Below are 72,089 nucleotides of genomic sequence, written 5' to 3' on the forward strand. Positions count from 1 at the left end.
ATACAACGGGCCCAACCCAACATACAAATGCAAGAGCCCACATATTGAGGAACTCTACAACTCTGTCTAATTTCTTTTGACTTAAAACACATCGAACTAAAATTCTTAATTCATGAAAGGGCTAAACCACCACTTTTACAATTATACCTTTGGGCTCCAAAACACAAACCGAAATCTTGGATCACATAACCTACATTACCCTCATCCAAATGGGTCTAAACCCCTCTTTTCCCAAAGCCCGTAGTCTTAAGATAATTGATCTTTGGATCACGGGCCAGAACTATGGAACCACTCGAAAAACGGATATTTAAAAAAGGATAAAAAAAGTTGTTACTAAAAATTTAAAAATAGTAAAAACAGTATAAAAAATTAAAATAAAAGCTGTTATTTAAAAAAAAAAACATTAAAAATTGAAATAAAAGAGAAATAGAGAAAAATCAAATGTTTAAAATATAAAAATCATTAAGAAAAACCGAAAATTCAAGAAAAATGAAAAAAAATACTAATTTGATAAATATTTTTCAAAGTATACTAGAATGATAAATATATTTTTCAATCACTTTATTACGGTTAAAAACTTATATATATATATATATATATATATATATATATATATATATATATATATATATATATATATATATATATATATATATATATATATATGGAGTGTGGCCCATATTGGTTTAATCGGTCCGGTTTTCGGTCACGCTCATTAGTCTTATCCGGTTTCGGTTTATTCGCGTACGGGCTGATTCGGTCCGGTACCGACTAGAATAACAACCCTAGCATGGACTATAACCCTCATGAGTAGATGAGAGATGTTGGCCTTGTTTTATCGATATTCTATTGCGTACTTGGAATCACAAAAGCTGAAGAATCACCACTTGCTTGAGTTGAGTTTTGTCATCTCTTTGTTAACAGAAAATCAAAAATTAATAATAAATAAGCAATTATGTTCCAGGAATCATTAAAAGTTTGAAATTTGAAGACAATAATTAAATTCTTTAAAATGACATAAAAGTTTACCCAAAAAGTGAAAAAGATATAGAATAAATGCAGCCGTTTCCAATGGTACAGTGTTTCTTCAAGAGGTTTCAAATGGAAGACTATTAAACACGATGCATATTATTGGTACAACATCAATTTCAGAATATGTTCTTATCAGCACTACCCATGGTGTGTATGTGACAAAGAAAAGAAATGTGTTTCCATTCACCAACTTACATGTATCACATACATATAAGGAACATCTATTTAAATCGAACATTACCACACTTACTCTTCCAATCATGATTATTTTGATTTAAAATTGTACCTATATGGACAAAATAGGCAAGAAGGGAGCAATATTTTATTGAGCTTGCCTAGACCATAAAGACGATTACCATTACAATATTTTCGGCGATGGTGAAAAAGATGGTGGCGGCGTTTATGAAGGCAAGTGGTATTTTAATATGTTTAATTAACAAGAATAAAGGTGTATTAATTTGTACTTATATAAATTAATTAATACCTATAATTATTATACTCACATGGTGACGATGCTTGCAGTGGAAGTAGCAGTGTAGCACCCTTACAAACCCAAAACTAGTTCAGATTTCTCTCGCTCTGCCCTCTTCTCTGTTTCTACTAATCAATGAAGGAAGATGAAGAACATGCAACAAATACAGTTGGTAAGTACACTTTTAAGTTTGAACACTTTATAATCGAAACCAATGTCTTTTTTCTCTACCAAAATTTATGCATTAGTGACTTGTATCTTGTGTATGAAAAGCTGTATATAAAATTCGGCGACTATAAAATTCATAGTAATCATGCAATATGACTTGTACAACAGGGTATAAAACTTTTATATTTTTAGGAATTGGCCATCAAGAAACTCTAATGAACTTTTATATATGAGAAATTTAATACATGGGAATGGCATAGTACTAATTATCCATTAATGAATTGAAAGTTGTAGTCTTATAGTAGATGGTAATTTAGAAAGTAGAGGCCCAAGATCCCTGATTTTTTATTTTTTATCTTTTTAGATATAAAAGGTTGTACATTCAGCTGGATTTATTATTTTATATCTGAAAATCTAAAGGAATGGCAACATTATATTCGGCAATTTCAAATTATTTATTATTTACTATTTATTTGTTTTTGAAAACTTGATTTAAACAAAATAATTTATCCCTATCGTTTTCAGAAAAAAAAAAATCACAAAATAAAAAAATCATAATTTTTAGAATAAAAGGTATTAAAGTCATAACTTTTCAGTTTTATTGATTTTAATAACGTGTTTTTTTCTGTTAAAATAAGTTATTATGTTTTCAGTTTGTTGTAATTTTAACCGGTAGCATCAGGTCATCCGGTTACCACAACTAATATGACGCGATAACGTGTCAGAAGAAAAACATGACACAAAAATTATTAAAAAGTGTGATTTGATTTAAACTAAAATTTGCTGTGAAAATAAATTAAACAAAAATCAATAATAAAAACGATTTCAGTTCTGAAGCGACTTTCCTAATCATACAATCAGTTCAAATATGGTTGTTCAGAATGCGTTCTATCTAAACTAATACTAAGAAAAACTAATAAACGTTAGTATAATCTTTTTTACCTAATAAAATTAACCAAAACAAACTCTCCAGTTAACCTCAACTTTTTTACTGTCTAATTAAACAAGCTCTTAATTAAAATAAAAAAAGTTGCATTAAGATATGTGTAAAATTTCTAGCATTACCCAATACTTCTCAGAAGATCGGAAACGTAAATATATGATTTTTATAATTTGTATTGGAGTTAAATCCCTAATACGGAACCAATCTGATACTTGTTGCTTTTTACCAGTTGGCAAGAACAATTACAGATTCTATTAACTGATTAACTGGAATGCTAAAACTCTAGCTAGGTGATCAGACTAACAATAATTAAAATCAAACGCTCATTAAGCTCAAAACTAGAAAATCTGTATAGAAACACAAATAAAAAAACAGATGTGAAAACTAATCACATGAAAAGTACTTGTCAATTGTAGAACTGACAACTAAGGTTTTAGCCAGACATGGCTAAAAACAAATTAAAACTAATAAAAATATAAACTAATTGATTAATCTTGCTAACTAAATGTAAGAGATGATCTTTAACTTTTAGATCTTCAGAAATCACTGAAATCGAAGAGAAATTGCCTCAGAAATCATCTTTTTTTGTCGTCTGGAGCATTAGGAATCGTCCAACCTTCCATCTGATCAGAGAGACGTCCTATATATATACAAGCTAGAGTCTTTGGGAGCAAGAAATCCAAAAATCCAATCGAAATTTTCGATTACGCGACTGGATTTTTTGAGTTCTGGTCGGATTTTTCATTTTCTTGATTTTAAATACTCTGGACTGCGAAGTGTTTATTCAATCGAATTTTTTTGAAAAAATTCGATCGAATTTCTGCATTTTCTCATTTTTTTTTTTCACGAAGACGAAATTCGTTAGAAATTTTGTTTGTTTTCTGTAACATTTTGAATCTCGTCAATCGGAGTTACGAGTCAATAGATATGATCAAAATACTAACAATGGGTCAAAGCTGCCAACAACATCCTTTAGGCTTTAGAATGTAGCAATCTATATTCGTATAATCAACTTGATCAAATATTTCTTGGCGAAAACATCTTCTAAGCATTCCACATAATACTTAATAAGTTCCAAGCTCCATTTAGACTTCAATGCTCCATTAAACGCATCCAAAGTTGCTCCCAAAGTACCGCTCCACTCAAATTATCTGAAAATGACATAATAACACGGCAGTACAGGAATTCTAACGAATGACATGAGTTGAACATTATTTAAACTAATGACTTTCAAATGTGTAAAATATAATGTTAAATGGTAATAAAAACTACCTTAAAAGATGCATGAAACAACATCTATCAGGAAGTAAGATCTATATACCTATGTTGGCATCTAGCTCCCGCAAACTTGCATAAGACATCAAACATGTTAAATGTTTATGAGAGGTAACATAGGAATACAAATAATATTTAGTTATAGTACATAATAGATAGTATTGAGTCTCATGTGACTCTCTCTATGTAGGCAGGCCAGATACAGAAATCTGGACCATCAATCCATACAGCCTCAAAAGCAAAACTCAAGCTAGGTGTAAAATCCTCGACAAGTAGCTCTAGATCTAATCCTCCAATAAAATAATCTCAACTAATCGAAATAGGATACTAATCCATAAATCTTCAAGCTTTTAGTTTGTCAACTACCATATCCAATTTTAGGGGTGTGTCGGTCAGACCATAATAAAACTTAGTTGTACATTCTAGGTCTAATTGTGGTACGACCGATTTACTGTACTAACCCTAGTTAACGTTTTAGACCTAAAATCTTGAATTGTTCTTTATATTGATGTTATTTATGATATTTAGATATATTTATAAGAGTTATATATATATATATATATATATATATATATATATATATATATATATATATATATATCAGATTATTGTTTTATTAAGGGTATTTTATTAATTTGATGTTTTGTACTTCAAGACTATCATGTAAGGATTGTCCAAGTGAGAAGTGATGGAGGGTAGGAACATTTTAGCATATAGCCATTCTGAAATCTAGCAACCCAAGCGACAGTTTAAACTAGACACCTCTCCCGTCAGTAGTCTACCACTAGTGTAATTTATACTAATACTTTTAGTTATTAGGTTTAAAGCTTAAACCTAATTAGAGTATATGCCTTAACTTGTAGTAATAGTTCCTAAGGAATTACTAGTTCGCAATAACTAGTAGTTCTGATACCAACCTGTCACACCCTCAGCCAGCGGAGGAAATGTCGAGCTGTGTGACGTTAGGGATGTTGGATCTGGAAAAAAAGTATATTGAACAGTACATAGAAATATAACACATATATTTCTTTTATTCATTATTAATATAGGGGTTACATTTTTTGATATTCAAGCACACTTCCAAAATCATAAACTAAACAACATGAGAACAACTAAAGCTTCCATTAGAAAGATGACGACTTCCTTCAACACTCTACTTCCACCGGTACTCATTTCCCTGAGAATACATGAGTTTTGAAAACGTCAACGAAATGTTGGTGAATTCACATGTTTTTATTGTTTTATACTTTCAGAATACTTTTATCATCTTTTTATTTAAAAGGCTTCTATTCTTTATATCTTATTTTTCTTAGGATAAATTAATCCTAATCCTATAGCTTTTCTTGTATGTACTTTTTATCCTTTTTCTTATCTTTTCATACTTTGACTACTTTCAAGGCATTCCTTTTTAGGTATTTTAATTAATTAATGTTGGCAAACAGTGTTATCAATGAGTTCCTATAATCAAGCTATATGACTTGAAATTTCTCTGCCACTACGCTTCATCAGACGTCGCAAGACTATAAAGTTATGCCTATCGGGGTAGTAGTTAGCAACTGCAAGTGAGAGTGTCAAACCGGAGATCTGTACATACCTTTAATGTTCACTTAAGATTAACGATTATAGGTTCAATGTTAGTTGAATATTAATCGGCTAAAGGATAAATAATACATCTCATTCAACAACTTGCTTTGATAAACCTTTAAAGTATGATTATTTATCCTTGTTATTCTTACATTTACTTTTTTCCTTTAATATAATTTTCGTAGATAGTTATTCATACATATAATTAAGCATATGCGTATAATAATTATCTTTGTATTGATATTCTTTGATAGGATATTAGGGTAGAGTACCATTAAGTACATTACATATCCTTAAGTTTTCCTTTAATATAGTTTTATTCCATAATTATTCCAATACGTATAATTAAATATGCTAGTTTAGACATTCACCTTTTGGCCTAACAGGGTATAATTAAATGATTTTATAAAAATCATATCTTTTCATTTGGACTCCGTTTTCGATATTATTTGTCTTGACGTTCTCACCTAGAGAAGTACTGTGACTTTCATTTTGATGACAGTAGCCAAAACTCAACCGATTTCTTAATCATATTTTGACATTAATAACTTTAATTATATAGTTGATTTTCCATTCTGCAAAAGTTATAACTACTCCAATCAAATTTAGATTTTTACGAAGCTTATATCCCTGAAATCACACCATCCTTTACTTTCCGAATATATTAACCATCTTAGAAGACGATACGACTTTCTGGACACTCATTTTTGAGCGTATAAGTCGATTTATCTCTATATGTAAGGGTATACTCAATCACATTTATTTATAAGAATGACTTGCTACATTGATACTCTATTACATTTATTTATCTATGCTAATTTCTAACGGTGGGTGAAGTTGTGCCAGCAATCCGAAGGAAAATGATATACTAAATGGCTTGTTGGGTGAAGTTGTGCCAGCAATCCGAACAAAATGCATACCATATTTTTTGGTCTTATATGTTGCATATATATTCAAAACGTATGGAAACGTCTGGAAATGCTTTCCCTATATTCAACGACTACAAATGAATGAAAAATGGATTTTCCAATTCATTTGAAGTACTATTTACGGAGAACTTCGTAAAAAAATGTTTCTTGTTCCGAATTTCCATTAGAGCCTACATTGAAATATTGTTAATTAATAAAAATTCAATATTTAAATTAAATTAACAAAAATACTTGTTGAATATACAAACATGCATTGGAGTACTTCCGTAATTTCAGGACGAGCGAAGCTTGAACGTGCATTGTATGTGGTTTTTAGTGTAGATACATTATTCTCGTCACGCTCCTTTAATATCAAGAGTATGTCATGTGGTGTAAATTTCTGATTTGTCAAGTAGGCCACCAATTGTTTCTTGTGTTCTTTCAACTGCTTAACAAAAACATTCCCCTCCATATATTATGCATATGGATGATTCACATATCCCTGAGGGTCCAACCATGATATTGTTTGATATACGCACCTACCAATTAAAAGTTACAATTGACTTTTTTGATGCCAAAATTTTTAATTGTTGCTTAACTTTTGTATTCACGACCATGATCACAAATAAGTATGATATAAGATACGACACCATTTTTACCTATCTTTGATATTCTTATCACAAATGACATAATCAAGAGAAAATGCAATGTTTCGCACCCATTCCATCAACTCATCACGAGACTCAAACAACTATTATTTAAAAAAAAACATTTGTTAACAAATTGCAACACAAAGAAAAAAAATGTTAATATCATGATGAATATAATACCCGGTTGGTAAAAAACGATGATTTTGTCATTGTGTTCTCAATTCCTCCATTTGAATTATTTCCATTAGGTCTTCATATTTTTTGCTAACCACTGTAGAAAAAGTAAATAATTATAAAAAATATAATCATATATAAAATACTAATTTAAAAATAAATATATTTTATAAAAAAAATTGTGTAAAAAACGTGTTACCCTATTTTTTACACCAACCCATTTTATTAAAAAAACATGTTAACCCAATTTTAACTTTCCATATAAATATGTTTAATTAACAAGAATAAAGGTGTATTAATTTGTACTTAAATAAATTAATTAACACCTATAATTATTATATTCACATGGTGACGATGCTTGCAGTGGAAGTAGCAGTGTAGCACCCTTACAAACCCAAAACTAGTTCAGATTTCTCTCGCTCTGCCCTCTTCTCGATTTCTACTAATCAATGAAGGAAGATGAAGAACATGCAACAAATACAGTTGGTAAGTGCACTTTTAAGTTTGAACACTTTATAATCGAAACCATTGTCTTTTTTCTCTACCAAAATTTATGCATTAGTGACTTGTATCTTGTGTATGAAAAGCTGTATATAATATTTGACGTCCTTTGTAGGCTTTTTATTATATATTTAGCAAGGTAATAAATAAAACATGAGCTTTTATCAATGGAAAAATCGGCGACTATAAAATTCATAGTAATCATGCAATATGACTTGTACACTTGGGTATAAAACTTGTACAGTATAGTTTTAGGAATTGGCCATCAAGAAACTCTAATAAACTTTTATATATGCGATAGTAAATACATGGGAATGGCATAATACTGATTATCCAATAATGAATTGAAAGTTGTAGTCTTATAGATGGTAATTTAGAAAGTACGAGGCCCAAGATACCTAAATTATTAGATATAAATGGTTGTACATGCAGCTGGATTTATTATTTTATATCAAACTCTAAAGGAATGGACGCATCATATTCGGCAATTTTATATTATTTATTATTTATTTATTTTTGAAAAACTTGATTCAAATGACATCCTTTTCAGAAAAAAAAAATCACAAAATAAAAAAAATCTTAAGTTTTAGAATAAAAGGTATAAAAGTTACTAAATTTTTATTTTTATCGATTTTAAAGTTTTTTCTTTTTTCTGTTACAATTAAGTTATTATGTTTTTAAATTGTTGTTGAAAACAAGAAATTCGTATAGAAGGTTTTTCTATATATTTTTCTTTACAAGGGATTACATATATAGGGATTTGAACAAAAAATAAGGAACTATACAAGGAAGAGATATAACAGTAACAACACCCAATAACTTCCATGTTTATCTGATCTTCTCAATAATAGCCAAAGATAGTTTGATCTTATGCAATATTCACTCTCGCCAACACTCCCCTCAAGCTGGGGAATGAATGTTGATCATCCCCAGCTTGTCCAGAGAGTCAGTAAATAGTCTTGCATTCACCGCCTTAGTTGGCATGTTAGCTAGCTGTTTCTTCGAGTTAACAAATGGCAAATTTATTGTTTTCTTCTCGATATGATCTTTAATAAAATGATGATCTAATTCAACATGTTTTGTTCGATCATGTTGAACCGGATTGTTTGCAATTTTCACAGTCGCTTGATTATCGCAATAAAGATTCATAGCTTCCTTCACACCAATGCTAAGATCCCTTAGCACCCGTTTTACCCATAATAACTCACACACTCCATGAACCATGCCTCGAAACTCTGCTTCTACACTTGATCGAGACACCAATTTTTGTTTCTTACTTCTCCAAGTTATTAATTTTCCTCCCACAAAAGTAAAATACCCTGAAGTGGACTTACCATCAGACTTATCTCCAGCCCAGTCGGCATCAGTATAGCCCATGACTTCTAGATTTCCATTCTTCGCAAAATACAACCCCTTTCCAAGTGAAGACTTCAAATGGCGAAGGATTCTATATACGGCTTTCATGTGGCTTTCATTGGGTGCATACATAAAACGGCTAACTACACTTACCGCATATGCAGTATTAGGGCGTGTATGCGATAAATATATTAGTTTTCCGACCAGTTTCTGATATCATTCTTTGTTCATTGGTACTTGACCCGACATGAGAGTCAACTCGTGGTTAACTTCAATAGGTGTGTCAATCGGTTGACAATCCAACATACCTGTCTCGGCAAGGAGATCCAGTACATACTTCCGTTGGCACATTGTAATTCCCTGTTTAGACCTTGCCACCTCGATACCCAAAAGATATCTCAAGTTTCCAAGATCCTTTAGCTCAAATTCCTTACTCAATATTGCTTGTATTTTGTTTATTTCATCTAGATCATTACCAGTCACTACCATGTCATCGACATACACAATCAGGGCTGTTATCTTCTTCCCACAGTTCTTTATGGATAGAGTATGATCAGCATCTGACTGTTTATATCCAACATTTTTCATGAACCTTGAAAACCTCCCGAACATGCTCTCGGGGATTGTTTTAGTCCATACAGCGCCTTATTCAACTTGCATACTTTGTCACCATAGTTCATTCCTGGTGGTGATTCCATGAACACTTCTTCTTCTAAGTATCCATTTAAAAGAGCGTTTTTTACGTCGAATTGTTTAAGTGGCCAGTATCTATTTGCAACAATTGACACCAGGATTCTAATAGTATTTATTTTCTTCACTGCTGCAAAAGTATCCCCATAGTCTATATCGTACTTCTGTGTATAGCCCTTCACGACTAGTCTGGCCTTATACCTGTCTATCTTTCCATTCAAATCTAGTTTGACCGTGAAGACCCATTTGCACCCTATGGTTCTCTTTCCTGGAGGGAGTACTACCTCATCCCACGTTTGATTTCGTTTTAATGCATCTAACTTTTCATATACAACCTTTTTCCACTTTAGATCTCTCATGGCTTGTTGTATGGTTTTTAGGATGACTACAGTGGCTAACTCCTCCACCATGCGTCGTTGTGGTTCAGCCAACTTATCTGTGGACACGTAGTGATTGATCGGGTACTTCGATTTTGATGTAAGATCCGGTTGGTATTGCCTCCGTGGTATCTCTCTATTTTTTCTTATAGGATATCTCGTGTCTGGATTTACATGTACATCGACATTCTCATGAGAACTGTTAGAGTTTTCATTAGTTAATGTACCTTGTGATAACGTTGGATCCGAATCTGCATAGGTTGGGTTGGGCTGGTTGTACTATCTTGCTCGAAATTATCAGGCTGCCCATAAGTAATTTATGGCTCATCTTCATGCGTTTCTGGCCCATCTTCATCTTCTTCAAGTCTATCTATTACTTCATCTAGCCCAATATCTTTATTGATATTATGCATGTTACCCTCATCCGACCTCTCCCCCTGAGGGGAATATTCATGAGTAAAATAGGAGGTGTTCTCATGGAAATTAACATCACAAGTAACATACATTTTCTTTTCTTTCGAGTCGCAACATCGGTACCCCTTTTTGAAGTCAGCGTACCCTAGAAACATACACTTTATTGCCTGTGGTTCTAGTTTTCCAGTATTAGAGTGTACATATGCTGCACACCCAAATACGCGTGATTCGAGATTAGACCCAGTCGGAATATCTAGTTTTTCGTGTAATAGTTGTAATGGAGTTTTAAACTCTATAACTCTTGATGGAGTTCTATTCATCAAATATGCAACATTTCTTACCGCTTCTTCCCAGTATTGGTGTGCAATCTTCATGTCAAATAAAAAGGCTTGCATAATTTCAAGTATTTGTTTATTTCTCCTTTCTGCGAGTCCGTTCTGTTGAGGCATGTTTGAACATGATGTTTGGTGTCTGATAGAGTTATCCCTGCAAAATACTTCCATGTCATGATCCACATACTCTCCTCCATTATTAGATTGAAGGATCTTTATCTCACACTTATATTAAGATTTTATTAACTTGTATAATTCTTTAAAGGCATGTATTACTTCATTTTTAATTTTTAACAATGAAATCCAAATTATCCGTGAGAATTCATCAATGAAAGTAACAAAAAACCGATACCTATTCGGAGTAGCTATTCTTGCCGGACCCCACACATCGGAGTGGATCTTCATGAGGGGAATAATAGCTTTATTCTCACTTTGGGGATATGAAATCCGATGGCTTTTAGTCATTTCACACACACCACAATTAGAATCAAACTGTTTATTATTCAAGAATAATCCAGGTTTCAGTTTTTTTAAATGACCAAACGATAAATGCCCTAATCTACGATGCCATAATCAAGATGGAACAACTAGGACAGTGTCAAGATTCATGGAATTTGACACTTGAGCAAAACCTTCACATGTTACTTTTGCTAAGACCCCATTTGTTGTTTTCACCATGTTTTGCTTAGGCCGGGTTTTTAATGCCATCTTAGACGGATCATTTGTCATGTGATCCGTAGCACTTGTATCAATAATCCATTCACTAATCACAGGCTTAGTTGTAGTTGACATACCATGGTTGTTGAATGACTCAGCGTGGGCAACAATTGGGGTTGCGTCATCATTCTTTGTTGTGGCCATAGAGGCTTGTCCCACCTTCCTTCGTGGATTCTTTAATAAAATCCTACCACTTCGGGTAACCTACGATCTCATAACACTTTTGTTTTGAGTGCCCTTCTTCTCCACAGTGAGTACACACAAAAGTGTTCTTTTTGTGGCTGGATTTTTTTTCTTTTGGAGGGAGATTTCGAGTTGTGAGATGCACAAGACTATCATGTTCATTCTTCACGTCTTCCATAGTATTTCTTTGGGACTGGTCTTTTCGTATGAACACATAGCATGCCTCAAGATCCAAGGGTGGGTCTTTTCTTAGGATCTCCCCTCGTGCTTGGTTAAATTTAACATCTAACCTTGCAAGAAAGATGTATACACGGAGACACCCTGATATTTTATTAAGCGAAACTACATGGCTCACATCATCTTCCTCGACCGTCAACCGGGTATCAATCTCCTGAAAGATCCCTATCAATTCGTTGTAGTATACTGCGAGTGGTCGTCCATTCTGTCTTGTACTGAATGACCTACGATTCCGTTCGAACAACTGAGTTTCGTCCGACCCGTCATAGAACGTCTTTGCCACCACGTCCTAGATTTCTTTCACCGTCTTCAAACGGATAAACCTTGGGATCAATGTGGGGCTCATCGAGTCTATGAGCCAACTCCTGGCCCGATTATTATCCATGAGCCAATTTTCGATTTGTTTTTCACCGGATGCAGGCTTCTTGGAGGATCCAGTTAGGAATCCCAGTTTATTGCATGCTCCGATCCTCATCTCCATCAGTTGAGACCACAACTGATAGCTTGTGTCATCGAGGATGATCCCAGTTGGGAAGGGAGCATCCTGAACAACCAGACAAGGTTCTTAAGGAGGGATGGGGTCTTTGTCTGTCATTGTTCTTCGAGAGGTGATTTTTCGATTTGATTCAAAGAGTTTCAAACGGTATGCACTGATACCATGAAAACAAGAAATTCGTATGAAAGGTTTTTCTATATATTTTTCTTTACAGAGGGATTACATATATAGGGATTTGAACACAAAATAAGGAACTATACAAGGAAGGGATATGACAGTAACAACACCCAATAACTTCCATGTTTATCTGATCTTCTCAATACTAGCCAAAGATAGTTTGATCTTATGCAATATTCACTCTCGCCAACAGTTGCAATTTAATTGCTTCAGGTCATCTGGTTACCACAACTAACGTGACATGATAATGTGTCAGAAGAAAAAACATGGTGCAAAAGTCACCATGTTTTCATTTTTTTGCGATATTGAAAACATAGTGTCAAAGTTGCGAAAAAAATGAGAACATAGTCACTTTTGTGGCATATTTTTTTCGCTTTGACATGTCATTATGCCTCATCGACAATGACAATCTGATGATCTGAAAACAAACTGATCATGTGTTTATAAATGAAACAAATTGAAAACATATTAACTTAATTGTAATAGAAAAACGAGTGTCAAAATCGAAAGAAAAGTAAAAAGTTAATGTCTTTTATGCCAATTACCTTAATTTTTACTAATATATCCATTCGTCACAAAACTATTATCCACAGACAAAAACACAAGATTAAAGAAACATTAAATTATCTCTAGCTTTCTTAAATAAAATGACAATCTTATCTTTTTGTTGTATTTTATTCAATATTTTTCTTTTATTTAATAAACATGGGAGATTAACTAATAATGATGATATTTTGATAAAAAAAATATTTATTTTAGAATTAGCTTATTATTTTGAGACAAAAAAAAGTATAAACTATTAATATGGAACATAGAAAGTAATTATTTTTCTTTCTAGGTAAACAAAGTTAAAATTAACAAATTTCGTTATGCAATCATGAGTTTTGTTGTCTACCCTTTTACAAGACTATATTTTACTAAATTTCATGAAATACGTGGAAAAAATGTCTACTAAACTTGCGGTCGAAACGTAAAAAATCAAAACACCTTATTAATTTTGTTGGAAATTATTATGTTTAAATGTAAAAAATATACTTTATTACCAATTTCATGAACTATGAGTTAATGGATTTTCTTTTTTAATATATATAATCGTTTTATTACATATAATGAAAATTAGTATTTTACGATATAATCTATTTTTTATATTTTTAGGAACAACCCAATAACGACTGTAAGTGGGAATAGGTTGATGATTCTCTAACTATATTATTTTCAATGGAAGGTGATCTATATTCATTAACATGCATTGGTCAACCTTACTAATACCCATTAACATGCATTGCTACGTGTCAGTTTAACTTGTAAGTTTTAGCATGATTGTCAATGACTTGTTTATTTAATGAAAAATTATAATAAAAGAAACTCTAAATTCTAAAATGTTTAATAGATAATAACTTGTTGAAGAAAAATATACACAAAAACTATTCTTCCACTACTCACCACTCTTTTGCTTTATTGTTATACAAACACAGAAACCCTATTAGATGGTGGCCGAGGCTTTTCAATGGTCATACGGTACAAGTGGTGGATACAAATAGCAATGTTCACCATGTTTGCACTCTCCGGCCAATCAGTCGGAGCAATGTTGGGAAGACTTTACTTCACTAAAGGTGGAAATAGTAAATGGATGGCAACACTTGTTCAAACTGCTGGATTTCCACTTATGTTCCCATTTATCTTCCTATTTTCACCTTCAAAAATACCCCAGGAGCACCCCGAGCAAGTCGCAAGAAAACCTTCTTGGACAACCCTTGTGATTCTATATACAACTATCGGCACATTCTTGGCTGCAAATTGTATGTTGTATACTTTCGGACTCAAGTTTCTGCCAGTTTCCACGTATTCATTGATTTGCGCGAGTCAACTCGCCTTCAATGCCTTGTTTTCATACTTCCTTAATGGCCAGAAGTTCACCCCTTTCATAGCTAATTCGCTTGTTCTTCTCAGTTTTTCGTCCACGCTACTTGTGTTCCAAGGCGATTATGAAGAGACTAGAAAAATATCGAGAAACAAGTATATCATTGGTTTTGTATGCACAGTTGTTGCTTCTGCAGGTATAGTCTTCTTTTGAGCTTTATAATAAGATTGTTAAAATTGCAATTTTGATCGTATAAAGTCGTACGCTGCCATCTAGGTAAATCGATCCTGATCTTACTTTGATCGTTATTCGGTTGGATCGCGGTAGGATCATAGGACCGAATCCTAAGATCATAGGATTGCTAATATTTTTTTAAAAACATAATTCAAATATTTTTCATGGACTAACTACGTAATATTCCCCTTTTGAATTGTTTATCGTTAAATAATCTATTATAAATGTATTTTGTATGTTTTAAAATATTTATGGTTAACTGTATGGTTAACTACCGGATGAATATGTATTTTTTATGTTTTAAAATGATTTTGATAGGATTTTACGATCATGATCTTGCAAAACAGCCCTATATAAGATCCCGATCTTAAAAACCTTACTTTAAACATTATATTTTATTTTGGTCTATAAAATCTATCTATTTTTTTAAATAAATTAGTTGCTATCACAGTGACTCCTTTTTCCGATTTAAATGATGGTCTTAAAATTAATGGAGATGATCTGTACACAACAATTTTTCTCCATACACAACAATTGATGCTTTAAAATATTGTACTATACAATTCAGTAATGCATGAATTGTTCTGCATAGCAAAAAAATTATTGTTTACGAATCATTTCCCTAAAACTAACGTTACATGATATATAAGTACTTCCTAAAATAATATCTAACTTTTAAAACAACTTTAATTACATACATGGTATATATACCGATAAACCGGCAAATAATTTTGTTTCTTTTGTTACATTTTTAAGATTTTATTTTTGTATTTTTTAGCTTTTAGTGATAGAGTGGCAAATGATGAGTTTTCTGAAGTTCTTATTCCTTTAGACATATTTTAATTTTTACGTGACAAAATGTCATAGTTTAGAAGTTTTATTAAATACTACTAGATATTATGTTTCATTTTTTTTCTAACATTAAAAATGAGATAAGTGATGATGTCACACTAACCCCACTACAACCCATTCACATCGTTTCCAGCATTAAATCACTACGGAAACTAGAAAGCCATATATTTAGTAAGATTGTTTCCGAAAGCTTTTCATGTACGGTTTGTACACTTTAGCAACAACCTGTGCCTTTCATCACTGTAAAAATATGCAGATCTTTACAGACATGGAACAAGAATATATATATATACACAATTTCACAAAATGAAACAAAACTGAAAGTCGATTAGTTAACTTTTGGTAGCTCATTTAGGAGTCCTTAAATCTCAAATTTAATGATCAGCATAAGTCTCTTTGGTGTTGATAGAAACATTTAAGGTACTTGGACCGAAAAAAGCAAAAATTGTTACTATTTAATACAAAACTCTATTTATATATAAACAAAAAGTTAACCATCCAACAATCTAGTCTAGTAGTGATCATTTGGAATTAAGTATTCGAAAATAGAGTTTCTTCAAATTAAAATCTAACAGACTTCAACGCTTAGGTAACCTTTTGTTTGAAAATAATACATTCAGAAATATAATGTTTACGTTATGATTGTGTAGGGTATGGATTAATGCTTTCCATAACACAACTCGCGTTTCAAAAGATTTTGAAATCTACAAGTTATAATGTGGTATTTGATATGATCGTGTACCAAAACTTGATAGCTACTGTTGGAATTCTCGTGGGACTATTTGCTAGTGGTGAATGGAAAGATATAAAGGGGGAAATGGGGAGTTTTGAATCTGGAAGGGTTTCATACATAATGAATATTGTGGGGACAGCTGTCTCATGGCAAGTTTTCTCGATTGGTTATGTGGGTTTGATCTTTGAAGTTTCATCTCTTTTCTCGAATGTTATTACCACTTTAAGTATCCCAATTGTGCCTGTTTTGGCCGTAATGTTTTTTGATGAAAAAATGAATGGAGTGAAGGTGATTTCCATGTTGTTAGCGATATGGGGATTTCTCTCTTATATTTATCAACATTATCTTGATGACTTGAAGGAAAAGGAAAGTGCTAGACTTATAAATCATGATCGTGAAGTTAATCATACATAAAAAACCTCACTAGTCAATAAATTTATTGTTAGAGACTTCGTATTTTACTTTAATTTCCATAGAATGACGAGCTCTCGAGCAAAGTATGTATACAAAATGATTTAAATCATTTTTTTTGTAAGTGATATCTAATACCTTACTGTTTATGTGTAATGGGAATACCGAATTGATACTACCATTTGTTATCTCCTCATTTTTTTTATGATATTATGATTTAGACGTTACATTCTCAAATTTAACAATTAAGTTCTTTTGTGGGTGTTCATGCAACTTAACATAGTTGTGAGATGTATTATCACATGCAACAAAATATCGTAAATTGGTTCTTTCTTAAGAACAAGCTTTGATTTACATCGCAGATAGATTCTATCATATTTGAAATCATTTTGTGTCGTATTTAATAATCACAAACATATTTATTATAATGAAAGAATTCTATGGAAAATATATAGAACATAAATACCAAAAGACAAAATTGCAAGAATGGTCCCTGTGGTATGTCAAAACTAGCAACTTTGGTCCAAAATGGGTTTGGCTTGCAAGGATGGTCCAATAGTTTCGTTTTGTTGCGATTTTAGTCCAATTTCCTATAAATTTTTTATAATGACAGATTTGCTCCTTATTATTTTATTTTATATTTTTCTTTTATTACAACAATTAAAGAACAATTAAAAATAAAACAAAAATAAAATCTCTCTCTCTCTCTCATAAACCAATACAATCAACACATATCCTTGTTCTTCCCTTCTGCATTCGTTTCCAGCCAAGAACACAAGAGCATTCTTGTTCTTTTCATGTATACCTGCAAATGAGAAATATAATGCTTCATCTTCTTTCCATGACAATTTCAAGCAACCAAAACACAAATCTAAACCTAGTGATTTACACCCCATCGATTTTATCAAGCAAAACATACATACACCCATCGATTTCCTGTAAAAGATTAGCCTCACTCATCCATTCCATTTATCCATTTCTGCCAACAATCAATCAACAAACACTCATCTTAACCTCAATCTATCGACTAAACCCCATGGATCTACAATCAAAGTAAAAAGAAGAGAGATGAAAGGAAACCTGTGATTTTCGAGCAAACAACAACGCCGAACACCCCCCATCGCACCTGCCTTTCTTCTCGTCGAGCTCCACTGCCAAACACACCACCTGTGCCGATGTTGCTGCTCTCCTAGCTTAACTGGTTTTCCCTTCCGCATCGCACCTTGTTATCAAAACATGAAGAGAGAAGCTTAACTGCCTTCCCTTTCCTTCTCTTCGGCCCCATCAATTTTCTAGAAACAACGCTTTCGCAGGAAATCGACCCTCATTACTGCCTTACCCATCCCGTTCGCTCACCTGTTCCATGGTTGACGACCACGTTATACCCACTGACGATCTCCCTCGTCGCTATCAATCGATGTTGGAGCACCGGGATTAGCCGCCTGCGAGCCTTCTTCCCTTCCCCTCGCGAATCACCATCCACCGTCGAGCCACACCCCTCAATCGAAATGTTACTTATGATTTCTTACGATTCTTCATTTTCTCCGATCCCATCATGTGCCGGAGGCGCTTCATCTTCTTCACGATCGATCATCAATCGGAGGCTAATGTTTGATTTCATTCCTGTTTCCTTCGTGTTTACTGTGGTTCATTCGACGTTCATATAACCCGATCAAACATCGAACACGGGCACAAAAAGCCCTTTCCCTTTTATCCATCTAGATCGATTCAAGAATGCAAATAAAATTTCTGCATTATTATCTTTTGATAATTCGGATTTTTAGGGTATTTCCATTGTAATGTTCTTGGGTAATGTTCTAGGGGGGAGAGAGAGAGAGAGAGAGAGAGAGAGAGAGAGAGAGAGAGAGAGAGATTTTTTCTTTTTTTCTTTTTCCTTTTTTGATTTCTGTAATAAAAAAAATTAAAAAGGGAAAATACCAAGGGCAAATCCGTCATTATAAAATGTTTTAAAATTTTTGGACCATAATCGCAACAAAACGAAACTATTGGACCATCCTTGCAAGCCAAACCCATTTTGGACCAAAGTTGCTAGTTTTGATATACCACAAGGACCATTCTTGCAATTTTGTCATACGAAAAGTATATCAAATATGTAACATTTCAAAAGCCATGATATATTTTTTTAGTTTTTATAAATTATTCCAAAAAACCATAAGATAGTAATCCATTGTTTTCGACCCAAAACCATAGAAGCAGAGTATAAAAAATCTCTCAAAACATAATCAATCAGGAGGATGTGTACTATCACACATTCGTCTTGCCACAATCATCTGATGTACTTGAAGCCATGAAACCAACAACTGTAAGCCAAAGCTTAATGAGTTCCCCAAAAGTACACACACAACAATACATATATAATGCATGCACACTGGGCCTACAACATCAGACTTGATTGCCCCTGAGCCCACAACATGAGACTGGATTGCCTACTCCTGACCCATAACTCATGATTGGCTTGCTCCCGCACCAACATCATAAGACTACATTGCTCTCCCATCCCTTAGCATATGATTGGATTGCTCTCGGGTTTTTGGCTCACAGCACAAAGTAGTACCACCTCAACCCAACTACAAGATATCGATATATGCAACATGAAAACGATAACTAGCAAGTACAATTAGTTATACAGATTTACTAATTTAACAGATCACTACGATATAGCAACACCCTATACACAAGGGTACATAACAGAATATAGTGGGTCAGTATTGGTGCCTTCAACCCATGAGTACAGTGAGGAAAATTCACCTCAAAGTTCAGAACATAACAATAATGATCACTGATGTAACATCCCAAGATTTTTCATTTATAGTCACTGGTGATGGAAAGGTAAAGCCATGAAAGGCCTAAGGGCTAAGTTGCAATTTTGGGACTAGGAGGAGTACATTGCGCGTACATAAGGGTACACTGAGAGTACTAGGCGTGCCCTAGTACGCTGGGCGTACTCATGTCAAAAGGAAACCCTAATATTTATGGTTGGGGGCTATATAAACATCCTTATGACTCATTTTCTCACATCATTCCTAGCCTCCATATTCCAGAAACGTCCCAAACCCTAGTTTTGTGTGTGAGTGTGAGTTAGTGTGTGTTTTAAGCTCTTAAAGGTGAAGACATTGCATCAAATAGTTGGAGAACCAAGACAAGCTTGAAGATCTGAAGTTCTCTGGTCTCCAAGAGGTAAAAAGCTTCTAGCTTGGCAACTACTTTGAGTAGATCTCGTCTTGTTTAGTTTCTTGGCACTTTTCTTGTCCCAGAAACCCCAATATGGTGCATGAGGTATTTTGGTCATATTAAGTTGTCCTTCCAGACCCTAGAAAGGGTCCTAAGTGATAAAAATGATGTCCCAATAGCTGAATGTGTCCCATGCATGGAGTAGGAAGGTCTAATGGATTAAGACCATGTGTTAAGAACTTTCTGGACGTCCAAAGTCTTAAAGTTCAAGACTTTATGAGTCTTAGGCACATTTGGTCGATGCATCTGAAGTTTGGGCTTAAGTGCTTTAGCCATTAAGCACTTATGAGTGTTTTGGTTCAGACTTGTGTACGCCCCACGTAGAGAGCAGTACGCCCCATGTATCGAGTCAACGGTCCTGTTTTTCAGTCAACACGAGATGGAGTACGCCCCGCGTACCAGAGGGGTACGCCCAATGTACTACCCCTGTTGGGCTTTTGCGATTTGGGCTTTGGGATTGGGCTACCTTTGCACTAGTTAGACTTGGGCCTTGATGGGCTCTTTGGATAAGAGTATTTTGGGCCAGTTTTAGTAGTGAGTCTTTGAATGAGGCCCAATTAGGGAGTTGGACCCAATTTGGAAAACTGGGCCAATAATGGTCCTTGTATATCTGGACTTGTGGATCATGGATTTGGTATTGGGCCTTGGACCAAATTAGAGGAAGGCAAAATGGACTATTATCATAGGTGGGACTCTTGGTAAAATTAGTATTCCCATTTATTGACTTAATATTCATTATTTTGGATAGTTCGGGATTTTTGGTGAGACAGCGATTCAGGAGTTCGATTCTTCAGTTCTGATCGACATTGCGAGGTGAGTTATCCTTACTATACTCAAGGGTCTAAGGAACGAAGGTCGGATCTATGGATTGTTATCCTAGTTATCTTGTGATTACGTGTTGTGATGCTATGTTAGATCTGTATTCTGGTGTAGGATGGTGTTATGATCAGTGATATGTTAGGTCTGTATGACTATCTGTACGTGCTAGCTTACATGGTTTAAAGGATGTTAGGATGGAGGGTTAGGTTCTGCTTCGCAGCTCTTGTCTGAGTCTAACCGCTGTGGAATCGAATCCTTTAGCCTAAGATTGTTTACACTGTGGGGCATGTATGCTTAGTGACTTGTAGTTTGGTCTGACTGTCTGTATGCTGGTAGAAGATTACTTGTTATATGTTCACATGATTGATTGGTATTTGAGGGCATTCCATCCCGAGGAAGATAGGATCCTAGTATGTTGTCTCTATAGACTGTTATATGATTATATGATATAGGTGAACATGTTTGACTGGTTATGGGCATTCCAACCCGATGGTTGTGGGCCAAGAGTATTCCATCCCAAGGATGACTGGACTCGTAGTAGGTGGGCATTCCAACCCGATGGTTGAGGGTCTGGGGTATTCCATCCAGATGCATGATTGGACCTATAGTATCTGTTATATATGTATTGTGTGTAGGCATTCCAACCCGATGGTTGTGGGCCGAGAATATTTCATCCCGAGGATGATTGGACTCATAGTATGTTGGTATTCCAACCCGATGGTTGAGGGCCTGGGGTATTCCATCCCGATGGATAATTGGATCCATAGTATGCTATTTGTTATTGTATGTGTATTGTTGTTAGTATGGGTATTTTGAGGGTAACTCACTAAGCCTTCGAGCTTACATTTATCGATTATTATTTTAGGTACAACGGATGACCGCGGTAAGGAGAAGGTGTGACCGTACACTTCCTCGATTTATGATTATGATTTCTGGGATATCTGATATGAAACTATTGTGAAAACACTTTGTAATAATAAATGGTTTTTAAATGTTTTAAGTAGTTTTAAATTTTCATGAATTCTTATGGGTGTTACAAGTTGGTATCAGAGCCTTGGTACGAGTGAATAGGAGGAACACTCGTGTGAATCCAGTCTCAAATCAAGGAAAGGATTTTCAAAATTATTTTCAAATGGTTTTTCATAATAATAAAGGAGGATGCAAGTGTACGATCAGCCGGAGCCAGTAAGTAGACCCCAAAATACCATACAATTATTTGATATTGTGATATATTAGAACAGCATGCTAGTACTAGGCTAGGGATCTATAGGAAATGCATGATAGAATTGTCTGATTATATGATGCCTTATAGCCTAGGGTTTTACTTATATGAAATTGACATCATTACTGTAGTTGTTTAGTGTATGCACCATGACTGTACATTATTAAGATCATATAGCCTGAGAATGTTCGGTTTGGCCTTATCTTCTATTCTTGTATGGTTAAGGGCTTAGGGTAGGATCAAGTATTCGAAAGTCTATAGGGTCCATCATTATGGATGACTAGCATACACTAGCGCTGCAGGGTTGGTGGAAGTTTCATGGGTGGGTTGTTCGAGGCCGAGAGGCCAGTTATTAGATATTCAACATTTCTCTAGGAGTGAGGATTGAGCGTTCGCTATGTTCATGTATATTGTTAGGGTGTTGTGGTGATACTTGAGGCAAATATGGGTAGGTGCGGAAGGTAGTATGGGCCCGTACTACTTAAAGCACAGGACCCATACGCATAGCAAGGAAGTTACAACCCCTAGGGTTTAGTTGGTAGTTGGATCCCTGTTATTTATGCGAGTTATCTGATATCTTCCTGATACGTTTTCAGTATGGTGGTTACGAGGCATTTTGTGACTGGATCCGGATCGGGGTCAAGGCAGGGCGATCAGGAGGCCCCTACAGCACCTGAGATTATCGACCAGGGTGGGCCAGCATTGACAGAGGATCGTGTCAGGGAGATCATCCACGAGGAAGTGGTCGAGATTTTCTGTGGGTCAGATATGTTTGGGTCTACTAAGACCGCTATGATGGAGTATTTTGATGACAGATATGCAGCCCTTGCTGAGACGGCTGTTGCAGTAGCTACAACGGCTGTAACTACAAAAGTGGGAGGAGCCGGTCAGGCTTTTCAGTATAGGGACTTCGATAACACAAAGCCCCCTACTTTTGATGGGGCTCAGGACCCATAACGAAGCCTCTGGTACGCGGGGCGTACTCCATCTCGTAAGGATGGGGTCCTGAGTCCCATCAAAAGTAGGGGCTTCGCTTTTTCGAAGTCCCAGTACTGAAAAGCTCGGCCAACTCCTCCCCCTTCTGTTGTTACAGCCATTGTAGCTGTTGCGGCAACCGTCTCAACTAGGTCTGCATATCTGTCATCAAAATACTCCATCATAGCTGTGTTAATAGACCCAAACATCTCCGGGAACTGACCCCGAACAATCTCGACCACCTCCTCGCGGATGATCTCCCTGACACGATCCTCTAGTCATTGCTGGCCCATCTTGGCTGATAATCTCGGGCTCTGTCGGAGCACCCTGATCGCCCTGCCCTGATCCCGATTCGGATCCGGTCACAAAACGCCTCGTAACCACCATTTTGAAAATATATCAGAAAGATATCAGATAATCCACATAATAACAAGGAACCAACTCCTAACTAAACCCTAGGGGTTGTGACTTCCTTGCTACACGTATGGGTCCTGTGCTTTCAGTAGTACGGGCCCATACTACCTTCCACACCTACCCATATTTATCTCAAGTATCATCACAACACCCTAAATATTATATATATATATATATATATATATATATATATATATATATATATATATGCATGGTGGTCGCTCACTCCTAGAGGAAAGCTAACCATCTCATAACTGACCTACCAACCCCACACAACCCACCCATGAAACTTCCACCAACCCTGCAACACTGATGTATGCTAGCCATACATAATGCTGGACCCTATAGACTTTCGAATACCTGATCCTACCCTAAGCACTACATCAAACAAGAACAGGAAATAAGGCCAAACCAAACATTCTCAGGATATAAGATCTTAATTATGTACAGTCATGATGCTTACACAAGCAACTACAGTAATGATGTCAATTTCATATAAGGAAACCCTAGGCTATCAGGCATCATGTAATTAGACAATTATCACATGCAATTTTTGAAGATCCCTAGTCTAGTACTAGCATGTTGTTCTAACATATCACAATATCAAATAACCGTATGGTATTTTGGGATCTACTTACTAGCTCCGAATGATAGTATACCCTGCATCCTCCTTTGATATTTTGAAAACCTTTTTGAAAATCATTTTGAAAATCTTTTCCTTAGTTTGAGACTGGATTCACACAAGTGTTCCTCCAATTTACTCAAACCAAGGCTCTGATACCAACTTGTAACATCCATAAAAATCATGCCAAATTTAAACTTTTTCAAAACATTTCAAAACCATTCATTATTACAAAACTTGTTTTGAAAATAGCATAATATCAGAGTATCCAAAAAACAAGTCATAAACATGAGGAGCTATATGATCACTCCTTTGCCTTCCTACGATCATCTGATGTACCTGAAACAAAAACTAAAAATGTAAGCCAAAGCTTAGTGAGTTCCCCCAAAATACCGATACACTGCACATAACACATATGCAAATAATAACAGCATGTAATGGGTTCATAGCTCTACATACTGGATTATGTCACACCTCAAAACCGGAACGGCAGAAACGTTCTGGGGTGGAGGATGTCATGTCAAGTATCACAACATATGTAGTAGAGTAATCAAAGTACAACAACCATTGCATTAATAGTAATAATTTTACATAGGTTACATTTCATAGCAACATCAAAGTAAATACAGAACATAACATAGATGCAGCTTGGTACTAGGCTGTCTTTGCAAATGCTCCAGGGATGTACCTGTCTATCGATGACCTGAGAATACAAGTTATTTTGAAAGCGAGTATCAGCATATTTAAATGCTGGTGAGTTCATAAGTATTTAATGACATTAGTATAAATACACATTTTTATTCAATATAACCTCATGAAAGATAATGGTTTAGAATCTACAGAGTATTAGAATTCTTTCTAGAAAATCCTGTATTTTCTAAATAAGAGCAGTCTTCTACCAAGACTCAATTGTTTATGTTTAAGGAGTAATTTCCCCAAAAGTACTACCATTATCGAATTATAGTTTTTACTTTAAAAGAGTTATGAGAAAAGGCTCAAGTAAAAGTAATAAGGGAAAATCATATTTTTCCTCAGCAGGAACACTGCTGGCTTAAAAGTAAATAAAACTTAGACTCCAAGAGGGTATTGAAGGGACAATACGCTTGGCTTAGTCTAAGACAAGAAAACACAGACTCCAGATAGTATCAAATGAACGATACAACTAGCAAAATATAAAACAAAGAAACACAGACTCCAGACAGCATCGAATGAACGATACAGCTAGCAAAGTCTAAAACAAAGAAACACAGACTCCAGACAGTATCAAATGAACGATACAGCTAGCAAGGTCTAAAACAAAGAAACACAGACTCCAGACAATATCAAATGAACGATACAGCTAGCAAAGTCTAAATCAAAGAAACACAGACTCCAGACAGTATCAAATGAAGGATACAGCTAGCAAAGTCTAAAACAAGGGAAAACATAGACTCCAGGAGGGTATCGAATGAACGATACGCCTGGCTCAGTCTAAATAAAAGGGTGAATGTGAACTCGTATGTAACCATGCTGATTGATGATCAAATCCTTGATGACCCTCCAGGTCATGCGATGTATAGTGACATCTGTCACCCATTGGGCCTTACCGGCTCGGACTGTAGCTAGCAGTCAAGGTGTGGGAGTGTCTGTCCCGCATAGATCTATACACACGATGCCTGCTCTCCCTCCAGGAGACTCTGGTTACACAGCGATGACGCTTGGAAGCGGCCTATCGAGAAATAGTATGTCACATTCTATTTAAAGTAGTATAGTAATAGTATAGACTCACGGATGAACTGACTCTTGTGGAATTCTTCATACTAGAATTTGTAAATAGAATCTCCTAAGTATTCCTATAATAGTTACTAATGTTTCAGGTATATGAATGATGAATGGAAGGATGCCCTTGCTACCCAAAGGAAATGAATTGGTTGATGGAAACCTTTATGTCTATACAGGTATACTTGATATATAACTAATATTTAAACGACCTTCAGACGGATAACCGATACCCACCAGACCACATCCCAACGAGGAAAAGGAAATCAGGCGAGCTAGCCGTTCTAAGTCCTTTAAACATTATTTATATAACTATACAAATATAGGCATGCATTTAACTAAATAAAATCAAGGAAGAAAACTTTGGTAAAACCTTTGGAAAATCTTTACAAATAGGAATTTACGACGTGATGTCAGTTTATAAAACAAGCTTTGAAAAACCTTTGGAAACCTTTGAAAAACCTTTGGAATGCTTTTGATAATCTAAAAGAGAAATTTATACTTTAAGCAAGATTTGAAAATGAGATTGGAAAACCTTTTGTTGGATGAAGCAGATTAACATGTAAAAATCCATTTGGTATATAGTTATTAATCACATATGATTGATATAATAACTATATACTTTAACTTGTATTCCCCCCCCATAAAATCATTTAAAATCATTTAAAAGGTTAATTCAGGGGTATGAACTCACCTGACGTGGGTGATTCGGATGAACGGGCGGTATAGGATGCTAAGTGTCAAGTGAGGACTTGACCACACACTCGGATCCTATTTAACAAGTAATGATACATTTAAGTATCTAATTAGTCATTAAAAAACCAATTATACAAGTAAGGACATCCTAAAGCATGGAAACACTTTACCACAAGTGCTAGGAGTACCGAGGGTTGCATATAAAGAAAGTATGGCCTCACATTGGAGTTTACTCCTCAAATGGTTGCCCTTAGGGGTGTTTACGGTTTCAATACCACTTACCCCATAAGTTTACAGCCGTAAACTCATGGAAGTGGTGCCAATGGGTGTTCTAAAGTCTAATACCACTCAAGGAATTAAGCTAGACTCGAATCTAGGGCATATGAAGTGATTTGGGGCTCCAAATGGACCTTTGGAGGAGTTCACGGTCGTAAACACATGAGTTATGGCCGTAAACTCATGTTTGCCCATTCATTTTATGTTTTGGTGTTGCTAGATTAAGCATCCAAGGTTCTAGTCAATTATACAAGCCATAGGGGGTGTTAGAGGCACTATATGACCGTTTTATGGAGTTTACGGCCCAAGGACCATTTCCTTAGGGGTTTACGGCCGTAAAATCTATGAGGACATGGTTTCCTTGATGTTTAAGGTCCCTACTTCAATGGTGGTTGGTTCTAGGTTAAGTTTTGGCATAAGGAAGGAAGAAAGGGCAACTTTGCACCCTTAAAGGGAGTTATGGCCCAAGAACATCCCTTGGCCGTAAACTCTCATTCAACCTTGTTTCTTGATATTTTCTAAGCCCTAAACATGTTAAAACTATAGTACAATGAGTTATGATAAGACTACTTACGATCTAGGAGCTTGAATGGTCGGTTTTTGGTCAAAAACACTAGTGTGTTCTTGGTGATACTTGAAGATCTATGAAAACATGAATTTCATGGATGAAAACGTGTAAGATCACTAGTTTAAGTAGTATATCAACTAGTTGGGACAAGGAACTTACGAGTTTTGAAGATCGGGGACGAAGAACGGGATGATAGTTGAGAGGATTTGAGCCTAAAGGAAAGGAGGGAATGAACAAATGGCCACATTTCTCCTTATATAGTGGAGTTTATGGCCCACATGGAGTTTACGGCCGTAAACTCCCATGTGGTGGCTGTGAACTCCAGGTCAATGTGATTTAGGCCCGTTCGTGGTAGTATAGCTTTGGCAGATAAACCCCAACACTTATTCCTTAAGTATATTGGGCTCAGAATGCTTGAACAGACTTTAAATAGTGCCAAATGATACCAGGAATAAGTCTAACACTAATTTGGGTTGACTGGCTGAGCATTCAAAGCAACAGAAAATTTTGGGTTGTCACAGATTACCCCCTAGGCCCACAGTGTGAGTACGGCTTGCTTTTTGGGCCCATAGCTCAAATTTGGCCTGGCTCCGAGCCCACAACATAAGTATGGTTTGCTTTCAAGCCTGCAACTTATTACTGGCTTGCCCCTGCAGTCGTAAGACTGAAACATAACTGATCTACACTAAGTAAGAATCTGGCATACCACTTGGTCCTCATCTCGTCTCTGGCATGCTAATGAGTCCTTAATATGAGTCTGGTATGCCTTCCCGACCCTCAACTAATATCTGGCATACTCCAGGGTTTGTTGGTTACTGTACGAGGCAGTGCAACCTCAACCCTACCCACACAACATGTCTATATATACAACTAATTATGCATACAAATAATCAAACGGTAACACATGTAGTCCTGCAGATCTACCTAACTGGAATGGAAACTAGCATGTATAACTATCTCATACTAAAACATCATGAAACAACTGGGATATCAAATCCAATGGGCCGGCCTTGGTGCCTTAGACCTCTTAGTATAATGAGGATAACTCACCTCTCAACTTTCGAATAAAAGTGATAAATCAAACTCTCGAATTACAGCCACAAACTCCACCGCCTATATTTACCATAAGACTTTTTCCATAAATTCCAATTTATCAAAATACCCAGAAGTCAACTAGTTAACCCTTGGTCAATGTCCAAGTCAATAGTCGAGGTCAATAGTCCATGTTGACCCGACTCATCGAGTGCAGTTCATTGACTCGTCGAGTCCTTCTTGAACTCAAGAAATTGTGAAATCCCTAGTTGACTCGTCGAGTTTCCCTGAAACACGCCGAGTTCATGCATGTCCAAATGTCAGGGAAACCCTAGCTGACTCGGCGAGTCACCCTACTGACTCGCCGAGTCCATGCAGAAGAACTTGCACAACAATCTTCATTGGACTCGCCGAGTTGGACATGCAACTCGTCGAGTCCATTTAGTACTTTCTCCATTTAGATGCTTTTTAAGCCATTCAGAAGCTCCATATTACAGATCAAGCTTCCCAAGGCACGTTTATCACGTAAAGTTGCAAACTTTATTTGCATGCAAGGCTCTAAAGGCTTAGAATGTCACATCCAAGCTTGTAATGGGGTTTAACTCTCAAGATAAGGTTTATACTTGCTAAAGCTGGAGACTTTATAGGCATAGAGACCAAGGTAAATTTAGATCTAAAGTTGCAACTTCAGATCCTAGACCATACCCAAGATGGCTAACATAAATATGCTAGAAATTCCCTAATCTTTAACATAATGAGATCTAGAAGGAAAGAAGGTCAAGGTAATGACTTGTTACCTTCAAACTGATGTCAAGAGGCAGAAGAGTCAGATCCACTAGCTCCTCTTTCGCTACTCCTCTTATACTTTAAGTCTTCTCCTTACAAAACACTTTCCAAGCTTGAAAATCACATAAGAATGGAGCACACACACGATTTAGGGTTTCTGGACTCACAAGGGGCTGTAAGGGAGGCTAATAACCCTTTAAATAGGGTGCAAAACCTCAAAAGTTAGGGTTTCATCCTCCAGCTCCAACTCGTCGAGTTGGTCATTTAAAACATGTGGCCTCAAAAGTTCCTACTCGACGAGTCAGGGCATCAACTCTTCGAGTAGACATTTCAATATGAAAAATAAAGCTGTAAAAATTAATAACTAAGAGTCGGGGTATTACATACACAAAAAAATGGAAGAGTAGAAAGAAAACATAGGCATATTTTAAATGTTGCAAGAGCTCTCTTGATGCAAGCAAAATTACCTATTGATTTTTGGGGAGAAGCAGTCCTCACTGCTTCTCACTTAATAAACCGAACTCCACAACTTTTAAAACAACAAACGCACTATGAGATTTTTTTTCCTCGTAACCTTTATATAACTCTCTCAAAGCTTTTGGGTGTTTGTGTTTTTCCCGTAACCAATGAGCTAAAAATGATAAGTTCAATAGTAGAAGTCGAAAATGCATCTTTATGGGTTACCCCTTTGGAAAAAAAGGATGGAAACTGTTTGATTTGGATACTATAGAATTTTTTGTATCCCGTGATGTTAAATTTTTTGAGGACATCTTTCCATATTCTGATATGCATGACATCGCAAACAATGAAGATGCCACCATTGAAGAAATATATCCTAGTTATAAGGATTAGATGTATGAAGAGGAACCATTATCCGTTAAACCCAGCCTAATCATGAAGTGCATACCAACAACTTCTCTCCAGGTACTCCTTTGGTTAGTACTAGCGAAGAACCATTCTCTTCATCTTCAGTTCCAATAGTGACGCCTCATGAACCTTTTGTGACTCCACTGGAACAAATGGCTCATGGCCATAGGGAAATATTCCCGTATGTTCTACTCAATGACTTTATTTTTTTTCTACTCAAAGAATTTGTCTCACACACATCTGCAATTAAAAGTCCATCATCCTCTACACTATCTCCACAGTCTTCCAAAGGTACACCATATCTTATCACACATTATATAAATTGTGACAAAATTTCTCTTAGTTATCAACATTTTATATTAGCTGTGACCTTGGGTCAGGAACCTCATACTTTCAAGGAAGCCATGAAACACGATGGTTGGAAAAAGTCCATGCAAAATGAAATTCGAGCAGTATAGGAGAATGATACTTGGATGTTGGAACCTTTACCACCAGGTAAACAAGCATTGGATAGCCGGTGGGTTTATAAAATCATTGTCCAACGAAGAAATTGAATGGCTTAAATCTCGTTTAGTGGTGTACGGAAATCATCAAGAGCCGGGTGTAGATTATATAGAGACATTTGCTCCTGTCTCCAAGATGACCACTGTTTAGGTATTTTTGGCGGTAGCAGCTTCTAAACAGTGGGAACTTCATCAGATGGATGTACATAACGTGTTCCTGCACGGGGATCTTCAAGAAGAAGTGTACATGCAACCTCTGTCGGGTTTCAAAGGTTTTAATCCAAACCTTGTTTGCCAACTTCCTAAGTCCTTGTACGGATTAAAACAAGCCCCGCGCTGCAGGTTTGCCAAATTGGTGACAACATTCAAAAAAATATGGTTTTTGCCAATCCTATTTCGATTACTCCTTATTTACTTATGTTCGTGGGGATGTTCGACTATATTTTCTGTTGTATGTCGATGACTTTGATCATCTCTGGTAACAATCCTAATGCAATCTCGTCTTTTAATGAATACTTGTGTAGTTGTTTTAAAATGAAGGACCTTGGAGCCCTCAAATACTTCCTCAAAATTGAAGTTGCTAGAAGCCTAGCTGGTCTTTTCTTGTGCCAACGCAAGTATACGTCAGACATTGTGGAAGAAACTGGATTGTTGCGAGCTAAACCATCTTCCATTCCCATTCAACATAATCACAAATTGGGGTTGGCTATAGACGCCAAATTTTTTGATCCGGAGGCTGATCGTCGATTAGTTGGACGATTGATTTATTTAGTCGTTATGCATCCAGATCTTGCCTATTCAATGCATATATGTTCTCAGTTTATGTAGAGCCCTCAGGTAGAACATTGGGAGGCGACTTAGCGAGTTGTTTGATATTTGAAAGGTACACCGGGTCAAGGAATTTTCTTAAAAGCTACACCCAACTTGACCTGACGGGGTGTTGTGACTCGAACTGGGCTTCTTGCCCAGTCACAAGGACATCATTGTCAGGATGGATTGTGTACCTAAGTGGTTACCCGATTGCATGGGAAACAAAGATGCAGCCCACCGTGTCGCGTTCCTCGGCTGAATCGGAATATCGTTCTATGGCTGCCATTACTTGTGAAGTCAAGTGGCTGAAGGGGTTGTTGACATGTTTTTGTATTAAACATTCGCCACCTATTACTCTTTACCGTGATAGTGAATCTGCTATCCATCTTGCTAAAAACCCGTTGTTCCATGAACGCTCGAAGCACGTAGAAGTAGACTGTCACTTCGTTCAAGATGTGATTGTTGATGGCCTTATTGTTCCTGCTTATGTCCACACGAAACTTCAACTGGCTGACATTCTTACGAAGGCTCTTGGTAAGAACATGTTCAATAATCTAGTGCTCATGTTGGGCATTTTTGATCTCCATGCTCCAACTTGAGGGGGGGGGGGGTGTCAAAGCACACATGTTTAGCTTGGTTCAACTTGTTTAGAGTTTATCTCTTTAGTTTGTTTTATCTCTTTGTTTTTAAAATTGTTTTCGATAGATGTTAGCTCCTAATGGAGTAGACACATGGAAACTGGATCTAGATGTGCAACTTCTTAAAAAGGGAGTTGTTGGTGTAGTTTCTAAACGAAACTTTTTTTTGTTAAAACGGAGGTAGATCTTTTATACAGATTAAAAGATGTTGAAACTTAATATAAAGTCAAAATCGCAACTGTAGTTTCTCTTTTTTACATTTATGGTGGATATGTTTAAGATTCCCCCGACAAATGTTCACTAACATTTCGATGCTAATTTTTATGTGAGGATCAAAAAGAAACTATTTTGTTAATGTTGCCACTGATTTTTTTTAATTATAGTTCAGTAATTAAATCGAAAAAAAAACTATAGTTTAGTAGCTAAATGTAACATACAAAAATTTTTAAGCCAAATTTAAACTTTTTCAACCATGAAACCAAATAGTGTTTTACAAAATGTTTTCAAAATATTATTCATCAGAATGTACTAGAAATATAGTCACATGGATGAGGAGCGGTACGGTCAAGCCTTCGCCTTGCCATGATCTCCGGAAGTACCTGAACCAATAAACTGAAATTGTAAGCCCGAGGGCTTAGTGAGCTACCCCCAAAATACCAATACCACACCGATAATACCATATCAATAACAGATAATCAACAACATGCATATTCGGCCTGACTGGACCGCCCTGCAGGGCCTACAGTCTATCTGGATCAAACCCGAGCCTTCGGTATGACTGGACCGCCATACGGGCCTACAGTCTATCCATACCACTCATAAGGTATGTTCGCCTTCAGCACAAAGCAGGACCGCCTCAACCCAACATCAAGCAATTAACCATGTGCGCATAAGTAACATATATTGGCATAACAGATATCAGATATGACTATATCACATATCATCGATCATATCAATCTCTCATAACCAGAGCACTGACCTAACTAGGTCACTAACATACCATTCCTAACGGATCATAAGAGCATAACAACATACTGTCTATCCTGATACCGATCTAACTGATCATAACCACATGCAACATACAATAACCAAGATAACAACTAAAAGGGCCGGCCTTGGTGCCTTAGACCCTATTGATATAGTGAGGATAACTCACCTTGCTAGTAGCTCGGAAATGATATTGCTCAAACCTCCAGATATAGCTCCAACCACCTCGCATGTACCCATAAGTGGTCCACTTAATAATCACACCAAAATACCAAAATGCCCTTGGGAGGTACATGACATCCCATAGTCAAGTCAACTCACTGGTCAACAGTCCATGTTGAACTATTTGCTGAATATATCTCTCTCTACCTCGAGTCCCTCCTGATTCCAGAATTTGTCAACTCGACTCACCGAGTCTCCAGTAGACTCGCCGAGTCGATACGTGACCTAGTGCATGGAATCCAAACTGACTCGTCGGGTCATCTCCCAAACCTTTCCGAGTCCATGCGAACTAATTTGGACAAAAATCTACCCGACTCGCCGAGTCCATATGCATATTCTCATGATCACGTGATTCTGAACTACCCCTTTGCTCCAATCAGTAGATCTAGGTCCCTATAGTGCATTAGCAACGTAAAGTTGCTACCTTTGCGTATTTGCATGACTCAAATTCCACATCTAAACTTGAAATGGGACTTTACTCATAAACAAGGGTTCCTTCATGACCCTATTAAGAACATTATGAACTTAGGGCTCAAAAGAGGTTCAGATCTGAAGTTTCAACTTCAGATCTAGCTCCCATACCATAATCCCTTCATGAATAGCTAAAGAAAGCCCTAAACTTCACATATGAAAGATTCTTGAAGAAAAGAGGTCAAGGTAAAAGCTTGTTACCTTCAAAGCGTCCCCAAACTGAAGTAGACTCTGGATCCACACGAAATCCTTGATGCTAGCCTCTTGATCTACAAGTTTCCTTCACAAAAATCACTTGCTAAAGCTCCAAAACACTCTCCAAGCTCACACTCACGAAAATTAGGGTTTCTGGCTCTCAAGGTGTGATAGAGGACAGTGGGAGGCGCTAATGGTCCAATACATAGGGTGCAAAAACCCTCAAATTTTAGGTTTCCTCTGCCAGCTCCTAGTCGTCGAGTCCCCTAGGCCGACTTGTCGAGTCACTCATTAAATGATGTGTCCCGACCCGCTGCTACTCGACGAGTCACAGCGCCAACTCGTCGAGTAGGCCTTAAAACATGAAATCTAATGGAATAATAATGATACCTGACAGTTGGGATGTTACAATTCTCCCCTACTTAACTTAAACTTCGTCCTCGAAGTCTGCTGTAGTGAATAACTCCGGGTAATGCTCCCGCATCTCAGCCTCTGGCTCCCATGTCCACTCGGATCCCCTCAGATGCTCCCATTGGATCTTCACCAATGGAACCTCTTTGTTGCCATGACTTTCACTTTCCTCTCCAAAACGACAGCTGGCCTCACAATATAATTCAGGCGCTCATCAATCTGAATGTCATCCAGTGACACCACTGCCTCTGGGTCCATAATGCACTTCTGTAATTGCAAAACGTGAAAGGTGTTATGAATCCGACTGAGCTCATCCAGCAATTCCAACTTGTACGCCACCTTACCAATCCTGGCAATGACCCTGAACGGACCAATATAGCGGGGAGCCAACTTTCCTTTTTTTCTAAAGCGAATCACGCCCTTCCAGGGTGAGACCTTCAAGAGTACCATGTCATCAACCTGAAACTCCAAATCCGATCGGCGTCTGTCAGCGTAACTCTTTTGTCGACTCTGGGCGGTCTGAAGCCGCTGCCTGATATGCTGAATCTTTTCGGTAGTCTGCAAAACTACCTCCGTCCGACCCATCACTCTGTGTCCAACCTCTCCCTAATAGACTGGGGTTCTACATTTCCGACCATACAACAGCTCAAAAGGCGGGGCTCCAATACTGGAATGATAGCTGTTGTTGTAAGGAAACTCTGCAAGAGGTATATGGGAATCCCAACTCCCTCTGAAGTCAATAGCACATGCCCTTAACATATCCTCGAGGGTCTGAATGGTCCGCTCGCTCTGCCCGTCGGTCTGAGGATGAAACGTTGTACTAAAGTGCAACCGCGTACCCAGTTCCTCATGGAACTTCTGCCAGAAACGGGAGGTAAACCTGACATCCCGGTCGAAAACGATGGAGACCGGAAGTCCATGGCAAGACATAATCTCATGGACGTATATGTCGACCAATTTCTCGGCTGACGAACTCTCCCAAATAGCCAAGAAATGGTCACTCTTTGTCAACTGATTCATGATGACCCATATAGCATCGAACCCTTTCGCTGTCCTCGGCAGCTTCGTAATGAAGTCCATCGCGATTTGCTCCCATTTCAACATGGGAATTTCTAGAGGCTGCAGCTTAGCATGTGGCCTCTGATGCTCGACCTTGACCATCCTATATGTCAAGCACCTCTCGACATACGAAGCGATTTCTCGCTTCATACATGGCTACTAGTAACTCAAACTCAGATCGCAGTACATCTTGGTGGCCCCTGGGTGTATAGAAAAATGAGACTTATGAGCCTGTTCCATTACTGTCTGCCTGACCCCACCAGTCATCGGAACCCAAACCCAACCGTATCGGGTCAATAATCCACGGCTATCCTGAACAAACCGGGCGCTCTCGCCCTTGACCCTTTCCAAGTTCCAGTTCTCTAGCCGCATGCCCTCAACCTGGGCATCTCTAATCAAGCTCACAAGTAGGGAATCCACCGCTATCCTCATGCACCTTGCTGAGGTAGAAGACCCAGCTGACTTGCGACTCAAATCGTCCACAACCACATTCGCTTTATCGGGGTGTTAAAGGTGTTGGATTAGTGTCTAAGTCCATAACTATTTTGGTATGTACTTGACCCGATGGTGCATGGTCCTTTTGGGTTGCCTTCACCAAAGCAACTTGATTGGAGAAATGAATAAAGAGAGAGAGGATAATATGATTTATTAATATGTTATAAGAATAATATATTAAAGGAGAAATCATATTTGTTTAATTAATATTGGTCAATAATTAATTAAGAATTAATTTTGTGATCAAGTGTAATTAATTAAACTAGAGGGGCTGATTTGTAATTATGTGATAGTTACAAAATAAGGTAAGGATTATCTTATAAGTGTGGTGAACGAATTTAAGGTTTGAAAGCCTTAGAATTTGAGTATGATAAGGATTCAAGGATTATCTTATTGGTTGCTTAATGGATAATCAACTAGATAAGGATAATGACTGAAACCCTATCTCTACACCTATATAAACACCCCTAGGGTTATGAATTCGTGTATCCCTTCCCAAGAGGTCCCAAATACGAATTCTAACCTCCCTCCTCTCTCTTTATACCTTCTCCACTTGCTTATGGTGTTTGTAAGCCATTAGAGGAGTGACACTTGTGACTCTCTGCTTTCCAAGGTTAATTCAAGGAGGAATTGGATTGTTATTGCTACATAACAATCAAGGTATGTTCTTAAACCTATTTACATGTGAATTCTGATTTCCATATGCTAGAATTAGGGTTCAAGTCTTGGATTCAAAGTATGTACAATAGAGAAACCTAGATCCGAGCTTTAGGGTTTGTATGAGCACATAGGATGTCTTATGACCAAAACCCATCAGTGGTATCAGAGCCATGATTGGTTTCTATTGTATTGATGCTTGATATGTTTAAAAAAAATTCGATTTTTGATGTTCTGCTTGATGGACTCGGCGAGTCCCACTGTGGACTCGGCGAGTTGCCCATACTCGGCGAGTTCCAGAGGGTGACTCGGCGAGTCGGTGCGTCAAACAGTGCTTATCTCGGGATTTCTTGCTGTTTTTGCATTGAGATAATTACCTTATCATCTTAGATTAATATTAATCCGATTATATGATATATTTGACTATAATTTTAATCTAATTGAAGATATTTATCAATTAATAAGATAATTGTTTCCTTATAAGATAATTGATTAATTATTTTAAGTAAATTGATAAATTGTTTTGCAAGAAATCATCAAATATGGATAATTATGTGATTAAATGTTAATTTGAATTATTTGTTATTTGATCCTTGTTGTTGTGAAAAGTTTCATATTTTGCCCTTTAGGTTTTATAGTTTAAATTTGAACCCAAAAGTTTTGTAGTTTTGAAATTTAAATAGTTAAAACACTAATGTTTTAAAAAAGGTTTCAAAACTTGCCCTCAAGTTTTGGAATTTAAATTTTGATTAAATAGTTTAATTTTGATGCATATTTAAATTCTAAACCCTAATGTGTTGAAATGTTTCAAAACTTGCCCTCAAGTTTTGGAATTTAAAAGTTGATTAAAAGTTTAATTAGGAATGTTAAATTCTAAAACTCTAGTATTGTCTTGAAAAAGTTCACATCACACCCTTATGGTTTTATTAACTAATTAAGGTGTTTAATTAAAGAGGTTTAATAAATCCATAAAAGTTTTTGGTTTACAATTTAATTGAATTAAAAGTATAATTGTTAAATTAGACCACCTAGTATTTTGAAAGCATAAAATACACCCTATACTATATATAACATTAAAAGTCTAACATTATATATATATATATATATATATATATATATATATATATATATATATATATATATATGTATGAGTAAAAGTCTGTCTTACCGTTAGTAGGCCTCATTCACGAAGCTGGTCTATAAGGGGTGTTTAAGGAAATTGCCTATAAAATGGCGATTGAATGGGTATCCACTCTTACCCACCGCACTCTTGACTAGTGGAGGGTCGTTAGCCGAACGGGTAGGATAGGACGAAACCTTCCATTATAAGTATAACGAATTACTAAAGTAACTAAATGTTTTTCGAAATTCCCAATCTTAGTTACTTAGGCAAAAGTGAATTGATGCAATTCCATGAAATTACACTTTGTGCCCTTGCGAAGACGTTAGTGGAGCGTGTGTGGTTAACCGGCACACTAAATGGGTCTAAGCAAAGGTAGCAAAGGGTGACTCAATGTTTGTCATAGTTCGGTGGAGCGTGTGTGGTTTACCGGCACATCGAATAGGTGATTGTAACATGTGAGGGCACCATGTAAGTTTGCATGGTTATTCACACCCGCTTTGTGATCCTCGGCATCCCAGTCACAAACAAGAGGGGCATATCGAGATTTAAACATGCCATTGAAAGTTCAATGAATCTCAAAGGATCTAGGAGTTTTCATAGATTTAAAACTTAAAATTTCTTTTTTCGTTTTTCATGGTGGAAATTAGTGAATCGTCATTCACTTACCTTCAAATGTTCTGCAATTTGGGTTACGGCATCCCTCTCTCGAGTTGTAGAATATTGTGTTGGGTCCTAGCCTTAGTATCTCATTTGGGTGATTTACTAAGGACTCAATCAATCAACTAACTTGAATTTATTTTCTCCCGTTTTGTAGATGTCAAAGTTTGACAACTATGGTCTTCTCAAATCCTGTGGAACAAGCATTCCACATGAAGATGATATTCCACGATTCGATCAAGGAACAAGAGATCATACTTCACTTCCTCCTCCTCCTCCAATTATTCTCCCTAACCCACAAGTTCAAAGGCTTGAAAAGTTCAAGATCACTCAAGCCCTTTTGGCAAGTAAACATAAAGACAGAAAGTCGGTGTGTGTACACGTCATAGGGATGAAGTCACACATTGATAGGTTAAGAATGTTGGGATCCGTTGTTTGTAAGGAAATGGCTGTTGATTGGGTTCTTCAGTCACTTCCTAACTCATATAGTGAGTTCGTAAGAGAGTACTATATGATGAACCACGACGTGACCCTTATAGATCTCACCTATATGCTTATTGCTGCTGAATCAGAAATGTTTTGGCGCAATGGAAAAGCAAAGTTGATTAGTGAATCTGCCTTCAAGACCTCTATGGATATAGACAATGACAACGAAAGACATGCTATGAGCGAAAAGTTTGATCATAAGAGAAAGGCAATGTCTGAAGGAGTTCCATGTCATGTTCCAAAGGAGTCAATTTGCTTTTATTGCCAAGAGAAGGGGCATTGGAGACGAAGCTGCCCCATTTACCTAAGAGATCTAAGAGAGGGGAGAGTCGAAACGTATGGCTCTAATATAGGTAAAATCCATTAACCAACTCTTTTAAGCTTCTATTCTAGATTCCTAATACATAATGTGATAAGATTGCAATTGATGTTTTGTAGGATCGAAGAAAAGAAAGGAAGCTTAAGGGAAGAAGTGAGCAGAATCTAACTATGAAGGAATGGATTTTGATCGCATTTCTCGAAGATTAGATTCTTGAGCTACTACTTAGAGTTAGAATTAGATAGCTAAGAAAGATGTATTAGCATAGTTTTTCAATGAATTGTATTGTAAGGACAAAATTTTTCCGCAATAAAATAAATTTTTATTTTATATTATTTATTTATCCTTGCAATGGCGTATATGAAAAAATGATGTTTGAATGTTTCTACTATTAGCAATAATGGATTTGGTTCTTATTATGTTATTTATGGAAAGTCGAGAGTTTACCAAATAGGAAGAGTTTCTCATCGCCCAAGTTTCAATTGGACAGAAACTTGGAATCATGCAACTTGGTTGCACGATGAATGAGAAATTTCATATTTGGAAATTAGACCAATTCATTGAAAAAGTGTCAAGTGAAGGACTAGGAGATCGAGCACACAAAGTTGCGTGTTGATCAAGTCCACTATAAGAGTAACAATGATATTCGTCATGACTTACTAAAGATTTAGTAAATATGATTATACTTACAAGATTAAGTGTAATTATGAAATGATTGAAAAAGTTTAAATCAATAGCAAAACGAATAAGAAGAATCATGTAGGCAGAAAGATAAAAGTTTCTCCATTCTAAGAAGAAGGGAGAGTAGCTTTTATGCTTTATGATAGGTCTTAATGATTAAGAACCATATCTCAATTGATCCTCTAAGTGAGTCTTAGTACAATTGTATGTTTAAGAAGAGGAATCAAGGATTGAAGAAATGGTTAAATCAAGAAGTCAATCATACTTCGTTCCAATAACAAGTCTTAAAGCTAAGATTGTGACATTGAGTGAAAAGTATTAAAAAGGTTTGTAACATTCATCAAATGTGGAAAGTTGTGATGTCTTGGATAAGACAAAGACCAACTAGGACCAATTTATGAAGAGTTTTGATAAAAGCTACACTAACTCTTGAATATTTGTTTGTCAAGAAATGTTTTGACAAGAGAATCTTATATGTCAAGGAGTCAGTGGGAGTCTTAATGGTCTTGAAAGGTTTCAAGAACAAATCAAATAAACCTTATCAATCATCACTAGCGCACGAGTTGAGGTTTACAACCTATCGTGTTGACATTATTTTGTTTCTATGCCGTTCCAATCGAGTTAATTATGCATGTGAGTCCTATAAGTTCTAATTTGAATGCATAAATGGCAAGGACCTTGATCAATGGAAAGTACATTGATAAGAAAAAGTGAGCTGCTTAACTACTTGGAAGACATGGTGGGCAGCTGTGCTACCATAAAGGCAAGAAATCAAGATTAAGGAAGTTCGGTTCATATGAGTTTGAATTTGTCGTAAACTTTGGTTTTAACAAATTCACATGGATAGGAACAAATACACCATTTAAATCTAAGTGTCATAAGATTTCCTCCTTCATGAAAATGATTGTGAGGAAATGCTTTCACTAAGAAAGATTTTAAGAAGATAGTGATTGTAAAATTGCATTCTCGAATTCGATTATGGTTACGGTATCCCTTTCCATAATTTGAATTGTGAGGTTTGGCAATTGTTTACACACACATATGAACTATTTAAGGCAAAGGTGTATAAGTTCAAGAAGCCTTGATAAAAGATTATCAAAGCACTAAGTATTAGAAACATGAACTTAAGAAATTCAATAAGCATTGTTTTTCTGAAAGTTAAGCTGTTTCTGAATACATGTCAAAGCTAGTAGGAGCATAAGTGTTATGTTTTATAATAATCATCATGATAGTGGGAGCATAAAAGTTATAATTGTATGATTATTAAGGCAAGTATTGCAAGGTTAGCAATATTAATTATAGAAAACAAGAGTCATACTTTGCAAAGTTGTAAGAGTTGAGAGGTTGTTTTGCTATAATTAAGGGAGAAAATATTATGCTTCATTTCAAATCTAAAGGTTTAGGTTGAGAAATGTTAATAAATTTAGTCAAGGGTACATAGTGTGTTCTTAAAATTTCGATTATGATTACGGCATTCCTCTTCACAATTCGAATTTTGAGAACATAACAAATAAAACATTATGCGTCGTGTCCCATACGCTTCGGGTATAGGATCGATTGCAAATGCTTTAATGTTTGACCATTCTAAAATTTTCCAAATGTCGAGCGCATTTAGAGGGAAAAGGGACTAGAGTTGGTTTTGACTAAAATAATTAAACAACTATCAAAGGACAATCCAAAGTTTGACGAGGATTGGTCGCTTGTGAGTAGTTGGAAGCATGGTATTGGATGGACCATATCAACATTATTATGAATAGAAAAGATTCTATTAAGAATGATCTGTCATATGGAAATTATGGAAATGTTTCCATATTGGATGGACCATATCGACATCATTACGAATATATAAGATTCTATTAAGAATGAGTTGTCATATGGAAAATATGGAAACGTGTCCATATTAAGAATTGGATATTGAAAATCTATGACTAGATTAGAAACTTTTATGCAAAGGATGTTCAAACGAATGTACTTTGAGTGAGAGAAATCATATCTAAGGAATTGTCTTGTAACAATCTCCAATAGAGAACTTTGTAATATCATTGGCAATAGTCTTTGTGACTTTGGTGCAGTGACATTACGAAAGGATCATTGCATAAAATGTTAGAATCTAGCATATTCTATAAGTGGAAAGAATTTGATATTCTTACACTTATGAAAAAGGATTTGGAGTTGTGAAATGAGAATGATTGGAAATGTGTTCAATTTGATCTATTTCACAAAAGTAAGAACCGTAGGTAAACATTGTGTGCATGCTGAGAGCATGGGACAAGTGTAATAATTCAAGTAAGAAGTTGATTACCCGAAACGACAATAATGAGTAATCGATATGGTGATAAATAAAAAAAGTTTTATTTATACTCAAAGGTTTAAGGCCATATGGGATTAGTATTATTCTTGTGTTTCACATTTGCATGTTTTGACTTCCAGAATAATTGAATTTATTAAGAATAATCGAATTATTCGAACGGGCCACAGTCGTTCATATGTTGGAAGTAGATATGAATGAAGACTATCGTGAATTGGTGTGTGGATTGTCTAAAAGAGTATTAGACATAAGCAAATGTTTGCTGCAACGTTCATGAGTGCTTATATGATTTGAGCATTGGATTAAACCCACGCTCACTTGGATCACTCCATGAATTGTGTCACGAGTGATTGGTGAGACGATAACATCTTATATTCTTGAAACCGAGATGTGTGAGTTGTATCTTGCAAATCGGTTGCACATTGATAATATGTAAACGCACCAGTAACTTGGTGTTATAAAACATATTGTTGTGTGTGATTCGGTGCGTGAGTACAAGCAAGCATTGTATCAAAGTTTATCCGTTCCTTTTATCCAAAGTAGGATAAAAGCGATATCTTTGGGCCCCTCGATGGTTTAGTGATGACAAACGTAAATGCTCGGCCGGGCTAGGGCTAATTTGATTTGTTCAATTAGTCAGTCGTCATAAATCAGAAATCGAGATATAGTACAAAGAGAATGATTTGAAATCATATCTCATATGATATCTAGAATGGAGGAATATATGATCCCTTATCTAAGGACACGCGTATTTGATATGATCAGAGTTGACAGCGGCTTTGGAAAGCTACGATTGCAGATCGGGATCCGAAGTCATACGCAGAATAGTTATTAGACTTATCCAAGTGGGAGACTGTTGGATTAGTGTCTAAGTCCATAACTATTTTGGTATGTACTTGACCCGATGGTGCATGGTCCTTTTGGGTTGCCTTCACCAAAGCAACTTGATTGGAGAAATGAATAAAGAGAGAGAGGATAATATGATTTATTAATATGTTATAAGAATAATATATTAAAGGAGAAATCATATTTGTTTAATTAATATTGGTCAATAATTAATTAAGAATTAATTTTGTGATCAAGTGTAATTAATTAAACTAGAGGGGCTGATTTGTAATTATGTGATAGTTACAAAATAAGGTAAGGATTATCTTATAAGTGTGGTGAACGAATTTAAGGTTGGAAAGCCTTAGAATTTGAGTATGATAAGGATTCAAGGATTATCTTATTGGTTGCTTAATGGATAATCAACTAGATAAGGATAATGACTGAAACCCTATCTCTACACCTATATAAACACCCCTAGGGTTATGAATTCGTGTATCCCTTCCCAAGAGGTCCCAAATACGAATTCTAACCTCCCTCCTCTCTCTTTATACCTTCTCCACTTGCTTATGGTGTTTGTAAGCCATTAGAGGAGTGACACTTGTGACTCTCTGCTTTCCAAGGTCAATTCAAGGAGGAATTGGATTGTTATTGCTACATAACAATCAAGGTATGTTCTTAAACCTATTTACATGTGAATTCTGATTTCCATATGCTAGAATTAGGGTTCAAGTCTTGGATTCAAAGTATGTACAATAGAGAAACCTAGATCCGAGCTTTAGGGTTTGTATGAGCACATAGGATGTCTTATGACCAAAACCCATCAAAAGGATCTCGCAGTCGTAGTCCTTGACTACATCCAGCCACCTGCGCTGCCTCATATTAAGGTTCGACTTATCCATGATGTGCTTCAAACTCTTGTGATTCGTGTATATGGTATAACGGACCCCATATAGGTAATGTTTCCATATCTTGAGAGCGAGAACCACCGCTCCCAACTCCAGATCGTGCGTAGGGTATCTCGTCTCATGCGGCTTCAGCTGCCGCGATGGATAGGCTATCACTCGTCCTCTTTGCATGAGGACTACCCCTAAACTTGTGATGGATGCATCACAGAATACTACAAAATCCTCAACTCCCTCGGGGAGTGTCAACACTGGCACCTCGCACAAACAATGTCGTAGGGTCTCAAACGCCCTCTGCTGCTCAGGACCCCACCGGAAGTCCACCCCCTTCCTCGTTAGACGAGTGAGGGGTACTGCAATCTTGGAGAAATCTTGAATGAATCACCAATAGTACCCTGCTAATCCCAAGAAGCTCCTGATGTCTGAGGGAGATTTCAGAATCACCCACTGCATAACCGCCTCAACTTTGGCCGGATCGACCAAAATCCCCTCCTGGTTAATGAGGTGCCTAAGGAACTGGACCTCTCGCAACCAAAACTCACACTTCGAGAACTTGGCATAAAGCCGTTCTGGCCTCAAAACTCCTAATAGCTCCCTGAGGTGCTCCTCATGCTGCTCTCTGGTCTTGGAATACACCAAAATATCATCTATGAACACTATGACCGAGCGATCAAGCATCATTCTGCAGACCCGATTCATTAGATCCATGAACACTGTGGGCACATTGGTGAGCCCAAACGGCATCACCACGAACTCGTAATGACCATAACGGGTCCAAAACACAGTCTTCTCCACGTTTTCCTCTCTCACCCTGAATTGGTGATATCCGGATCTCAAATCGATCTTGGAAAACCAAGATGCACCCTGCAACTGATCGAAAAAATCATCTATCCTCGAGAGTGGATAACCGTTCTTCACCGTTAACTTGTTCAACTCCCTATAATCAATGGATATTTGGTGCGAACGGTCCTTCTTCCTAACAAAAAGGATCGGTGCTCCCCATGGCGAACTACTCGGATGAATAAATTGCTTACCCAACAGCTCCTGCAACCGAGATGACAACTCATGCATCTCTGGCGGTGCCAAACGGTATGACGCCTTAGCGATAGGGGCCGCACCCGACACTAGATCAATCCAGAACTCCACCTGCCTCTCCGGAGGCACTCCAGGTAACTCCTCCGGAAACACGTCAGCAAACTCTCTAACCATCGGGACCTCTAAAAATGAAGTTTGATCCCTGACCCGCATATCCACCACACACGCTAAATAACCGGCACCTTCATGCTGAATATACTGTCGAGCTCTGGCTGCCGAACAAAACCCTAATCCTACTCTGGTGCCCTCACCATATACTACTAGTTCTCCCCCACTTGGGGTTCGAACTACTACTTGTTGTCCCTCACAATCGATCATGACACTAAATCGACTGAGCCAATCCATCCCCACGATCACACACACTTCCCCCATGGGAATAAGAATCAAATCTATCGGGAAGGATACCCCGAAAATCTCCAACTCGCATCCTTGGTAGACTGAAGAAGCAGAAACCCCGTGTTTGTTGGCGATAGAAACTCGCAACAGACACTCAAGCTTATCTACTGGCACACTGAACCTCCTACTGAAAGTCTGAGATACAAACGACCGACTCGCCCCCGAGTCGAATAAAGCCAATGCAGGAAAAGAGTTCACTAGAAACGTACCTAAACATAGGTACAACAGATAAGCATAACATAGATATGATAACTGAAATAAAGAATAGAAATATACCAGCAACCACATCTGGTGCTGCCTTGGCCTCCTCGGCCGTGAGCTGGAAGGCACGCCCCTGAGCCTTTAGAGGCTCTGTCTTGACTGGCCTCCCATCCGCAATCCTCAACGTAGCTGGTGCGGGAACCTGCGCCGACTTGGCTGCGAGCTGTGGACAGTTGGTCTTGACATGAACAACCTGATGACAGTGATAACATATCCTCATATCTGCTGGAGGGGCGGACTGGCGATAGTCCCTAGCATAGTGCCCTTCCTTGCCACATTTGTGGTACCCACCACCTGCTCGACAAACTCTAGAATGACCCCTACCACACTTTCCACAAGTGCGGCTTTGCTGACCTTCAGTCCTAGTATCAGTAGTCTTAGACCGCTTAGGTGCCGGCTGAGACTGTGCCGGAAACTGACGCTGCTCCTTCAGCTGCAATGCTATCTCCAAATCACGCCGCCTTGTGGCTTCCTGAAGATCTAGAAGAGTATCATAACGTTGCATAGCAACAAAATGATAGATATCGGTCTTGAGGATACTCAGATAACGGGTCATCTGAGACTGCTCGAAAGCAAACTCTGGGCAAAACATAGCCCTCTCTGTGAACATGCGGGTGATCTCCATCACAGACTCTCCATCCTGCCTTAATGTCAAAAACTCCTGAGCAATCGGCTCCCGCTCCACGCGCAGAACGTAGCGGGTGCGGAACATCTCCATGAAATGCTCCCAAGAAATAGCAGCTCTCTGATCATCGGTGTACGACCCAGTCGTCAGTCTCCACCAGTCCTTGGCCCTAAGCCTCAGTAGGTTCAGGGCACACCTGACCTTCTGGTCAGTAGGACACGAGCACGTGAAGAAAAAACCCTCTACGTCAGATAATCACCTCATAGCCCTGATCACATCATGTGTACCATCAAACATCGGGGGCTTCGTGTTATCGAAGTCCCGATACTGGAAAGCCCGACTGGCTCCTCCTCCACTCCCTGCTGTCGTTACAGCCGATGTGGCTGCCGCGACAACCGTCTCTGCTAAGGCTTCATAACGATCATCAAAGTACTCGACCATAGCGGTCTTGATTGACCCAAACATCTCTGGTAGTTGTGCTCGAAACACAGCAGCAATCTCATCATGCAGGATCTCCCGAATCTTGGCATCCAACTCCTCTATCCCTATCTGCACCACGGGCTCAGGTGCAATAGGCACATTTGGGCCTCTGCCCCCTGATCCTGATCTATTCGTAAAGTGTCTCGTCATCACCATATTGAAAATATACCCAAGACGTCAGATAAACAACATAATATCGGGAGACCAATTTCCACAAACACTAGAGGTTGTGACTTCCTTGCTACATGTATGGCTCCTGTGCTTTCAGTAGTACAGGCCCATACTACCTTCCACACCTACCCATATTTGTCTCAAGTATCACCACAACACCCTAACCATAGAAATCAACATAGCAAGCGCTCAACCCTTACTCCTAGAGGAAGGTGAAACTGTCTCACAATTGGCCTCAAGACTTCTCGTGACCCATCCACCCATGAAACTTCCATCAACCCTGCAGCATTAGCGTATGCTAGCCCCACATAACGCTGGACCCGATAGACTTTCGAATATCTAATCCAACCGTAAGGTTGAATCAAACCTTCTCATGCTATAATATCTTGATTATGCACAGTCGCGATTCATACACTAAACAACTACATTAATGATGTCAATTCCATATAAAAGAAACTCTAGGATATTAAGCATCATATAATCAAGCAAGTCTGTCATGCAATTCCTGAAGATCCCTAGCCTAGCACTAGTATGCTGTTCTAACATATCACAACATCAAATAACTGTATGGTATTTTGGGGTCTACTTACTGGCTCCGACTGATCGTACATTCCACATCCTCTATCCCTTATTTTGAAAACCACTTTAAAATTTATTCTAAAATTTTCTTTTATTTGAGACTGGATTCACACGAGTGTTCTTCCAATTCACTCAAACCAAGGCTCTGATACCATTTGTAACATATAAAAATTTTAAACCAAATTTAAACTTTTTCAACCATGAAACAAAACAATGTTTTACAAAATGTTTTCAAAATATTATTCATCAGAGTGTCCCAAAAATATAGTCACATGGATGAGGAGCGGTACGGTCAAGCCTTCGCCTTGCCATGATCTCCGGAAGTGCCTGAAACAATAAACTGAAACTATAAGCCCGAAGGCTTAGTGAGCTACCCCCAAAATACCAATACCACGCCGATAATACGATATCAATAACAGATAATCAACAACATGCATACTGGGCCTTCGGCCTGACTAGACTTCCCTGTAGGGCCTACAGTCTATCTGGATCTATCGCGAGCCTTCGGTATAACTGGACCACCATACGGGCCTACAGTCTATCTGGACCGCTCATAGGGTATGTTGGCCTTCAACACAAAGCAGGACCGCCTCAACCCAACATCAATCAATTAACCATGTGCACATAACTAACATATACTGGCATAACAGATATCAGATATAACTATATCACAGATCATCGATCATAGAAATCTCTCATAACCAGAGCACCGACCTAACTAGGTCACTAATATACCAATCCTAACGGATCATAAGAGCATAACAACATACTGTCTATCCTGATACCGATCTAACCGATCATAACCACATGCAACATACTATAACCAAGATAACAACTAAAAGGGCCGACCTTGGTGCCTTAGACCCTATTGATATAGTAAGGATAACTCCCCTTGCTAGTAGCTTAGAAATGATACTGCTCACACCTCCAGATATAGCTCCAACCACCTCGCATGTACCCATAAGTGGTCCACTCAATAATCACTCAAAATGCCAAAATGCCGGGTCATCTCCCAGACCTTGCCGAGTCCATGACGGGTCAACTCGACTCGCTGAGTCTCTAGCAGAATCGCCGAGTCGATACGCGACCTAGTGCATGGAATCCAAACTGACTCGCCGGGTCATCTCCCAGACCTTGTCGAGTCCATGCGAACTAATTTGGACAAAACTCTACCCGACTCGCCGATTCCATACACATACTCTCATGATCACGTGATTATGAACTACCCCTTTGCTCCAATCAGTAGATCTAGGTCCCCTAGAGTGCTTTAGCAACGTAAAGTTGCAACCTTTACGTATTTGCATGACTCAAATTCCACATCTAAGCTTGAAATGGGACTTTACTCATAAACAATGGTTCCTTCATGACCCTATTAAGAACTTTATGAACTTAGGGCTCAAAAGAGGTTCAGATCTGAAGTTTCAACTTCAGATCTAGCTCCCATACCATAATCCCTTCATGAATAGCTAAAGAAAGCCCTAAACTTCACATATGAAAGATTCTTGAAGAAAAGAGGTCAAGGTAAAAGCTTGTTACCTTCAAAGCGTCCCCAAACTGAAGTAGACTCTGGATCCACACGAAATCCTTGATGCTAGCCTCTTGATCTACAAGTTTCCTTCACAAAAATCACTTGCTAAAGCTCCAAAACACTCTCCAAGCTCACACTCACGGAAATTAGGGTTTCTGGCTCTCAAGGGGTCATAGAGGACAGTGGGAGGCGCTAATGTTCCAACATATAGGGTGCAAAAAACCCTGAAATTTAGGGTTTTCTTTGCCAGCTCCTACTCGTCGAGTCCCCCATGCCGACTCGTCGAGTCACTCATTAAATGATGTGTCCTAACTCGCTGCTACCCGATGAGTCACAGCGCCAACTCGTCGAGTAGGCTTTAAAACATGAAATCTAATGGAATAATAATGATACCTGACGGTTGGGATGTTGCACTAAAAGCCTAAAACACTCAATATGTTGTGTTTTTTTTTCTTCGTATTTTATGTCATGTCAAAACTCAAAAGTAGATAATCTACTCAAAATTAGAAACTTTTTTAATAGTCATAACATGATAAGTATAAATTATGAATTACAAAGCTAAACAGTAAGAAATGAAGATATCTAACAAAAACTTACTTCCGTTCACAGATTTAAAAAGTTGAGGATGGAATGATTGCCGAAGTGTAAGCTCTTACCATGTTTTTACTAACTTTTAGTTTCTTAGTCAATCAAAAACATGATATGTTTCATTTTTTCCTTTATCATTTACCTTTCCCTGAAATCGATTTTATAGGAAATCAATCATTTTTGTATTACTTCAGGTGTGCTATCCATGGATCAAGGAAAGGAGGTGTGAATGTGGTGTTTGTATGTTATTTTTCCAAATATTGGTCTTATTGATGTTGTGCTACGAGTCATACGACTGATGTTAGTTTTCCACTCCTAATTTTATGTGTGTGTCAGGTCAATGAACTTTTATTGTTTTTTAAATACCAATGTAGTTTTATTGCTTTGTTTATAATGGATTTCTATTTGACGTCGACTATATTAAAGCCTATGCATATATATGTATAGCAAACTTTCTGCACTTCTTAATTACATTATTATTTGTAATTCTGTGATCTAAATCGTACCATTTATATTTGCAATTACTTTCCAGTTAATATGCTTTCAAAAGTGGTGTACACCTCAATAATTATTTTATCTGGATGTTTTAATCATATATCTATATTTACATACCGATACCTTGAATAGATATTATATATTACATTTTAATACTATAACTATAATTACATAATAATAACTCATATATATCACTTAAAAGAGAAAATGTATGTGGATGGTCTTATACTCTTATGTCAATCTGGGCTTGCAAAAAATTGACATATGGCAACTTAAATTGACAGACGCGATAGAGAAGGTCTTAATAACATCACACTAATTATAAAAGTTGTAAAAGTCATTGAAAAAAACGACTTCCCATAAAGAATAGCATGTATTTGGAAAATAAAGTGGGGGTCTACTTATATCCCATTTTTGCAATACATATTCATATATATACCATGCATGTGCATGTCCAATCACCATACCCTCTATCTTTATACATCATTTCTAGACAATGGAAGCTCAACATATTATTCAGTTAAAAAATCCCTCCTTGTTCCTATTCCCCAAAACCTCTTTTTCCACAACTGTCAAATCACCATCACGCTTGAGCCGTAGATTTCGCCATGTATTATTAGCTTCCCACCCCTCTGCCGCAGCCCCTAAGCGGGAGAAAGATGCAAAAAAACGGGTCGTCATTACAGGTATGGGTGTCGTCTCTGTGTTTGGAAATGATGTTGACACATACTACGATCGTCTCTTAGCTGGGGAAAGCGGAATCAGTTTAATAGATAAATTCGATGCATCAATATTCCCAACACGATTCGGTGGCCAGATTCGTGGATTTAAGTCAAATGGGTATATCGATGCCAAAAGTGACTCTAGACTTGATGATTGTCAACGCTATTGCCTTGTTGCTGGGAAAAAAGCTCTTGAAGATGCTGGTATTGGAAGCCACGAACTCCTCAAGGTTTGTAATTTCTTAGTGTTTTTTCATGTATGTATATGTTTTATCGAATATGGGTATACATGCAGATAGATAAGGAACGTGCTGGAGTTCTAGTTGGATCAGGAGGCGGAGGCGTTACAGTATTTTCTGATGGTGTGAAGTGTCTCATAGAGAGAGGTCATAAGAAAATTACACCATTTTTCGCTCCTTATTCTCTATCAAGCATAGCGTCAGCTGTTCTTGCTATGCATGTTGGATTTATGGGACCAAACTACAACATCTCAGCTGCTTGTGCCACAGCCAACGCTTGCTTCTGTGCTGCTGCTAATCATATTCGTTTAGGGAATGCGGACATGATGATTGCTGGTGGGGTGGATGCTCCCTTGATTCCTCTGGAATTGGGTGGTTTTGTTGCATGTAGAGCATTGTCTCGAAGAAACCATGATCCCCAGAGAGCTTCTAGACCATGGGACAAAGAAAGAGATGGGTTTGTTTTGAGCGAAGGGGCTGGTGTTTTGGTAACTTTTCCACCCATGTTTGATGAATTGATCATTTCAAACTGCCCATCTGGTTATATATATGGGAAAATGACTTACAATCCCAACTAAGTTTCGATACTGTTCAAAAAACCTCAATCATGTTTTGTTTGTTCAAGAAAACCTAACGAACTTAACCTTTTGTTTAAAAAAGCCCAACGGAGTTTTCAAATCGTTTAAAAAATCCCAACCATGTTTTGTCTATTCAAAAAGTTAAATTCTTTGGTTTTTTTTCAATAGAGAAAACATGATTTAGGCTTTTTGAACGGTTTAGAAACTTCATTGGTGTTACAAATCATTTTCCCAATATGGTAATAAGCCATGTCATCTGTTTCTCTTCTTTGACTTCCATAGAATTGAACTAAAATGTAACTCCGTTGGGCTTTATTACACAAAAGGTTAAGTTCGTTGGGTTTTATTGAACATACAAAACATAAGTCGGGTTTTTTGAACTTTTTGAAAACTTCGTTGGGCTCCTAAGTCATTTTCCGGTGGATATGTATTTATATTCTTTGTTTCAAGGTGATGGAAAGTTTAGACCATGCAATGAGAAGAGGTGCACCCATACTTGCTGAATACTTGGGAGGAGCAGTAAATTGTGATGCATATCATATAACTAATCCGCGACCTGATGGATTCTCGGTTTCATCTTGCATTAAAAGGAGCCTTATAGACGCTGGTGTATCCGCAGAAGAGGTAGTTGATATTTTAGTTTTCATTTTTAGAGAGATTAATACATTATATATTTTAAGTTTTTAACCAAATCTTGTAGGTGAATTACATCAATGCACATGCAACTTCAACCCTGATTGGGGATCTGGCCGAGGTAAATGCTCTAAAGAAGGTGTTTACGAACACTAAAGGGATCAAAATGAACGCAACCAAGGTGAAGAAGCTAATATAGTCCACTTTGATTGTTCAAGTTTCAGTAATGTGTTGACGTTTCTTTTCTTGTTTTTTGTGATCAGTCTATGATTGGACACAGTATGGGAGCATCTGGAGGTTTGGAAGCCATTGCTACAATCAAAGCCATTCAAACAGGATGGTTGCATCCCACCATTAATCAATTTGTATGTGCTTGTTCATTACATTAAATTTTCTTTTCCTTTCATGGTTCCACTTTGATGATCTTTGAATACTCGTTGTAACTGTAGAACCCAGAACCTGCAGTTGAATTCGACACTGTTGCAAATCGAAAGCAACAACATCAAATCAACGTTGGTGAGTTTGTTTTCCCTTCTCCATGGGCCATTTTAATTAATTAGTTCACTTATTCAAACTCTTTTTGGATGCAGCCATCTCAAATTCGTTTGGTTTTGGAGGACAAAACTCAGTAATAGCATTTTCTGCATTCAAACCTTGATATGATCGTATTGAACTTGCACCCGATCTTAATTTAGAGAAACTACATTCCCTGTAGTTCCATACATTTGACCAAATTTTAAAACCGGCAAACGCATCATTACCAAATATAGCAGGTCCATGTGAATATGTTTTTTTTTTGTTTTTTGTTAAAGCTGCTCAGATGTCATGAACTCACCGAATTAACAAATAGCAAGTGGAAAAGTATTATGGAAATTTGAAATTGACAAAACACTTTTTTTTTATTGAAATAGCAAATATATTAAATCAAGGCCCAAACCTAACAAGAAGCTAAAGGGTACAAATAAAGATTACAACACAATTAAATGAATTATAGAGAACTAAAGGGGTAGTGCAGCCGCTCTTCCCACTTACACTTTTCCATTTACTCCTTTAACTGTATTAGTAAATATCTGTTGGAACAACCTTTCACACGTCAATATGTATGTACTTTTTTTAATAATTATATTTAAGTAAATGAAATTTGGAAAAATCAATCCATTGACCATTCATGGTTAATTTAATTTAAAAAATGGGATAGAAAGATGAGTTACAATGCAACCAATCTAAATATAACCTTGAGGTTGATCCACACACAAGATTTTCTTGTCCTTAATTGGTTTTTGCTTCACTAGAGAGCATTCACAGTACTGAATTTCATAAAATTCAACGGATTAACATATTATCTTTCTATATTTCATATAACTTCATAAAAAAATTATAATTAAACTCTATAAAATTCAATACGACATCGTTAAGGACATCCATAATGCATTAAACTCCATAGAGTTCAATAGATTGTCACATCATCTTTTTAAATCCATACAACTTTTATCATTTTTTTTCCTACAATGTATTGAACTCAATAAAGTTCAATCTACACACAAGATTTTCATGTCCTTAATTGGTTTATGCTTCACTAGAGAGCATTCACAATATTGAATTTCATAAAATTCAACGGATTAGCATATTATTTTTCTACATTTCATATAACTCCATAAAAAAATTAATTAAACTCTACAAAGTTCAATAGGACATTGCTCAGGACATCCACAATGCATTGACTCCATAAAGTTCAATAAATTGTCACATCATGTTTCTACAATACATACAACTTTTATTATTTTTTTCTTACAATGTATTGAACTCTATAAAGTTCAATATATTTAAGAAATTAAAAACTTTCTTTTTTTTCCATTGAAGAGTTCAACGACCATTGAACTCCAAATCAATTGAATGACAATGTGACATTTTACAATGTTAGAGGTTCATTCATTAAACTCACAATGCTCTAAATAAACTTCCACAAAAACCACCTCTCAAAAAACGTTTTCTTTATGGTGCCAAATCAACAATTCAAAATCCTCTAAGTTATTTATCAATAAGTTTATTTACACTACCAAGAAAACACCATTTTCCTACGAAAAACTCTGATGCAAATAATAATATCTGAAAAAACATATGACCAATTAGCGAAAAAAAAAATTCTTCTAAAATTTAATTGAAATTACTTGTCGTGTAAAACAATGATTTTGTTATATATATATATATATATATATATATATATATATATATATATATATATATTGACAACACAAAAATGTTAAGAACGCGTGAACGATTCTGAATCTATCTTTATATAATCACAGATTGAGAACGCGTCAACAATTCTGAATCTATCCTTACATAATCACAAAGAAAGAATTTTACCATATTATTAAATATGAATTAATTATTAGGGAAGTAACCGCTACAAATTAAAGGTTAATGTAACCGCCGTTTTCCATATATCTAATGGTAAGAAACAAAAATTTACATATTTAATCGACGTCTTGGGATAATTTTATTGGGGATTAAGTAATACATCATGTTGATGCTAAAGAAGGTATGGATTTTTTTTTCTGTCATAATTTTTTTTTTTTGTTATAGGGTAATAAGTACAATAGTCTAATCTTATGTGATTACCATGGTAGTTGAAGTTTTTTACATTTTTTGGTTGATTGTTTTTCTTGTTTAGAATATGATGTTTTTACGTTTGTGACTTCTTATGTACATTATAATTCTTTGTAATCATAAATGATTAAGATTATATATCCATTCTACGTTGATCAACTGATCGTAAGTGAATAAAATATATTGTAGGTTTATGTATACAATTGTAATCATAAATGAATAAAGCATAAATTGTAATCGTAAATAAATAAAACATCAAACAAATAAAAGAAATGCAGTACAGTTATAATCATTGGCGGTCCTAGCTAGATACCCGGTGTGGCACCGGCAAAACCTAGCTTCCGCGCACGTAATAGGAAAATTTTCGTTTTTTTAAATTTTTACCTATTGTGCCACAACATAAAAAAAATCGTGCAATTACTAATTTTTTTTTTTGCAACTACATGTCTGCATAAAACAATATTGTCACTCTATCGGGAATTACCAAACGAAAAAAAATAATAACAAGCCCAATGTTTTAATCAATTATTATCTATTTGGTTAATAGTCCATTTGCCTAAAGTCAAAAATAAAACATAATTGGATAAATTAGCAATTGGGCTAATTGCTTGTAAAAAAGATAGCCCAATACTAATTAATTGATTTTGTAATTGTTTATTATTGGTACAATGGAAAAAAAAAGTCTAAAACACGATTACAGAGATCGACATCGACTAATCGACTTCCTGCCTCTAAAATTCATTCGATCCAAGTCTCATTATTTCGTTCCTGGCCTTGCTACTGTCGACATTCTATGACTCGCGACATCAATCATCATTCTTGATCGATTTGAATGTTGGATCGATCACAATCCTTGATCGATTCCAAAAATAGTCAATCACTCAATCTCTTGAAGCAAGTATCGATCAACTAGTATCTTCTTTTAATTTCTACTGTTTTGGTTAACAAAATCCACTTTAAAGCCCTACACTACAATGAAGCAAGTATGTTATACCAATTCATTTAGATATTTGAAATTGATATGCTTTTTGGAATTTATTGATTGACTTGGGTGAAATTGATTTGTTTTATTGAAGTTATATTGTTTGCTTAGGTTATATTGCTATGTTTTTTTATTGAATTGATTGTTTCATTAGGTGAAATTGATATGTTTTATTGAATTTATTGTTTGATTAGGTGAAAGCAACTTATTTAATTGAATTGATTGTTTGATTAGGTGAAATTGATATGTTTTTATTGAATTTATTGTTTGATTAGGTGAAAGCAACTTGTTTTATTGAATTCATTGTTTGATTAGGTGTAATTGTTATGTTTTTATACGTTAAACTAAGTGGTTTTTTCACGAAAAGACAAAGACCTAATCCTAATGAAAGTGGTGAAGAATGTTCCCAAATACCAATCACTAATCAATTGATCCCTTCCGTTTCCTAATGCTATTCCAAAAACACCAATCACTAATCAATCAATCCCTTTGGTTTCTAATGCAACTCTACAAACACCATGATTTAACCAACCTAATGATAATGTTGAATTGAAAGATCTTCCAAAGGACCCGTCAAATAGGCCATTGATTACAAGTTACAAATAAAATATAAGAGATGATGTAAGAAAAGCATATTTGCTTCAAGGACCGTGTCAAGTAAGGGCACATAAGTTTCCTAAAAAAAATAGGTGATAGATTTAGAAGATTCGTTCCCTCATGGAACAAATGACTATTGTTTTGCGTTATGTCGATAGTCTTGGCTTTGTGAAAGAAAGATTCATAGGACTAGTGCACGTGAATGATACATCATCTTTGACACTCAAAAACGCCATAAATGAAGTACTTACAAGTAATAAGTTGAGTTTTAGCCAAATAATTTATTCTTTACTTTTTTGTTATTTCAATTTAATATATATATATATATATATATATATATATATATATATATATATATATATATATATATATATTAATTGTTTTAAATTTTAATAGATAAGACGACAAGGTTATGATGGGACTAGCAATATATAAGGGGGATTCAATGGTTTGAAAGCTTTGATATTACAAGAGAATGACACGGCTTTTTATGTACATTGCTTTGCATACCAACTTCAATTAGTAGTTATGGTCGTAGCAAAGAAACATGATGGTGTTAATGTTGTTTGTACCCCGTGTAAAAGAAAAGACTTACTACGAGAGCAAGTAAGAGAAAGGGTGCAAAAAGGCTTGTGTAGTGGTGAACTTGAAACCGGAAGAGGGTTAAATCAAAAGGCTACACTTGTTCGAGCGGGAGAAACAAGATGGGATTCACATTTCAACACACTCACGATTTTGATGAAGTTGTTTGCGGATGTTCTTGTAGTTTTAGATTTTGTGAAAAAGGAGGGAGGGTCATTGGCAAATCGTCAACAAGCATCTGGAATCTTAGCATATTTTAAATCATATGAGTTTGTGTTTTACTTACATATGATGTATGACATTTTACACCTCACAGGTACATTGTCAAAGCAACTTCAAAGAAAAGATCTAGACATTTTAGAAGCAACTTCGATGGTTAAAGGGACAATGGAGGCATTGCAATCTTTTAGAAACATAGGGTTTGCTAGCATTTTTTCATAAGTATCATCTTTTTGTCAAACACACGAAATTGATACTTTAGATATGGAAGAGTTGTATATCGGTGCGAGTAACCGTAGGACTACAAAGACTAATAGGTTTCATTTTGAGGTTGAAATCTTCAACACGGTGGTAGATATGCAACTTACAGAATATCGGGATCCATTTAGTGAAACAAGCACCCAATTATTAGAATACATGGGTGCTTTGAGCCCTTGTGATTCATTTGCACAATTTGACAAATCAAAGTTCTTGAAGTTGGGCAAGTTATACAAGTATGACTTTGATGATTCAGATATGATAGACCTTGAAGGACAACTTGAGATATTTTATATCTCTTGCATCAAAGATGAGCGCTTCACTAGTTTGAAAGGAATTTCCGACCTTTCTCATTTGATGGTTAGTACGGGGAAGCATCGATTTTATCCTTAGGCTTATAAGCTTTTAAAGTTGGCTTTGATATTATGCGTAGCGACCGCAAGTATAGAAAGATGTTTTTCAAAGATGAAACTCTTGAAGACCGACTTGCGTAAAAAAATTGGCGATGGATTTTTGAACGACGCATTGCTTTGTAATGTCGAGACCGAAGCACTTGCGAAAGTTGAAAATGAAAAAGTAATGGAGCGGTTTCAATAGATGTCTGCACGAAGAGGAAAAATTTAAATTCTAATAGATCTTTGTTATATTATGTTTAACCAGAAAAAAAATGTATTAGATGTTTTATATTATGTTTGAACGAAATTTTTTTTAATATTTTATATTTTGTTTGACCGGAAAAAAAAATTGTGCAACCCCTACTACTAATTCCTGCGTCCTCCCCTGGTTATAATCGTAAAAGATTAAAACACTTATGTTATATCCATAAGTCAACAAACATTTTAAATGAATAAAAAAACAACGGTTATATTCATAAATAATTAAAACTCAAAAATATAAATCATATTAAAAAAATTCATTTTTCTAATTTCACCATGTTCTCGTTCGGTATATGACCTTTCTGTTGTTCTCCAAGATAAATTTCATAATTAAATTCCACAAGCTCATCCACAAGTTCGATCACAATATTTTTCTTGATGCTTCATTGGTGAATTTTTTTAAATCCATATATTTTTTCAAATCCTCTTGCTTGTCTTTCTTACTGAGAACACCTAAAAGAAAATTATAAATTTCATATACTGATAATGGTTAAAACAAAAAATAAATTGCATATATTTGTATTGGGTTTCATAAAAAAAAGTAGTGTCTTTCAAAATAAAAAAGATCAATAAGTAAGACTATAATCCGTAAAAAAGTTGGTTAACATTTATAATTACACAAGTATTTTGGATACCGCAAATATTAACTGTTATATGATGTAAAAATGAAAAATCAATAAGAATTTCTATAAATTGAAAATCACAAATGATTACATAATATACTTTTAGTAAGTTGTGAAACCATTAACTGTCATATAGGATAAAACAAAGATTATTGGACGAAGCAAAACAACTGCAACATCATCAATGAACAAAGAGAAAACATCTACTAAAACAACTCTATAAATTACACTCAACAAGCAGAAATAAAGAACCCAAAACACACCAGGAAAAACATTAAAAAAAACAAAAAAAAAAAAAAGGTAAAATAACAAACTAAAACTGCAACAGCAACCAAAGGGCAAGTAGGAAAAAAACTTCAAAACGCTTGCAAAAGAATCATATAAAGAGATTTAGAACACTAGAGGAAGAAACATCAACACTAAAAAATGAAATCCCAAGAAAAGGAACAACAAGCAACATCAACCAAAAGTGAAGGACCAACCATTAAGTCGAGCACCCACAAAACTAAGCTTCAAATATCAATAAGAAACCACATAGGTAAAAGCCCCAAACTCCAAAAAAGCTATACAAAAAAAAGTATTAGCAACAACATCCACCACAGGGGCAATATGGTGTAACCCGAACACATGATTATGTGGTAGAGTAAAGCCAAGACGGGTGAAAGAGGAACTAAACCATAACCGAACATGGGGTAAATGAAGAAAAATAAACAATAGTGACAAAACTGTTGGAATAGTGTCTAATGCTGCAACTATATTAGGCAAATATTTGACCCCATTGTGCATGGTCCTTTTGGGTTGCCTTCACCATAGCAACTTGACAGGATGATTTATTATGAGAGAATAAATATTATTAATATATTATGAGAATAATATAATGAATAATAATATTGTTATTTGATTAATATAAGTCATAGATTAATTAGTATTAATTTGGTGACTTAAAGACATTAATTAAATAAGAGGGTATAAACTCTCAATTGGTTGATAGTTACACTTTGGGCTGTAAATTCTTCTTGGATAGAGGTTGGACGATTTCTAGGGCTAGGATAAGCCTCAAATTCGTCCAAGGCATTATCTAAGGTAAGGATTTGGATTGCTTTGAGTAATAGTTATCCAGCTAGGGTTTTAGAGTGAAACTCAAAGAGCCTTACAAGTATAAATAGACCCCATGGGCAAGGGAAATCGACACCTCTTCTATTGGAAGGTTACCCTGGCCGATTTTCTCCTCTCTCTTCTCTCTCAAATCATCCTCTTTGCTAGTTGGTGTTTGTAAGCCATTAGAGGAGTGACAATTGTGACTCTAGAGCTCCAAGACAACAAGATCAAACAAGAGGTTCAATGGTAAACTTTTAGATTTGATTTTATATTGTTCTTATATCTAATTAGTCATTAGAAGTCTTGGTTTGAAAGCATGTTTAGTTAGAGAAACCTAGATCCAAGCATTAGGGTTTGCATGTGCACATAGGAATGTTCATTTGGCCAAAAACCATCAGTGGTATCAGAGCCTAATCTGGTTTATATTAAATTGTTGCTTGTTTGTTTGAATCTTATTTGCAAAATTTGATTTTTGAGTTTCTGATTCATGGACTCGGCGAGTCCCATAGTGGACTTGGCGAGTTGGCCTGACTCGGCGAGTCCAGAGTGCGTACTCGGCGAGTCCAAGCGTCAGGAAGGGTCAGATTCGGGATTTTTTGATGATTATCTTATGGAAACTTGCCTTAATCATATTAGATCAACCCTAATCCGATTTTTTGATATATATATGACTATAATCTTGATCTAATAAAAGATGTTTATCAATTAATAAAATATTTAATTTCCTTATGTGATAATTAAATGATTATTTTGATTAAATTGGTAATTATCTTGCAAGAAATCTTAAATAAATCAAATATGGATAATTATGGAATTAATTGTTAATTAAAATTATTTGTTATTTGATCCTCCATGTTTTAAATGTTTAAAACTTGTCCTCAAGTTTTGAAATTTACGTTTTGTGATTAAAAGTTTGAATTTAGAAAATTTAAATTTCAAACCCTAGAATTTTACAAGTTTAAAATACAACCCTATACTAATATAATATTACAAGATTAATATATATATATATATATATATATATATATATATATATATATATATATATATATATGTATGACTAAAATGCTAGTCTTACCGTTAGTAGGCCTCATTCACGAAGCCGATCTATAAGGTGGGTATAAGGTTGCGGCCTATAAAATGGCGCTTAATGGGTGTACACTCACAACCACCGCTTGCTTGATCGGTGGAGGGTCGTTAGCCAAACGGGTAGGATAGGGCAACCTCATCCTCTCATTAAAAGTATAATAAGAAATATAAAGTAACTACATGTTTTTAAAATTTCCCAATCTTAGTTACTTTAGGAAAAGTGAATTGATGCAATCCCATGAAATTACACTTTGCACCCTTGCTAAGAAGTTAGTGGAGCGTGTGTGGTTTACCGGCACACTAATTGGTTCTAAGCAAAGATGGCAAAGGGTGATTCATTGTTTATCATAGTTCGATGGAGCGTGTGTGGTTTACCGACACATCAAATAGGCGATCGTTACAATGAAGGCACCATGTGAATTTGCATGGTAATTCACACCCGCTTTGTGATCCTCGGCATCCCAGTCACAAACAAGAGGGGCATATCGAGATTTAAACATGCCATTGAAAAGTTTCAATGAATCTCATCCAAAGCTAGGAATTCTCAATACATTTAGGACTTAAAGTTATGCTTTTCGTGGTGGAGAATTAGTGAATCGTCATTCACTTACCTTCAAAATGTTTGCATGTTAGATTACGGTATCCATTTTCTAATGTGTAAATATTGTTGTTGGATCCTAGCCCTAATTTTCTTATTGGGTGATAATTAGGAATCATATTCTAATCTATCTTTGTCCTTTCTATTTGTAGATGTCGAACCCTAACAACGCTGCTGCTAGTTCATTCACTTTGATGAGCCTTTGTCAAAAGGTCACCTTCGATGGAACGAACTTTAGCGAATAGATAAGATACATTCGCACGATTGCTCGCTATGAGGATAAGGAGTATGTCCTCGATGAGAAGCTCGAGAAAATCAACCCTGAAATCGCTACTCCGGCTGAAATGACCGCTTTTGAAACTCATGAGCGTGATGCAACGAAGGTACATTGCATCATGATGCCACTATGAACTCCGAATTCCAAAAGTCCTATGAGGACATGTACCCGTACGAAATGCACCAAGACTTATTGGAGAGATACCACCAAAACGCGAGACAAGAGCGCTATGAGATTTTCACTAAAATGATTTCCGCTAAGATGGGTCATGGAGAGTCTCTTACCGTGCACCTGCAAAATATGCAAAGGTATGTTGACCGTCTTCGCAAGTTGAATGTTGACTTTGGGGAAGACTTGGCGATCGACATGGTGCTTCACTCTTTGCCTCCAAGCTACAATCAATTTAGGATGACCTACCACATGAACAAAGAGGAGGTCACCCTAAGCAAACTCCAAGGTCTCTTGAGGGTCGCTGAGAGCAACTTCAAGGACAAGTCTGTTGCACCAACTCCCAATCCACCCACTGCTCCTGTCTTGGCTATTAGACAAGGAAAGGGAAAGAAGAGGAAGGCTTTGTCTAAGAACTATCACAAGGTTAAAGCCCGAGATGGTGCCTCTTCTAGTGGGACCAAAGTTGACCTTGCTAAGCTCTGCCCTAACCCAAAGGAGGCAGAGTGCCACCACTGCCACAAGATAGGACATTGGAAGAGAAGCTGCCCAGAGTACCTGCAAGCCATCAAGGAAGGAAAGATCAAGCCGTCTTTCGCAGGTATATACACAATTAAATCTAACGATTCATCTCATGCTATTTCTTGGGTTCTTGATACCAGTTGTAGTTACCACATTTGTTCTAATGTCCAGGGACTAAGAAGAAATAGGGATGTGGAGGCTGGAAGAATAAATCTAATCATGGGGAACAAAAGATCGTCACTTGTGACCAAGATTGGAGCGTATTCTTTAGTGCTTAGGAATGGTTTAAGTTTAGATTTGAACAATTGTTGCTATTCGCCAGAAATGGCTAGAAACATCATTTCATTTCATGGTTTGTTTAGACAAGGTTTTAGATTTTCTTTTAATAATGAGAATGGTTCTATTTTGGCTTATCTAAATGGTGTCTTTTATTTTGAAGCTATACCATGTAATGGAATTTATGAAACTGTTATGATTGTAGATAACTTAGGAAATGATGTTTTGAACATAGATTCTTCCAATAGTATGGATAAAGCATCCTTGTGGCATTGTCGCCTTGGACATGTCAACAAGAAACGCATAGCCCAACTCCAAAAGGATGGAGTGTTGGAGTAATTCGACCTTAGGGAACATGACACATGCGAGTCTTGTTTGCTTGGAAAGATGACTAAGTCACCCTTCGCTGGTTCTTGCGAAAGGGGTGATGGTCTATTGGACCTAATATATACCGATGTATGTGGACCGTTTAGATCAACCACGAAGGATGGGAACCGCTTCTACGTGACTTTTACCGATGAGTATAGTAGATATGGGCATATCTATTTAATCAAGCAAAAGTCAGAAACTTTTGAAAAGTTCAAAGAGTTCAAAAATGAAGTGGAGAATCAATTGGGCAGGAAAATCAAGATGCTTCGATCCGATCGAGGAGGAGAGTACCTATGTCTTGAATTCCACGATTATCTCAAGGAGTGTCGAATAGTTTCACAATTGACGCCACCTAGGACACCACAATTGAATGGTGTGGCAGAAAGGCGTAATCGAACCTTGTTGGACATGGTTCGCTCTATGATGAGTCGTGCTTCGCTATCTATCTCTTTTTGGGGGTATGCCATAGAGACTGCCGCCCATATCCTTAACCGAGTCCCTACTAAAAAGGTTGCTAAAACACCTCACGAGATGTGGACAGGGAAAGCTCCCTTGTTGGCACATATCAAGTCTTGGGGTTGTGAGGCTTTCGTAAGACGAGATACTCACGACAAGCTCGAACCTCGTAGTGAGCGATGTATTTTCATCGGCTACCCGCAGAAATCCTTTGGATATCTCTTTTATAGACCGAAGGACAATGTAGTCTTCGTTGCAAGGATAGGAGTTTTCCGAGAGCGAGAAATAATAAGCCAATGAGACAGTGGGAGGCAAATCGATCTTGAAGAGATTCAAGAATCGATAGATGAAGGAACCTCTACCGCTGGCACTCAACCCGAGGAGGAAACTCCGGTTGAACCGATTGACGTATCGTTACCTCTTAGACGTTCCGAAAGAGTTAGAGTTCAACCCTAGTTGTATGGTTTTCATATTACTACCGAAGGGGACACGTATATTAGTGATAGTACACTAATAAACCTTGATGAACCTAATAGCTATAAGGAAGCCATGGCAGGCCCGGAGTCTGCGAAATGGAAAGAGGCAATGAATAGCGAGATCCAATCCATGTATGATAACCAAGTTTGGAATTTGGTTGATAATGTACTCGGACGTAAGACCGTTGGGTGCAAATGGATCTTCAAGAAGAAGACCGAAGTGGATGGAAAAGTACACACGTATAAGGCGTGATTGGTTGCGAAGGGCTTTACTCAAACTCCCGGAGTTGACTATGATGAGACCTTTTCACTAGTTGCGAAGATAAAGTCTATTAGAGGGATGCTAGCTATTGCCGCATTTCATGATTATGAGATTTGGCAAATGGATGTCAAGACCGCTTTCCTTAACGGGAAGTTGGCTGAGGATGTTTACATGGCTCAGCCAGAGGGGTTTGTGGATCCAAAGCATCTGAATAGAGTGTGTAAGCTTGAGAAGTCCATTTATGGACTAAAGCTAGCGTCTCGTAGATGGAATCTTTGTTTCGATGAGAAAGTCAAAGAGTTTGGATTTGTACGAAGTGAAGATGAATCGTGTGTATATGTCAAAGCCAGTGGGAGTATAGTAAGATTCCTCATTCTATATGTCGATGACATATTACTCATAGGAAACGACGTCCCGACTCTGCAGGAGGTTAAGTCCTGGCTCGGGAAGTGCTTCGCTATGAAGGACCTCGGAGAGGCTTCCTATATTTTGGGAATAAGGATAGTAAGAGAGAGAAGTAAGAGACCAATAGGACTTAGTCAGAACACTTACTTAGAGAAGGTACTAAAACGTTTTAGTATGGAGAACTCAAAGAAGGGAGAATTACCGATACAAAGCAATGCCAAGTTGAGTAAGACTCAAAGTCCAAGTACTGAAGCTGAGATAGCTGAAATGAGCCGAGTACCATACGCTTCCGCAGTTGGCTCAATCATGTACGCTATGACTTGTACTCGCCCTGACGTAGCCTTTGCTTTGAGTATGGTTAGCAGATATCAAGGGAATCCTGGCAGAGCTCATTGGATTGCGGTGAAGAATATCCTTAAGTACCTTCGGAGAACGAAGGAATGGTTCTTAGTCCTCGGAGGGAGTGATAACTTGAAGGTACGAGGGTATAATGACGCCAGCTTTCAGACCGACAGGGACAACTACCGTTCGCAGTCGGGCTGGGTCTTTACCCTGAATGGAGGAGCAGTAACTTGGAAAAGTTCCAAGAAGGAAACCGTAGCTGATTCAACGTGCGAATCAGAGTACATTGCAGCGAGTGAAGCGTTAAAGGGGGAAATATGGTTGAAGAACTTCATTGGTGATCTTGGAGTTGTACCCGCCATAAAGGAGCCCATGGAGATTTTCTGTGATCATAAAGGAGCGGTTGCCTTGACCAAGGAACTGAGGGATCATGGTAGATCTCGTCATCTCGATAGAAAATATCACTTTATTAGACATCGTGTAGAAGAAGGACAACTCATAGTGAAGAGGATATCATCAGAAGATAACCCAGCAGATCCTCTTACGAAGGGACTAAGTAGGGTTAAGCACTTGCAGCATGCTAGGAGTATTGGGCTGAAGGATGATATTAGCATAGATTAGATAGTATTAGAAATGTGTAATAGATAAATGTAATTAACATTTGATGATTAAATAAAGGAGTTTCATTTATGAGTAATGTTACCGTCTTATGTTAATTGTTTAGCTATTGTTTCACTTTGCATGTTTTGACTTCCAGAATAATTGAGTTTATTAATAATAATCGGATTATTCAAATTGTCCACAATCGTTCATATGTTGGAAGTAGATATGAATGAAGATTGTTGTGAATTGGTGCGTAGATTGTCTAAATGGTATTAGACATAGCAAAAGATTGTTGCGACGTTCATGAGTGCTTATGAACTAGTTTTGAGCATTGGAACAAACCCGCGCTTGCTGGAATCACCTAATGGAATATGATATAAAAGGGTGATCGCAAGACGCTAATATCATATAGTCTTAAAACCTAGATATATGGTTTGTTATTTGTTAATTGGTTGTACATTGATAATGCGAAAACGCATCAGTAACTCGGTGTAATAAAACGCATTGTTGTGTATAGTTGATTAATGAATAAGTAAATGCATATAAGTCGAAGTTTATCTGTGACTTTTATCCTAAGAGGTTAAAAGCGATATCTTGGCCGCTCGATGATTTGATTTGAATTATGTGTCGGGCCCGGTCAGAACTGAATTGATGTGTTCGATTAAGTTCTATGTCAAATAAATCAGAGATCGAGAAACCTAAATGCTTGACTAATCATTCCATAGAATTGTCAGCATGATATCTAACAGAGGACTGTACGATCCCTTATCTAAAGGACAAGATTGATTAGATCAGAGTTTGACAGCGTCTTTCAGAGCTACGATTGCAAATCGAATTGTACTTGTGCATATAGTTACTAGACTTATCCAAGTGGGAGACTGTTGGAATAGTGTCTAAGGCTGCAACTATATTAGGCAAGTATTTGACCCGATTGTGCATGGTCCTTTTGGGTTGCCTTCACCATAGCAACTTGACAGGATGATTTATTATGAGAGAATAAATATTATTAATATATTATGAGAATAATATAATGAATAATAATATTGTTATTTGATTAATATAAGTCATAGATTAATTAGTATTAATTTGGTGACTTAAAGACATTAATTAAATAAGAGGGTATAAACTCTCAATTGGTTGATAGTTACACTTTGGGCTGTAAATTCTTCTTGGATAGAGGTTGGACGATTTCTAGGGCTAGGATAAGCCTCAAATTCGTCCAAGGCATTATCTAAGGTAAGGATTTGGATTGCTTTGAGTAATAGTTATCCAGCTAGGGTTTTAGAGTGAAACTCAAAGAGCCTTACAAGTATAAATAGACCCCATGGGCAAGGGAAATCGGCACCTCTTCTATTGGAAGGTTACCCTGGCCGATTTTCTCCTCTCTCCTCTCTCTCAAATCATCCTCTTTGCTAGTTGGTGTTTGTAAGCCATTAGAGGAGTGACAATTGTGACTCTAGAGCTCCAAGACAACAAGATCAAACTAGAGGTTCAAAGGTAAACTTCTAGATCTGATTTTATATTGTTCTTATATCTAATTAGTCATTAGAAGTCTTGGTTTGAAAGCATGTTTAATTAGAGAAACCTAGGTCCAAGCATTAGGGTTTGCATGTGCACATAGGAATGTTCATTTGGCCAAAAACCATCAAAAACTACATACTAGTTCTAATTAACAACTATAACCTAGAGTATAAGCCATTTACTTTAGTAAAAAATAAACAAAAAATGAAAAAAATTGACAATGTTACATACTAGTTCTAACTTTTTATGCATAACAGGAAGAGGAAAAACGGTGACAAAGTTGCAAACAACACAACAAACTGAAGTTGCTCCAATTGGATAAAGAAGATTTTGACATTTAGAACACACAAGTTGGCTTTCAGAACCTGTTAAAAATAATATTAATAATGCTCAATTTACTTTTTTACACTTTTGAGAGTCAACAAAACTTGTTTTCAATCAGAAAATCAATACAATTTTTTCCTAGTTTAAAAACAATGCATAAAGTGTGAAATTAGAAACACCCACATGCAGATTTTTGATTAAGAAGTTATGGATGTAACAAATCACAGAAACAAACCTTACATTCTTGAATATTTACATCAATACTTTTACATCAATCACTGGATAATCAGCAAAGGGATTTAGGGGAAATGATCCAGGGCTTGCTTCATAAACCTTTTTGATAGGAAGAACTTATATGAATTTCTTGTATTTTTTTTTCTAATTTGGATGCCAATAATACGTAAAAGGGGAGATTGGGGAAAAGAAGACATAGTGCTGGTCCGATTGCATTGGAGGCGTAGTGATGGGCAAAATAAGTGATGAAGGTGGTACTAGTATGATTGTGTCGATGGTGCGGTGGTGGCTAAAGAAATTAGAGAGGAGAGAATGCGAGAAGAGAGAAGATGAACACGATCTAGGATTTCACTCAAAAAATTATGAATGAAAATGGATTACACTAACAATCATTTACCTGATATCTTGATAGCTGATAGGAAGGAAATGGATCTAACTATCCCTTACTACCATATAAAATTTAGATATTATGCTCAAACTTTATCTAATGTACATAAGTGACGTGCTGAATAATAACCCTTGATCTAAATATTTTGAAGGTTTTGATCTATTCTCATGTTCTCAACATTTTAGGTGTTCTCAAAATCTCTCTCTCTCTCTCTCTCTCTCTCTCTATATATATATATATATATATATATATATATATATATATATATATATATATATATATATATATATATATATATATATATATATATACTAGCCGTTTACTCGCGCCAAGCGCCGGGTGCGAATAGTTTTTTTAGAAGATAGTTCAAGAGGTGATTAGCTCTTTTGCACAAATAGTTACTACATATAAACAATTATCAACAAGAGTTATTCTAGCAAATATAAAATCAGTAAGAATAAGTAGTGAAGAGTTCATATTGTTACAAATGTATACGAACATTATTATCTGTACATTATTAATCATGCAACACTTTTTTATATCCTCGGGATAATGTCAGATAAAGTTAGTCGTGCAAGAAAATCAATTCTGGAAGATAAATACCTACATTTTGACTTGTTTGTCCCTGAGCTTTATTGATTGTCAGCGCCTAACATAATTGAATTGAAAATTGTTTTATTTTCAGCTTGAATTGGAACATGTCATCTTCAGAGAATTGTTTTTTTAAACAACATGATATATTACAAACAATAGAAGTGTGTTTTTGTTTTAATTTAAAAATATATGTATCTGCTATTTTGGGTTAAAAGTATTTTTCTTGTGTTAAAATTATATATCTCGCCAGCAATGTTACAAAGCTCAACATATTCTGATTCGAAATGTTTTGGGGTGCTTTATTATGAACCATCCAAAAATACACGAACTCAACCTCGGTTAAAATGAGTCAACATCGATGTTCAGTCAAATTTGGTCCAACACGGTCTACTCAAAAATTCGGTCAAATTATATCAAACTCGGAATAACTAAATCAAACTGGTCAAACTCAGTAATCTTGATTTTTTTTTAAAATTTATTTGCTATTATATTCATTTTCCCGTAACTAATTACTTACAATTTACTTAATCCAAATACTCATAGACCGAATAATTGTTACTCGCTAGTGAACGGACTTTTGCAACATTGATTTCTAGGTTGAGCAAAATTGAAACTTAATTATCATTTAATAATTTTTTTTTTCAAAAAACAGGGTCTATATTTTTTAATTAATGATAAATATGTTAAAAAAAATTTAAGGATGTGGAAAAAATTCAAAGCATTTATAATTATTTTATGATATTAACTATTATATATATATATATATATATATATATATATATATATATATATATATATATATATATATATATATATATATATATTATTTAGATTATATATTTAGAAAGAATATTGAAGGGTCGATAATTTACTTCTCAAATGAAGCTTTTTTTATTAAAATTGTTTTTATACTTATTGAAATTGAAAATTTCAAACTGAAACAGACCAATTCTAATATAATAAACAATTAATTATTGAATTTGCTAATTTCGTAAACAAATAGACCATATCCAATGCCATGTAGTACCTTATTTAACAATTGTATTACATTTTTTTCTCCAAATAAACTTTTAACACCACTCGTAAAAATCTAAGTTTAGCAAATCTAGACTCCTTTCTTTAGAATTTCATTGGTAAAAAAATATAAGACAAAAAAAGTCTCTAACTTTTTATAAAATAGACTGAAAAGAAGTACCACAACTTTTGTAAAAAAGAAACCCTAAATAATTTTGTAGTAATCGACATTTTCCAAAATAAAAAATAAATATTTTAATCATAAAACCCACAGACCAGAAAATGATATTATGATTTTTACACATGTTTTTCTTCCACTTTTCTTTAACTCCCAAAACACTCCTTCCTTCAAAAAAAGTTTCCATGCTTCAGCTTATTCATTACTTATATTTCTATAACTAAATAACCATTTTTTGGACAAAAATGCCCTTGAAAATCAAATTTTTCCACAGCCAAAGATCAGTCACAGTTGAAGAACCAAAGTTCATTCAAAGTTCTTTAAAAATTAGTCCCACGGTGCATTTATTGATCACTTAAGACAATTTTCCAGAAAATCAAAGATGAGTCACAGTTTAAGAACCACAGATTAAAAAAGAAAATGCACAAATCATATGTGCACAGGGAACAAAGATAAAGACAGAGAAAATGATAAAAAAGACACACATGACACATATACACACCGAGCATTAATCACATGTGTCATGATACAAATTCAGTGTTGATTATAGGTTACATACATATAAGCTTCTCATCAGCAACTATGATTATCTATGTGTTTATATTTCTTACAGGTTACATACATCTAAGAAAGACAAATGACAAAATACTTTGGATTTTGATTGCAATTGTATCACATACTCAGATTATCTACATGCTTATATTTCTTACAAATAATAACAATATGTAAAATTTAATATGACATGCCTTAATTAGTAATAGCATGTAAGTATATTGCTATAATGGGTAAAAGAAAATTCAGTTATCATGAAATAACCTTATGAACATGTTTTGTTGACCAAATAAGATTTTAATGTTATCACATGAATATTCCCTCAAAAAATTGCATACACAAGGATAAAAGAAAACCCAACCATCGTGTAATAAGGTTAAAAACGCAAAAAGGAAACTTATAAAGTTATATAAAACCGATACTAAGTAGATAATTACCTGGATAGTATTCAGGACATCATCACTACAGAAAAATAAGCAAAGACGTGTGGAATTACAATATAGATCGGTTGTAATCTTACTAGATCTTGGCAACCTACATCCCCCAGCTCTAGACCACCATTCCCAATTCAGATGAGTCTGCAAAACAGCAAAATTATATCTAGAAACAATCAAGATCATGGAAAAAAATAGGTATTAAAATGTTATATACACAAGATAATTGACAAATTTAGGCATATAAAAGTTTTGGTGCACAAAATTCTAATGAATTTAACAAGAAATTTAAATTTGATTGAGCTTCAAATATAAACCCATAACCCATTTGAACCACAAAAGTCAGACATTATAAAGGTATAGATAAAATGAGATGTTGACCTGACAGTGTTTTCAAGATGAAATAGGCTATAAAAACACATACCATGAAAAATGTGGACTTGCTAGATCCATTTGCTCCAATGACTACTTTGGTTAACCAAAACGTAATTGATGGCACTTACTGCTTGTCCCTACAACATCAAATACATATAAAATCAAATAATTCAGAATTCCCTTTCTAGTGGCTAAAACAACATCAAATAAATATAAAAACATGGATGAACAATATGAAAATGGGTTAGCTTCTTAATTAGAGGCAAGAGAAAGAGGTGTAAATCTTACAATTTTCTACATAACATGAGAAGGGGTTAGCTTCTTAACATCAATGGTTGATGGACTTTCTTGATCCGCACGACCTAAAAATTAAACTAAAAATAGTAAATAGTAAAATAGTGATTATATTATGTGGTCTTTTATGATGATAAAGTTACCACATTTGGATTTGAAAGAATTTATGATTCATGAATGTAATTCGGTGACTATTGATTCAATGTATAAATTATAGGCTATCACATGACCTAGAAACCCAAATCAGTAAGAAATAGGAAATAAGAGAACAACTACATTAAAATCTGGATTGCAGAGTTCCAAATCCTACATGTTCTTGATGTTCTTGGCTTCTTGCATTTAAAGCCTGAGTTTTCTATAGTTGGCAGTTTTGGAGTTTTCGAGCTGGACCACCATCTAATGGCTATTTCATAAAAAACCATATACAAATCAATCAATCAACTACCTTCATATAAACTAAAAAAAGGACTGAATCATTAACAAAGGGATGCATTTTAACTTGGGGCT

At 36.1% G+C, this 72,089-nt stretch overlaps 4 protein-coding genes across 5 annotated transcripts; all 4 read left to right on the forward strand.

The window, feature by feature from the left end:
• Window positions 1-1,271: 1,271 nt before the first annotated feature.
• LOC145098766 (putative purine permease 10) lies at window positions 1,272-16,958 on the forward strand. 2 transcript variants are annotated; one of them, XM_079036379.1, is made up of 4 exons: window positions 1,272-1,440; window positions 1,555-1,676; window positions 14,162-14,743; window positions 16,284-16,958. In XM_079036379.1, exons 2-4 carry the CDS (start codon window positions 1,640-1,642, stop codon window positions 16,778-16,780), a joined length of 1,116 nt encoding a protein of 371 aa, XP_078892505.1. In that variant the 5' UTR covers window positions 1,272-1,440; window positions 1,555-1,639; the 3' UTR covers window positions 16,781-16,958. The 2 variants fall into 2 exon arrangements, with proteins under 2 accessions (XP_078892505.1, XP_078892502.1); XM_079036376.1 differs by lacking the exon at window positions 1,272-1,440 and adding an exon at window positions 7,571-7,692 and having other exon boundaries at window positions 1,556-1,676.
• Window positions 16,959-50,492: 33,534 nt separating this feature from the next.
• LOC145098772 (3-oxoacyl-[acyl-carrier-protein] synthase I, chloroplastic-like) lies at window positions 50,493-53,108 on the forward strand. The gene is made up of 7 exons (XM_079036381.1): window positions 50,493-50,986; window positions 51,052-51,483; window positions 52,024-52,197; window positions 52,274-52,387; window positions 52,470-52,571; window positions 52,656-52,722; window positions 52,797-53,108. Exons 1-7 carry the CDS (start codon window positions 50,531-50,533, stop codon window positions 52,862-52,864), a joined length of 1,413 nt encoding a protein of 470 aa, XP_078892507.1. The 5' UTR covers window positions 50,493-50,530; the 3' UTR covers window positions 52,865-53,108.
• Window positions 53,109-56,923: 3,815 nt separating this feature from the next.
• Window positions 56,924-57,418, forward strand: LOC145061653 (uncharacterized). The gene has a single exon (XM_079009191.1). The coding sequence runs from the start codon at window positions 56,924-56,926 to the stop codon at window positions 57,416-57,418; it is 495 nt and encodes a 164-aa protein (XP_078865317.1).
• A 42-nt stretch (window positions 57,419-57,460) lies between these two features.
• Window positions 57,461-58,051, forward strand: LOC145061661 (uncharacterized). Its single transcript, XM_079009198.1, has 2 exons — window positions 57,461-57,814; window positions 57,935-58,051. Exons 1-2 carry the CDS (start codon window positions 57,461-57,463, stop codon window positions 58,049-58,051), a joined length of 471 nt encoding a protein of 156 aa, XP_078865324.1.
• Window positions 58,052-72,089: the final 14,038 nt, after the last annotated feature.

The sequence above is a fragment of the Lactuca serriola genome, chromosome 1 (assembly GCF_051521515.1).
Source record: "Lactuca serriola cultivar US96UC23 chromosome 1, Lser_US96UC23_V15, whole genome shotgun sequence".
In the NCBI taxonomy this organism is placed as follows: domain Eukaryota; kingdom Viridiplantae; phylum Streptophyta; class Magnoliopsida; order Asterales; family Asteraceae; genus Lactuca; species Lactuca serriola.

What these genes read in the sequence shown, in the direction of transcription:
- LOC145098766 (XM_079036379.1), top strand. Translation starts at nt 1,640, where the DNA reads ATGAAGGAAGATGAAGAACATGCAACAAATACAGTTG. An exon ending in ACATGCAACAAATACAGTTG is followed by an intron (nt 1,677 to 14,161) that starts GTAAGTACACTT and finishes ATACAAACACAG; the next exon opens with AAACCCTATTAGATGGTGGC. An exon ending in CACAGTTGTTGCTTCTGCAG is followed by an intron (nt 14,744 to 16,283) that starts GTATAGTCTTCT and finishes ATGATTGTGTAG; the next exon opens with GGTATGGATTAATGCTTTCC.
- LOC145098772 (XM_079036381.1), top strand. Translation starts at nt 50,531, where the DNA reads ATGGAAGCTCAACATATTATTCAGTTAAAAAATCCCTCCTTGTTCCTA. An exon ending in GCGAAGGGGCTGGTGTTTTG is followed by an intron (nt 51,484 to 52,023) that starts GTAACTTTTCCA and finishes CTTTGTTTCAAG; the next exon opens with GTGATGGAAAGTTTAGACCA. An exon ending in CTGGTGTATCCGCAGAAGAG is followed by an intron (nt 52,198 to 52,273) that starts GTAGTTGATATT and finishes CAAATCTTGTAG; the next exon opens with GTGAATTACATCAATGCACA.
- LOC145061653 (XM_079009191.1), top strand. Translation starts at nt 56,924, where the DNA reads ATGGTCGTAGCAAAGAAACATGATGGTGTTAATGTTGTTTGTACCCCG.
- LOC145061661 (XM_079009198.1), top strand. Translation starts at nt 57,461, where the DNA reads ATGGAAGAGTTGTATATCGGTGCGAGTAACCGTAGGACTACAAAGACT. An exon ending in CCGACCTTTCTCATTTGATG is followed by an intron (nt 57,815 to 57,934) that starts GTTAGTACGGGG and finishes AAACTCTTGAAG; the next exon opens with ACCGACTTGCGTAAAAAAAT.